The sequence below is a fragment of the Camarhynchus parvulus genome, chromosome 2 (genome assembly GCF_901933205.1).
Source record: "Camarhynchus parvulus chromosome 2, STF_HiC, whole genome shotgun sequence".
NCBI classification, from domain to species: Eukaryota; Metazoa; Chordata; class Aves; order Passeriformes; family Thraupidae; genus Camarhynchus; species Camarhynchus parvulus.
Window position 1 is genome coordinate 46,026,492 of NC_044572.1, and position 71,197 is coordinate 46,097,688.

At 39.9% G+C, this 71,197-nt stretch overlaps 3 protein-coding genes across 4 annotated transcripts; 2 read left to right on the plus strand and 1 right to left on the minus strand.

Moving 5' to 3' along the window:
* The first annotated feature begins 662 nt into the window (after window positions 1–662).
* Window positions 663–45,937, plus strand: AVL9 (AVL9 cell migration associated). Its single transcript, XM_030968367.1, has 16 exons — window positions 663–828; window positions 16,189–16,309; window positions 18,368–18,453; window positions 20,709–20,780; window positions 21,594–21,683; window positions 22,040–22,106; window positions 22,791–22,831; window positions 23,949–23,987; window positions 27,486–27,555; window positions 28,146–28,693; window positions 31,439–31,573; window positions 32,353–32,572; window positions 33,934–34,051; window positions 34,817–34,870; window positions 36,732–36,820; window positions 37,651–45,937. Exons 1-16 carry the CDS (start codon window positions 763–765, stop codon window positions 37,743–37,745), a joined length of 1,911 nt encoding a protein of 636 aa, XP_030824227.1. The 5' UTR covers window positions 663–762; the 3' UTR covers window positions 37,746–45,937.
* KBTBD2 (kelch repeat and BTB domain containing 2) lies at window positions 45,712–59,443 on the minus strand. Of its 2 annotated transcripts, none has more exons than XM_030968391.1 (4): window positions 59,402–59,443; window positions 51,822–52,349; window positions 48,870–49,035; window positions 45,712–48,437 (listed from the first exon to the last, which is right to left on the minus strand). In XM_030968391.1, the coding sequence occupies exons 2-4, from the start codon at window positions 51,989–51,991 to the stop codon at window positions 46,902–46,904; spliced, it is 1,872 nt and encodes a 623-aa protein (XP_030824251.1). In that variant the 5' UTR covers window positions 51,992–52,349; window positions 59,402–59,443; the 3' UTR covers window positions 45,712–46,901. The 2 variants fall into 2 exon arrangements, with proteins under 2 accessions (XP_030824251.1, XP_030824242.1); XM_030968382.1 differs by lacking the exon at window positions 59,402–59,443 and adding an exon at window positions 59,192–59,356.
* Window positions 59,444–62,775: 3,332 nt separating this feature from the next.
* On the plus strand, window positions 62,776–69,552 carry LOC115912303. The gene is made up of 5 exons (XM_030963798.1): window positions 62,776–62,920; window positions 63,636–65,522; window positions 66,499–66,624; window positions 68,456–68,581; window positions 69,485–69,552. The coding sequence occupies exons 1-5, from the start codon at window positions 62,776–62,778 to the stop codon at window positions 69,550–69,552; spliced, it is 2,352 nt and encodes a 783-aa protein (XP_030819658.1).
* The last annotated feature ends 1,645 nt before the right edge of the window (window positions 69,553–71,197 follow it).

Here is a 71,197-nt window from a genome sequence, read left to right on the forward strand (position 1 = left end):
CACTAAATTTGTCTGTGGTCTTGGACAAGTCTTTGAACTGCCTTCTTTCTAGGGTATGCTAAGACATGTTTATAGAATCTCAGAATGACCATCAAGGTTGAAAGAGACATTCAGGATCATCCAGTCCATGTGTCCATCCAGCACTGCCGCTCTAACACCTAACCCACATCACCCAGAGCCAGAGGCCTCATAAACACCCCAGGGATGGTGACCCCCACCACCTCCCTGGGAAGCCTGTTTTAATGCCTGACCACACTAACACTGAATTATTTTTTCATATGTAATCTGAATCTCCCCTGTTTCATCTTAAGGCCATTCCCTCTCGCCCTCTCACTGCAGGCCCCACCTGGCCACAGCCTCCTTTCAGGTGCTTGTAGAGAGCGATGAGAAGCCCCCCGAGCCTCTTCCTCTTGGAGGTTTAGCCCCTTGAGGGAAGAAGCCTTACCTTGATATTTTCCTCACTCTTAACCTTCAGCAACCAGCCTGACTAAACTGTACTGAGATAACCGCCAGCCTTCTTTCTGGGCTGCCACTCATCTGTAGGACCCGCACCTGCCGGCCGCAGAGACCTTTCCCCCACAGCTAGCCCTGAGCTCCGGGAGGGTTGGGCGGAGGGCGGCGCTGAGGGCCGTGCCCGCCCTCCCGGGCCGGGCGGCGCGGAAGCGCAGGCGGCCGGGGCTGCGTCCCCGCCGGACCCCGGGGGGCGGAGCGAAAGCCCGGGCACAGCGGCATCCTCCGGCGCGGCCATCGCCGGGCTGCTCCATGGAGAAGCGGGGCCCGGTGCTGCACATCGTGGTGGTGGGCTTCCACCACAAGAAGGGCTGCCAGGTGAGGGGGTGCGGGTGTCCCTCGCCTCTCCGCTCCGCTCCTGCTTCCTGCCGGCCCTCCCGCGGTCCCCTCCCCCGCGCCGAGCGGCGCCTGCCCGGCTGCGGGAGCCGCCGCCGGAGGGGCGCGTTCCGCGGGGCCGGGGGGCTCCGCTCTGCTCAGGGGGCGGTGGAGGACGGGCTGGGAGCCGGCGAGGCCCCGCTTGGCCGCGGCCTCCCCCGGCCGGGGGATGCCTGGTTGGGCCGTGACTCGGCTCGCCCCGGGCAGTTCGTGGTCATGGAGCTGCCTCCATTCCCGCCCCGCCTCGGCGCTCCGCCGGCAGCGAGGCGGAGCTCCCGGGAGTGAGGGGCACCGTGGCACCGTATCTGTTTCGAGTCGTGCGTGCTTGATGCGTTCAGACAGAGAATCCTGAGGAAAAGACTCCAAATGGTGTTTTAATCTACCTTCCTCTATCCCTGCCGGCCCATCACTGAGTGCTCAGGTATATCTTGTACCAAATAGCCCCAGGGTAATAAGCCTGTCCTGGATTTAAGTTTTCTTTGCCTGTCTCTTTCCCGCTGTCATAAGTGCTTGTGGCCTGTAAGGTGGAAGGATTTATGTCACGTATTTCATAGCTGGTTTATGTTGTGGTTGTTTTAATTTTTTTTAAGCCTTGAAACAGGATGTGCAGTTGCCCAGCTGGGCTGCCCACACATTTGCTCTGCTATGACAAGAGCAAATATACATAATGTTGGATTTCCAGTGAGTCTTCTTCCATAGTGAGTTCTTGGCATTTATAAAAATTGCCAAGATATAATCAATGTGATGGCTATTGTTATACAAGGGTTGATCTGACATAAACACATTCCATACAAGGTAGCTGAGAATTAAATTATTGCTTCAGCAAAAAATCCAAGCACAATTCCTCAGAGGCTAAGGTGCAATAACTCAATTTCTGAAAGATGTGCATGGTTTTCAAATGCATCCTTTCTCCTCAGGGTGTCTGGGTGCTGTTCACAGGATCAGTTCCTGTGAAGTAATTAGATCATCTGGGTTGTGAGGTTTGTGATATTTATCAGGCACTTTCTTGTCAAACACTGTTACAAGATGAGCCTTAGTTGGATATCTGTAGGAGGAGGAGCATATTTTTGCCCTCTCCTTGTTGTTGGCCTCTTGGAAAAGACCTATGCTTTTTTTCTTCTGTTCTTCTGGAGTGTATATTAATTTTCTTGCACATTAAGTGATGTTGATGCAAGGGAAAAAAAAAAAGAACAAAAAACCCAAACAAATCCCCAAACTGTAAATTAGTAGTATTGATTTTTTTTTTTTTTTTTTTTGTTGCCAGTAAAATGTTTATAGAAGTACATTTTGAGATGTTGTCAAAAATTAGGTTGGAATACCTCTGAACTCAAGTTTTCTTTATCTCAAGAAATGACCTGGAGAAGCTGGAAAGGAAGGGAGTTTGGAAAGGGGACAACGTAGCTGAGTCACAGGGAGGAGAGCTGCAGGAATAAAGTGACAGCCAGTAGAACCACAACCAGGCTGGAATCTAATTTTAAATGTATCCTACTTCTGACTTGGCAGATTTTTTACTGAACTATGGGGAACGTTTCCTAAAAGAGCTGGAGGTGAGGAGTGGCACAGCTATAGCCTAATGAGTTTGACATCAGTAGTATGCAAGTCTCCAGAGAATTCGTGAAGGAAAGAATTAATTAACAACATGAAACTAAGTAGACTGGGTCCTATGTGCATTTGCTAAAGATAGATCATGCCTGACTGACCTGCATCTTTTGTAAGAATAAGTGATTGAATTCCTTTCTCTGTGAAAGAAATGAAGTAGCTCTAATCTGCTGGGAACTTGATAAGAGATCAGGCTTATTCTTAAGGCAGAGATACAAGAGAATTGGTGCAAGAGCTGGTACTTGGATTAAGAGTAGTATAAAGGAGAGGAAGCAGAAACAGATTTGAGTCAGAAGAGGAACTATTGGTTTGAAAGGTGCTTGCAAGAAGTGTTTCTCAAGATTAAAAGTGGTGCTGGTATTGTTTACACCATGAAATTGAACTATGATAAGCAAACTTTAGGAATCAGTATTTCAAAGGAAAACTGGAAGGTTGTGCAAGAGCTGGACAATAAGGAATACTGGATTGATAAAAATGGGGTGCCTTATGAAGTTGTGCATTGGGAATAAATAATAACAATATAAGCTTGGGAATTGACACGAAGAAATGTCTGGAAGAGAAATGAGACCACATATGATCAAGGCTAAGTCACCAAAGCAGTGTGATTTGAGGGCAAGAATGACAATGTATGTAATCCTATTGTGTGATAATATGTTTATCAATGCATGTACATTCTGATCCACTTTTCAGAGAAAGGGATTTGAATTCTCTCTTCCAGAACTGGATGAGATAGTCCCTGGGCAGTCTGTGTTAAAGGAGAGTGTAGAAGAGCTTCCCTGGCTAGGGAAGCTACATTCATCAACAAAGTAGATTTGGAGGTTGCATTCACCTCTGTAAGTACGGGAACATTCTTCCCTTTTCCTCTCCTGTCTTTTCACTGCTGGTAAGCAGAGGCAGTTGTGGTAATCTGAAATGAGGAACTGAGGTGACCAAAAAAGCAAGCCTTGTTTTGGTGGGTTGCTTTTGAGGTAGTTCTTTCGCAGGTTCTGTTTGCCAGGTGGACAGCTGCAGAGGGCAGACACAAGGGCACAAGAGGACCAGTGAGGGTGAATCACATCCACATTCCTTAGGATGCAGCTCAGGATGTGGTTGGCTACAATGTGCACATTGCTGGCTCATAATGAGTTTTTGGTCAACTGTCACCCCCAAATCCTTCTCCACAGGGCTGCTCTCAATGACCTTTAAAGTATTGATAATGGCCTTTGAAGTATTCATTGAAACACTGCCTTACATGTAGCTGCATTCCAGGAAACTGTTGGAAGGTTAAAAATGAGGAGGAGAAACCACACGTTTAATCTAAATCAGTGTTGGCACAAGAACCAGTGGATATGAACTGTCTGAGCATGTGCTGCAGACTGCATACCTGAAACTGTGAAGTGCAGAAAAGCCAAGAGCACTACAGCAATGCTCAAATGGACATCACTCAGAGTGAATCTGGAGAGCTTAAGATTGAAAGATCATAGAGCTAGGCTGCATAACAGGAATCCACCTGTTTTGCCTGAGAAGGCTCCTTTCAGTTTCTGTTCCCACCTCTTTTCTCTGTAGTCTTACTAGGAAATGCATGTGGAGTTAGGATTTTCTATGGATTTCTTGATGCTAGGTTCTTTCATTAGCTGCCTTTGCTTCTGAAGCTTCATCACTTGAAATGTACAGGTCTTCCTGTTGGTTAACTTATAGGATAATAAGTGTGTATCATGTAAAGGCTTTGAAGTGCAGTTTGGAAATGTATAGGAATATCTTTTTCTTTCACAGACAGAAAAACAATCCATATGCATTTGTTTTTGAAAGAGAAGGAGAGTCAGAGAATCTCTGTGTGCCTTTGGATTGGGAGTATGAGTGCCACAATTGTTCCTCATGCTCCTTTCAAGGGGTGACTGTTTAACTGGGGGTCATTTTTGCTGGAATATAAGAGACAAAGTGAAGTTTTTCCATAGGTACATTGTTAAGTCTGGAGATCCAGTTACCCAGGCAGTTGTTAAAAGCTTGGGAGTTGCCACTCACTGTCAGGAAGGCTTTTTGTTATCTGAAAACAAAAGCGCTAAAAATTGTGAACACATTGGGAGGAGTTTTCTCTAGCAAGTATGGAGTAAATGTTTGGAGAACCTGCAGGCTTTTGTTTGTCTACATGAGCAGATTGCCATGCTGTTTCTTTGGACCCCTTAGTTACTGAGTTGAACTGTGAATCCAAGGAGATATGCAAACAGTGCTGGTTGCTGTCTCTTTTTGCTAAGGATTAGAGGTAGGTTATGGCCGTGTCCAGAGAATGGGAGGAGAAACTTGGCTGCAAACTACTAGGTCCACCTACTATTTGACACACTTTCAACAGGCCCATTAAGGAAGGGAATGGCAATTGGCAGGAAGCAGGAATGGTGACAGGTTTCTTGGCTTTGTAGGTGCTGGCTGACTTATTATGGGAATCTTCCTCAGCGAGTCATTAAATTGTAAATGTCCCACAGTGAGCAGAACTCATGGGCAGTATCCACTTAATCATGGTTTTCATGCATCTGAAATGAAATGACAAACATTAAAAATTCCTTTTTTGATCCTTCTTTGCTATGAATAAGAGGAGTGGCCTCAGAAAAAGTAAGAGCAGAAAGAGTGCCTCATTGTATGTAGTTGCTCAAACTCTTGCCCATAAGTGTAAAACACGCAGTTTTGGTGTAGTAGGAATTGTACATACTTCTCAGGCTCTGTAGGACTCAAGGCACAAAAGCATTGAGGCACAAAGTGACAATAAGGGAAGTCTGCCACAGAAATGGTCTGATGTGTTTTGGAGTGTCTGTAGCTGCTCAGCTCATTATCTACTGCAGCAGGTTCTGTTCATCTGCTTCAGTGTAGGGTAGTAAGCTTGGACTTCAGGACTAATTGTACCTTTCTGCTGGAGTGGCTGAAAACAAATTCCTCAGTAGTTTTGAGGAACTGTAGTAGTGAGTGACTAGTGATTTCAGAGCCAAAAAGGGGAAAGCTTTGTTTTGGAATCATGAAACACTTTCTCTCATTACAAGTGAGTGATGAAGCACCTAATTTGCTTTACAATACTTTAATTTTTGAAAGCATTAACTAGTGTGGAAGGTCCTTACCTACCTTGTAATAAAAGTCTTTAGCAAAAATGCAACCTGAACAGACCTTAACTAGAAGATGCAAGCTGTGTTGAAAATACATGGAAAGACCTTTGATTTATACTCATGGTAGAAGACTGAAAGTCCTGAGGTGCAGTTTTCCGGTTGTGATCACGTGTGCTGTGACTGTCACTTGAGCTCTGTCTCCAAGCTTTATTTACATGGAGAAACAGAGAGATAACAGTCTCTGAGGGTGTAGGAAGGCTTAAAATATCATGAGTACTCTAGAAATATTTCTTTTTGAAGGCAGAGTTAAAATGAGAGCTGATGTATTTGTAAAGGAGAGAACGGAAACATTTCAGCAAAGCTGGAAAAACTTGTGGGTAGGAGAGCTAGGCAAGGTCCCTGTAAACCCCTGGCTGGTTACTGAGGAAGGGCATGGTCCTTTTGCTGCTGCAGTGCTTGACCTGCCACAACAATCCCTACCTTCTCCTGATCTGCAAGGCTTCTAAGCTAATCACACCTGAGTGAACTCGGGCACTGTGTCACCAGCAGTGAGGCCACACAGAATCTCACTTTATTTGGGGCAAGGCCCAGCTTTTCTGCACTTGCTCAGCTGAGCAATTGAACACATCACTGCTGACCTTGTGCAGCAGGTGACCATTGTCTCATGTGCCCTCTTAAGAGCTTAAAATTATTCCACTTTACTCCTGGCTCTGTTTAATATATGCATTTCTTACTGTGTTGTGGGAAAAAAATTGAATTGTGAGTGGTAGGGAAGGTGAGGAAGTGCCGTGTGTGTCCTGGAATGCTCGCGCTGCCGGTCGGTTTTGTTTGCCTGAGATCTTTGATCTGTGAAATAACGGCAGTGTATCTTGACCCACTTCTCTGTACTTCTGTGGAGAATGACATTTCAAACTCCCACAGACATGGGAAGGGATTGCTGTAAATACCAAAAGGCAAATTTCCATGGAATCCTAAAGTTTGCTGTAAGGATATTCAAGGTACTGAACTTAATAATGTAAATGTGATGCCCGCTTTCTCTAAAGTAGTGTCTGAGTGCCTGTCTGTGTGCGACAGTTTTTGTGTGGACTGTGCTTGAAGATCAATCCCCCTCTCTTGCCTGACCAGAGGTTTTCTTCCTGACATGCAAAGAAAACCCAAGATCAGGAATGAAGCAGCTGAACACCTAGTTTAAGAGGAGAGCCTCAATATAATACTTGAGAGGGAAGAATGTCCTTTAATTCTTCCTGAATTGTGTATGTGATCTTCATCATGTGAGAGCTTCAAATACTTGAGCTCTGGAAGATGGTGCCTGTTGTGATCTGCAGAAATTGGCACCTGACATGGCCTGAGCAATCCATGCACATGGCCTTTTTCCCAGGTGCCTGGGAAGCAGATGTCTTTAAGCAGAAATGTTGGCAACTTAGACTTGACTTTGGAGGATTAGGAGATGTCTAAATAATGAGCAAGGTCAGTCTGCACTTCTTATCAGCTCTTGTTTGAACTGCCTACGTTTCCAGGTCTGCTGCACTCTTGATTGTAGCATGTTTTTTTAAGAGGGAAATATTGAAGTTGTTCTCTTCTATAGATTCCATGGGTGGGAAGTTTCAGGGGAAAGCTTTCCAGCTTGTCTTAGTCCCATTTTGTTTGCTGCCTTTCTTCTAAGACTCTGCTTTACTGGAGAATTATTTTTTTCCCTTCTTGATCTTTGTCACTCCAATAGTTGCTGTGATTCTCTTAGATGTGCTTGATGCTCTTAAACATGCAAGTGAAGTGTATGCTTTGTTGTCTTTAAATTACCTGTGTCTTTGTTTCAGGGGAGCACAGTATGCACGTATTATGCAATAGGTAATCTTGTCTAGTGATTAAACAAGATCTTGTTAATGGAACAACAGAAACAAAAATAAGTTGAAAAGGAACTAGGCTGGAATCAAGCTGAAGTGCCTATTTCTATTGATGATAACCTATAAACATTAGCACAATTCCTTTTGATTTTGTTCCCTGCTTTAATAATATTAAAGCACTTTAAAGGATCACTGTTAGCATGAAATCTTCTAATAAAGTTAATCATAGCATACATCAAGTATCAAAGATTAGTCTTTGTCTAAAATATGTGGATTTGATGCTCAACAGTTTGTAACTTTTAAAGAGGCTTTTAGCTTTTATTTGTAAGGCTACTCTAATTGGCACGGGGTGCTAATAATTTTAAATACACAATGAATTGCTGGTACACATGGACTTCTGTAAACAATACTGCAGATTCTGATCTCTTGTGTAGAGTTAATGATGAGTTCCATTTTTTGCATAACTGTTGAATCCACTTATATAATACTTAGTGTTCAGTGTTCAAGAAGAACTTTGTGGTATGGTTGATTAGTTTGTTTCTTTATTTGGTTTCTTTGTCTAGTTTTTCGAAGAACCTTTTACTTTGATAATCCTGCAGTCACTTCTGTGAAGTGCTGCCCAGGAAGTTAAGTATTCCACACTGAAAGAAGGATTCCATACTGGATATTTTTTCCATAGTTGCCCTGATATGCAAGTTGAGAGAAGGTTCCTAAATACCCATTTGCTGTTATGTAATGGTTTCCATAGTCATCATACTTAACTTTCATCTTATGATTTGTCTGTTCTTTGTATATGTCATAACATCTGACTAGTTATATCTAAATATCCTGTGCCAGGAATCTCGGCCTTTCTCTTGAATAACTGAATGAATGCCAAGTCAATAAAGCATGTATTTCTGTAGTTCTGCTGCACTTTTCATTTCCCTGTTCAGAATGTTTTCAAACAGTGGCTTGGGCTCTTAGCACTAGAGGTGGCAATGTAATTTACATACACGTAGAATAGAGGGAGGTTCAAAGATTAAAATCACTGAACAGAGGTCACTCCAGCAGGAGTAAATTGGAACTTGCAGGTCTCCACTTTGTGTTCCCTGTCCTAATATCACCTGACTTGATGATCTGTTCCTAATTTTGGTAATCAATCTTATAGGTTGTATGAGGTGCTGAATTAATACACCTAGGCAGCATGCTGTTTCTAAAAGCAAAGAAAGCTGTGGGTACAAGATGTGAAAGCAAGTTCCTTGCTGCCCCAGCATGCTGGAGGGCAGGACACAGGGCTGGCTGCCTGCTTCCTTGGGGTCACTGAGAGCAGAGTAGTGTGTTCTGTGCTTCATTATGTTACTGTGTTTGTGCACCTTCTCAGCCTCATGTGTGGCAGTGAACCGGATTTGCTGCCTCTCAGGAGTAATTCTGATGTTGAAACTTGTGAGGAAGGAGCAAATTCACAAAGAGCAGTTCCGGGCCCCTCAGATGTCCTGTGGCAAAGAGCCTGAGTGCTTGTTGGCTCCTAAGACCAAGTGATGGCTTGTTTGTACTGCGCTGGTTCAGCAGTAGGTGCTGGGTGAGTGACACTCAAGGGCTGTTTCTAAACCCTTGAGTCCAAGTGCTTGAAAGTGTACTGACTGTCCTGGTCCTCACATTTTCCCTGGGGAAGGTGGATTCAGTGTAGCATTTGTCAACTTGTTGCCATCTCCTTGCTATTTGGAACCGCGGCACAGCAGAGCTGAGGAAAGGCTGCATGCCTGAGTCTTGTGTGAGGTATGAGTGCTGTCCCTGGAGAGGGAAAATGCCACAGTCCTTATGGCTGGGTGTGCTCATCAAAGCCAGTGGGCACCAAGATGGGCATTAAGAGCCAGTCTGTGGGGGAACAATTGGCTGCTGCTGACTCCAGTCTGCACTGGCTGCTGGGTTGGACAGACATCTTTGTTAGGGGTAGAGATTGGGGTGCCCTCGCTTGTTTAATCAGGGAAGCTGCTCTCTCTTGCCAGAATTCATCTTGTATGAGTTCTTGCTTTCTGTAATGTATAAATCAATAATTGGAAGGAGTGTTTAGGTTGCATGCTAGCATGGTGTTGAAAACAAAGGTTTTGGTGTTTCAGGTTATTTTATCTTTTAAGGGCCTCAGTGGGAGTCGGTCCTTAGCTAACCTAGTCAGAGGTTTTGAAGCAAACTTGAATGGTGATATTGTGCCTACAAATGGTGCCTTAGAACTTGTCTAAGTGGCTACTCTATGGCTTTAGCAGTATGGAAATGTGAGGAAGTATGAGTTTCAGAAGCTGAAAGGATAGAAACAACTATGCCCTGCCTCCTTGTAATACACAGATTTTTTTGCTGTTGCTATTTGTGTAAATATTGTATTTTAAAATGTATTTATGTAAGTATGTATTACATGTATTCTTCATATATATTTTTGTATGCATATATACATGTATCATACATAGTAGTTACAAATATTCATATTTATAAAAATGTGTAACGTATATTTAAAACTCTGCTGTTGCAGGTTATATTACTGCGTAGGGTTTATTGTCATTTGAATGGCCTCTTCAGCTTGCAGATCCTGATCTGTTGATTTTACTGTGCAAAAATGGGGGAAGTTTATAATCTATATTCAATTGTTATTTAAGTAATAAATAGTTCTTAGTGCTGAATGACAAACATTGCTCTTAGATTTTCATTTGGCTGCGTGCTGCAGTTGTTATGGTGATTCAGATAAGGTCATTGCTGTGCTGTTCTTCTCTGGGTCTGGCTATGCTAGGACTAATAAATTGCAAAAACTGATTTTAGAAATCCCTACTTTGAGTGAAGAACAAATACTGACTTATTTATAAAGAGGTATCAAGTTTTAGGTGTAATTTTTATCTCTTGGGTTTTTGTGATTGCTGCTGTGTAGTTATACTCTATTTAGCATACTTCTGCCTTTCTTTTTTAGAGGTGAAGGGCTGGTATCCCTGAAATTAAATGTGTTGTAAAGATTTATGAAAAGAAAAGATTCTCTAAATAGAAATGTAATTACTGGGTTTTGCTGATCTCCTTTTCTTTGTTTCAAGCAGTTATCCTACCTGTTTGTTGCAGTAGAAGCAATGGGAGAAATCAAAGCAATTGTTTAGAGGATGGAATGGGTTTGTTTCCTGTAAATTAGATTCTGTAATATAACACTGTCATTCTAAAGATTTCAGATTTTTTTGAGATTAAATAATCTCTCCATTGTACCAATGCAAAAACTTACTTGGGTCCAGATGTTTTTTCATAACTTATCTGAAGAGAAATCTATCAAAATACCTGTTATACTAAAGTGGAGAGCTTATATTGTGACTATAATTCAAATGTGATAGTAGATGAAGTGGGCAGGGTGGGAAGGTTATACTGACTTGCTAGAACATTTTAAATTATCAGTGTTTAGTGCTCACTGATGATTCTACTTTGATTAACAATTAAACACTTTTCTCAGATAAGAAGAACCACCTTACCTGAGTATAAAATTAATGCCAACTGCCTGTCAAATGTTTTAGTGCAGTAGTTTAGCTGGACATGCCCATATATTTGGAAATTCCTCTTTTATCAGTTCCTTTTTAAACCCTTCTTCTGATTGTGTACTTGCAATTTAGTCAAAGACACTATCAATGCATTTTTCTTAAAGAACTATCATGTTAATTCCTAGATGTAGAAACTTAAATGCATTTTTCCTTGCCTGCTCTCATGTTTTCTTATTGTGACTTAATGAATGCATAGTAAATTTATTCTGGCTAGGAAGTGCCTTCAAAGACAAGGAACAAAATCAGATTGCCTCGATTTTTTTTCTCTCCCCACTAGAATTGTGTGTTCATTGGTGCTTTGCATCCAAACAGTTAGATTCAATACAAACTGCATTTTAAAGGTTAGTTAATGCTGCAGAATTCCAGAAAAATAAAAAATGTTAGTTCCAGAAATTCAGTTGTACTTCCATTTAAGGAGTTCTTATAAACTAGATTTTATTTTAATAATAAATCTTGATAATTCACAAGAGTTGAAGTATTCTATGTAGTGAAGAGCGCAGTTATTTATTTCTCCCCTGAACCTCAAGACAATATTCTGTATTGGTTTTAGTTCTGAAATCCATCAGGACCCATCTGCTTAGAGAACATGACAGTTTGCACAGGCAAAAAGCATTGCCATCAAAACCCCTTGACAGGCGTGACCAATATTTCCAGCTGGAACGAAGATCCCAGACACTTGGAAGAGTAAGAAATGGATATACTAGTTCATGTTTTATGTAGTTTATTTTGAAGTCTCTCAGGAGTTCAGCTTTGAATTTGAATTTCATCTTGTTGAGTCTTCTTTAATTCAACTTAGGAGACAACAATGTCTAAAATTTTCTCTGGCAGTGAGCTCTGAAAACTTGTGTCTATATCTTTGTTTCTGTTCACTATTGGGCTTTATGAAAACATTTTATTTCTCATATTTGCAGGCATTTTTGTAGTGATACATATATTAATGACATACAGGGACATTTAAGTGCATGTTTATGCATGCACATACATATGTGGATGGATTTACATAACAAGCAGTTATATTTAAATTAAAAATGAGCTTCTCTTTCTTCTTTTTGTGAAGAGGATGAAAAAGAGGTATGAGACAGGTCTCTTCAGTAGTCCTATCTCTTCCCCCTGTCATGGTTTGTCTTAGGTTTAAGGTAGAAAATTATAAGAAAATAACTTTTTAAGTTGCCTTCCCTAGGAACACTGCTCTGTAATTTGCACACACAGGCTGGGAAAGGTTTTTATTGAGACTCTAATTGTTTGAAAACTCAGAACTGATAGAACTGAAATTCTATTTACCCCATTATTACCACCTCTATACATATGCACTGCTCGGTTTCATAATTTTCAAGAACTGTGAGGTTTTAGCCATTTTTTAAAGATGCTCAATATTCTTGTAACACTTTGTTTTTGAAATAATGGTTTCTTTCCGTACAAAGGATTCTTAACTGCGATTGATGCAAGTCTGCAAATTGAGCTGGTGAAATCAAGCAGAACATCTAGTGGATAGGGAACAGTTAGGGTGAGTTTCATCTGCATTAAGTCAGTCATCTGCAAGTTAGACTTAGAGCTAACTCTCTTCAGAGATGGTCAGAAGAAACAGATCAGATGAATCACCCTCTGCAGGTGTTTGTTTTCTCTGACTTTGCAGAACACTTGGGAAAATTGCCTCAGAGATCTTGCTTTTTGACATACACTCAGCTGACATAACTCCCACTTGCAGTGACTGCTTATTTAATACCAAAAGTCAAACTTTCTCATCACTGGGAACTGTTAAGTTGGAGGAGGGATGAAGAGAAGTCCTCCAGGGCATTGCATGCTCTTCTTGCTGTTGGATTTTCCTGTTTCTCTGTTACTTCCATGCTTTTGGTACTTTGGCCAGCAGCAATTCTATTAAACTGCATGAATGTGATTCCTCCTTAGAAACCAGGATATGTCCTATATGGATCCTGTTGGGGAGGAGGAGAAAGAATACTATGTCATAATGTAAATTGGGACTGTCATTAAGTGTATCTGTAAAATAGAGTATTTAAAGCCACTTAAGCAGTTTTAGTTTTGATTTGCCTGAGTTTTGTGATCTTCTCTCTTATACCCACACATGCATGCAGAAATTTATAATAAAACTGGTTTTTGAAAGAAGACAACTAATAGAAAACAAGATTGTCATCAGTGTCAATTAATGCCTGTACAGTTTATTGAATTTGGAACTGACAGAACCTGCAGAAATCCCTGTTGCTGGGATTATTGGATAGCAGCTGAGGTGTTGATAGCATATTGTGAGCTAGAACAAAGTAGTTCTTCATCAAATTTCACACTGTAAAAAGAACACAGGAGCCAGATTTCTCAGCTTTATTCTGGACTTTGAAAAGGAGTGTTCCTTAGTGAATGCATGTTTTTCATGGAGCTTGACTCATCTTACCCATCTTTCCTTTAAATTTGTCTCCTAATTCATTATTTGGCTGCAGTGCAAAATACAGTGGTAATTCTGAAGGTGCTTGGAAGCAATGATGTCTTAAATCCTTAAAGTATTTCTCTGTCAGGAGTGATGCATTTAAGGTATTTGGTGGAATCTAAGGGAACTCAGGGTTTCTTCTGTATTTGTTAGAAAGAAGCTCCTCCAGAGGTGAATTTGAATCTCTCTCTGTTGGCCATGGAGTGAAATAAAATACCCGAGTCAGGACCCAAGTGTAGATGCTCCTTGACTATCTATGTTTTAAACTTAGTAACTGTGCTATATTTATTGCTAAAGTTACTCCTGCAAGATTCTAGTAATCATTTTGTAAACGGTGTTTTCAGCCAGCCAGTTTGAATCTGAACATCAGCAAAAGGTCTGATACTGCAGACATTTATTTCTACCATTTTAATTTTTTTATCTACCATTTCAGTTTTCTTATTTGTGACTTGAAAAGGATAGCAGGGAATTCTCAGGATATATATGTGTACTAAATTCTCTGCTCCTTGTATGGATGCTAATTCCGCTGTTAGTCTCTCATTTAAAAGTCAGACACTTTTTTTTTTTCTTAGGGGCATATTTTGTTTAAAAGACTCTGTGGATTCCTCATAGATACAGGGTGTTACAGGGGTGCCTTCTCTGAGAGAAGCTTCTGCCCCTGCCAGAAGCTTTCTCCATGTCTGCCAGAGCCAAGGAGAGACTCAGGGCTGGTCAGTGCCCATCAGGGGTGGTGGTAGCACCTCTGGGTTCCTGTGTTTGAGAAGGAAAGTTATTGCAAAGCAGCAAATTGCAGCCAGAGCAGAGAGGAGTGAGAGTATGTGAGAGAAACAGCCCTGCAGACACCAAGGCCAGCGAATCAGGAAGGGCTGGAGGTGCTCCAGGCCCTGGAGCAGAGATTCCCCTGTGGGCTGTCATGACAGCCACAGCAAGGCAAGGCTGTCCCCCTGCAGCCCAGGGAGGTCCATGGAGGAGCAGAGATCCACTTGTAGACACCCCCATGGCAGAGCAGGCAGAAGCCTGAGGGAGGCTGTGGCCCTGTGGGAAGCCTGTGCTGGAACAGGCTCCTGGCAGGACTTGTCACCCCACAGGGGACCTGCACTGGGATCTGTCCCTGAAGGACTGCACTCTGTGGAAGGGACCCACCCTGGTGAGCAGTTCATGAAGAACTGCAGCCTGTGGCAAGATCTCACTTGGGTGAAGTTCATGGAGCAGTCTGCTGGGACAGGGCCCCCATGCTGGAGCAGGGGAAGGATTCCTCCCTCTGAGGAGGAGGCAGCAGCAGAGACAGCGTGTGATGAACTGACCACGAACCATTCCCATCCCCCTGCACTGCTGGGGGAGGAGGTAGAGAATCAGGAATAAAGTTACGTCCAGGAAGGAATTAACCCACCCCAGGGTGGGGAGAAAGTATTTTCAAGATTTGGGTTTACTTCTTATTATCTTGCTCTGTTTTATTGCCATAATTTCCCCAAGTTAATTTCCCCAAGCCAACAATTTCTGTTTTGCCCATGACAGTGGCTGGTAAGTGAGCCCTCCCTGCCCTTAGCTTGACACATGAGCCTTTCATTATGTTTTTTCTACCTTACCCAAGTGAGGAGGAAGGTGATAGAGCAGCCTTGGTTGGCTCCTGGTGTCCAGCCAGGGTCAACCTACCCTAACAAGGAATAAGAAAACTTGAAATTGATACAAGTAGCAAGGCTGATTTCTCCTAGTGTTTTCTTGTCCTTTGTACCTTTTTCTCAAGTTGGCAACAGTTGTAGACAGTGACATCGTGTGTTAAGGTGAAGAATTTCACTTTTCCTCGGTACTCTCATCTTTCACAGGTTTTTTCTTTTGATGTTATTATTATTACTATTTTATTTTATTATCCATCAAATGCTAAGATTATTTATATTCTTGCTTTGTCATGATCTTTATTTTCCATGTGTACATACATTTTACAGCTCATTAACTAAATATCCTTGGAGAGAAGTTGCAGTATCAATAAACAGTTTCTTTTACTGAGAAATCTGTGTTTAGATTTTGTTCACTGAATTAAAAAAATGCTGTCTGGAAAAGAGTTGGTGGAAGTGGCTGGAAACCCAGAGGGGTCTCCATAGGAGAAGAAGATTGCACTGTAAAGATGCTGATTGTGGGGATCTGTGGTGGATGTGTAGTGTAGTGCAAGAAATGGAAAGGTTGTCCCTATTTCTAGGAAAAAGAGGAAAATGGCAATTAAATGAAAGGCAAAATTGAAAAGCAGGATTTCTTCCGTGAAAGGAAAAGGAGATACTTTTGGCCATTGTGCAGAACATGTTGCAGTCAGGGACATAAAAATATATAAACCACTGTTTTGCTGTTAATATGGTTTCTGGGATGATTCAATGTCTTGCAGGGTAAAAGAGAGGCCTGCACGTGTCAGCATTACCCAGTCATGAGCACCTGAAGGGCTGGGAAGTCAAATCTGCTTTCAGGATATGTGTGCCCCAGCAATGACCCCTGCTGTTGTTGCAGGTGTGGCAATGTGCTGCTGGCTCTGCACACAGGGAAGAAGATATTCAGCTCTTGGGTGCTGTTTTCTGCTTGAAGATCTCTTTTTGTTTCTCTTGAGGGAGAGGAATTAGGCTCTAAAAGCCAAATCTGCCCAAGGCCTGTTAGTTAAACTGCACAAGTCAGTCTGTGGGTGCATTGAAGGAAGAGACAAGACAAGCAATGCTAGTTGGAAGAAAACCATTTATTTCCCATAATATTGGTAGGAAAAAAGTGCTAGGGTGAATCATAGAGGCTTGCTTGTATGGTAACTTTAATGTATTCTCTCTTTTTCTCCCCTTTGTTTTCATTTGTTTGTTTAGGTTGAATTTTCCTATCCTCCCCTAAAACCTGGAGAAGGCCATGACAGCCACAGTTTACCAGAGGAATGGAAGTACTTGCCATTTCTTGCCTTACCAGATGGCGCTCACAACTATCAGGAAGGTGAGAAATGAGACAGAAAAGCTGTGTGTACTTCTACTGCAGCCCAGAGAATAAACCTGATACCTGAACAGCTGACCTGTGATTCTTTTTGCTATTATACTTCCTGCACTTTTTGTTGAAGTTGCAAAATACATTGGCAATGATATATTCCTTTAGGTGAAAGTAAGGGTGTACCTCTTACATCCAGAATTCAGATGTTAGTGAAAACTTCAGGGTTACATATCAATTTTGCATAGTTCTAGCACAAAGCAAGGCTGCTGGCTTTCTCAGAAGTTCTTGAAGGGTGAATAAACTCTCCTCCGCTAATTTAGAGATGCTTAAAAATGAGCTACAAGTCATGGAAAACCATGTCCGTATAATGGTGTGAGCTTTAAAAGCGTTTTTGTTGGCAGAATAAAGATAGAAATATCCATTTGGCATATAGTCACCACCAAGTTTGTGGCACTTTTAATTTTTTTAATATTGCATTTATTCCTTTATTAGCAATTCTGTTAACCCCTGACATTTATATTTGTGTCCAGTTGTTTCATCTTTTTTTTTCTGCACAGCAGACAAGGAAGTCACTTTAAACAAAAATCACAGAAACACTTAATACTACTTTTAATTTATTTAGTTTTTTAACTTGATATACTTAGCTTCCTTATTGTCCAGTTTTTGGAGATCTCATTTGGAAACAAAAGAAGTTTATCAAAATAGTCCCTTTCCTAGCAGCAGTAAGAATGCCTCTGACTGCTCTGGGCCACAATTTTTGCTGAATTTCTGCATTGTTAAATACATTACAAGAAGTTGACAACATTCAAAGGTAGGAAAATCAAATGCAGCTGCATTTACCTGCTCTTTCTTGTCTCAGTACCATTCCAGTTAATACTCAACTTTAAGCATTTTTATTGCTGTGCTAGAAGAATATAAATGTTTATTTTTTGGTAAGGACAAAAAAGTTGGCAACAAAGGGGAAATATATATATCCTTGTGTTTTATAGGCAAGAATACACATGAACTTGAACCAGGCAAATAGATTTTCTGATAATAATTGTATTTCATTTACTGTAACTTTATTAGATATCTGGTTTTGAGTTTTAAATTAATGCCTATGGATAGTTACATTTGTGCAAAGAGGATGACTTGGTACAGGAAATCATCATACAGATTTTCTAAAACCCTAGAGTGATCTCCAGAATATAAATTTGATCAAGCTAGTAAGCTTTATTATAAGAAGTCCCGCTCTCTATTGGTCATAATGCATGTGGGATTGTCTCTCCTGTTCATTTTCTTACTATGAAGCAAACAAAAAATTAATAGTTGGTTTCAAAAAAGATTTCACTCATGTTTTGAAAGGAGAGGACAACTGTCTTTGCTTGGGCTTTAACAACTTTTTTGCAGTAGCAGCAGGTGTGTGTGTATATGTGTGTGTGTTTGTATATCTCAAGCCATAAAAGTCTTTCTCTTGTCATATTTCATAGATACTTTTCTTTTTCATTTTGCACTTGCACAGAGACACTAATTATTTTCTGTAAGACTAGGTTTCACAAATTCTTTTTGGTAGTGTAGTGCTGGTGGTGGTGCAGATATCTACCTTGGCAGAAGTAGGAGCTGCTCTAACCTTTCAACTGTGTGTATCCTCCTTGCTGTTTGAGATTTTTTTCCCTATCTTGACTCTGTTTGCCTCCTTAATGACATCACACTCCGAGCTGTACACACTGACTCACAGTGCCTTGCCTTTGCTCCTTTGTGCTGAACTGGGAAAGCAGCATGCCTGTAGCTTTCAGTGGTGCTTCTCTGCTGTCAGCAGCTGCTTCTGAAAAGCAATGTTGGCTTGGTCTAGCTAAACATGAAGCTGTCCTGCACACCTGGAGATTCTTCCACAAGTTATCTTGCAATGTGAAAACTAATTTGGGTCCAGACATAACTTTATAGGTAACTTGTTCGTTTTTATTTTTATTTTTTTTTAGAAATAAGTGTCTGCCAGTACTTTCTGCAGTAAACATTTAAGGAATGGTGAAAATAAATATACCAAACTCTTGTTAGTGAATGACAAAATAGTCTTGTCTTTTTTTCCAGATACTGTGTTTTTCCACCTGCCTCCGAGGTGCGGGGATCGAACCACGGTGTATGGCGTCTCTTGCTATCGGCAGATTGAAGCAAAGGTAACCTTCCAAGTTGGGAATTAATTATATTAATGAATAACAGGCTCAATGCATTAACAAACCTAAAATTCAGTGGCTTGCATTACACCAAGAGGCAAAAACTGCATGATTGTGTTACATTAAAAGTCTCTGAAAGTGCTCACAGTATGTAGCTCCAGAACTTGAGAAGTATTCTTTCCCATACATCAGCAGGTGTATTGTGATCTTCTGAAATATTTGAGGCAATTGAAAAATACATTTTGTTTCTTGAGAGCCAATCCAGCCATCAGCACCAAGCAGAAAAACTCAACTGACAGTCTGTCAAGTGGCAAAGTTAAGTTTTCAGGCAGTAGGCCTTCTGAGTGGAAAAAGTTGAAATTTCTCCCCATAGATAATTTGAGTTCTTCCTGGGATCTGGCCGTGCAAGTGTAGGGATGTTTCTCTTCACCTGCTCCCATTGCCAAATGTACACTTGCAGAGTAAACTGGAATCTTCCCATTCATGGTAGCTGCTTAGTGATACCAATCTTTAGCAGTAAAACTGAAAAATTGAGGAGAGCCACAGTGTGCACATGATCACACTGAGGAAATTAAGTATTCGATCTACTCAAATCATTCCATGTTTTCAAAAATAGTTATGGCAGTATGATCTCTGCACTTAGAATTGAGAAGTTATTACAAATTTCTTTTTAAATGACTTATTTTTTTGCAGTGAATTGCCAATAATCTGGAATGTCACGTGGGTTTGATTCACCCTCTGAATATTTGACTTGTTTATATACTCTGTTTCTGTGGTAATTGGGATGTCACGTGGGTTTGATTCACCCTCTGAATATATGACTTGTTTATATACTCTGTTTCTGTGTTAATTGCATCTTGATTATATTTCAAGTTCCTATTCTTGCTCTAGAGAAATTTTACTCATGCAGTTTTTAATTCCATTTCTTTTGAACTAAATTCCACTTTGGTTTTCGTTCACTCATTATTTTTGCACCAGCCTTCACTGTATTCTGTGATTTAGAGTCTTGCTGTATTTAACTATGCAATAACTTACCTTTATTGTGCTCTTGATTCCTGTTTATGCTTTTTAGTAACCAATTAAAAAGATAAGTAGATCTTTAAAATGAACTCTTTGGAGCAATTAGAATAAAACCCAGTATGTTTCATATGACAGCTCTAGCACTCTCCCCATCTGTCCTTTTTGATATGTGGGCTGCAGTCCATACATTTTCTGTTTTGTACAGTTAAGAGAATCATTTGTGTGTGTTCTGCCCTCACCATTTCTAGGTTTGCTGTTAAGTGCTGGGACCATTTGTTCTGGCTGAGAATGTAGCTTATTTTGTGGATAAGCTTTTATTTTATGAGTGGCTCAAAAAAGATGCTTGATTATGAAACAAGAAATTTCTAAGCAGAGACTTTGTAATCTGGTCCATTTTCACAGATGTTAGAGAGGAGCAAGTGATGTGGTGTGGTTTCTCTCCCATACATTCCCCTGAGTTAAAATGCCATTTCCTTTTCCTATTGCCTTTTTCTCACACTAGTGTCTTTTAAATGGTGCTTTGCCCGTCATCACAACTGTGTTTGGATCTTTGCTGGACATAATGAGATGAGAATACAGCTCTGACATGTCAGTGTTATGACCCTTTTTACTAGGTAGAATCATAGAATCAACATACAGTGGTTTGGGTTGGAAGGAGCCTTAAAGATCATCTGTTTCCAGCTCCCTGCCATGGGCAGGGATGCTGCCCACTGGACCAGGTTTCTCAAAGCCTCATCCAGCTTAGCCTTGAAAGCTGCCAGGGATGGGGCATCCACAGGCTCATTGCTTTTCTAGCCAACGTCCAAGTGCTTGAATTCCCCCATTAGGATGAGAACTTGTGAGCACAGTGCTTCTTGTTCTTGAAGCAAGGCCTTGTTGACAGGCTCCCCCCGATCAGGCAACTTGTGGTAGACCCCAGCCAGGTGTCCTTTGTAGGTGCTGTCCTTAATTTCTACCCACAAACTCTTGACCTGTTTGTGGCTGTTTCTCAGAGGCAGCTCTTCACAATCTCGCCATTCCTTAGCATAGGGGATGACACCCGTGCCCCTCCTTCCCAGCCTATCTCTTGTGAAAGCGTAAGAGCATACGGTTGCATGGTTTGGATGTTCCACCACTGAAGATAGCTAGTTTTAGGATTTTGTTTTAATTGGGGGGTAGTATTTGGCAACTAGACTTGGGAAAGAATTCTTTTTGAAATGATGTTTGGGTAAAAACACTGTAATACTTCTATTTTTTAGGCTTTAAAAGTACGGCAAGCAGACATCACCCGAGAAACTGTACAGAAAAGTGTCTGTGTTCTCAGCCAGCTGGTAAGAATGTTTGTTTAACTCCCAAAACACTTTCAGGTAACTTTAACAATTGTTCTTCCATATTCTTATTTGGAACATTTGGCTTCAAACATCTGTCTTAGCCATTTCAGAGTAACAAAATACTGGAATAAAATTGAATTGGAAGGCTGTGGCATTTGAGTGAGCTGCCTTGATTTGTGGTATCTGCTTGTAATTGGAAAAGTGTCTGCCTGTTGTTATGGATGAGGATACTCTGATCCTCCTTAAATGCTACTAACTCAATTTCATGTAGTAGAATTGAGGAGTTTGGCTGGTATAATCATGGAATGGGTAGGGTTGGAAAGGGCCTCAAAGATCATCTAGCATAGTAGCTGGTGAGAGTGGCTACCACCTTCAACTGTGAGGGAGGGTTTCTGATAGCCACACACACAGCATATTCTTGTTTTGAAGAGATATCTTTTATTTCTGCCTATTCATCAAAAGCTGCTGGTCACCAGGCAGGGAACAGAAATTCTTTTTGTGCTTAAAGCTGAAGAAAGAACTGTTATTGGAGCTCTTACTTTTATGAACAGTGTTAAAACAGGAAACTACTTTTCCAGAAAGATGTTCAGTGAGGGTATGGTACATGAAAATGGGAAAAAAATGAAATTATCATCATTTAAAATGAGCACAGGAGAGAGATGCTGGGAGTTAGCTGCTGAGGACTGCCCATCCATGAACTCTCTGTATAATAAAGTGTCAGTATTGCAACATAAGCATGGAAGAAGATTAAAGTTCAAAATGAGTGACTAAATAGTTTCATTCACTTGCTTTTGTGTTTGTTTTTCTTCCAAGCCTTTGTATGGGTTACTTCAGGCAAAGCTGCAGCTCATCACACATGCATATTTTGAAGAAAAAGACTTCTCACAAATTTCAATTCTAAAGGTAATTTTCCAGTAAAATCCACACAGAATAGTTTTCAGTGTATGGCCACAAACTTTAGTATTTTAATTTAATGCTCAAATATTCCTTTTGCATAAGTCATTCAGTTATTCAACTCCTGTAATACTTTAATATGAACTAAATGTACTACCCTAATCTGACAGAGTCAGCTTTCTGATCGTTATGAGATACAAGTGTGGTTGTCAGCCTGTATCTCTGTTGATTGCATTAGTAAAACTTTGCTTTCTTTCTGGAGTAAGCCGCTGAAATCCTTAAATAAGTGAATTTTATTTATTCTGAGTTTTGTGTGACCATATGCCATTAACACCTCTTTTTGGCCTTTGTTCTAACTTCTACAGGAACTTTATGATCATATGAATAGTTCCTTGGGCAATACTTCATTAGAAGGGTCACAAGTTTATCTTGGTAAGTGACTTGTTTTGTACAAAGCAGCAGAGATGATGTTACACTAAACAACACATGCCTCTACTGAGCTAGTTTGTTGATGTGCATTAAGAGGTTCAGCACCAGAGGTCTGCATTTCTTTATTAATAGATTTAAATAAATGTAAAATGTAGTGTTGCTTTCATAATAGGAGTCAGTTGCAGGTTGAAACCATATTACTCCTTGACCTAACAATCTGACTAGCAGCTTTTTCTGACTAGCAGTTTATCTGCTTTTGGTAGACAATACCTTCTTAAGTTTTAGATTTAGCACCCCACACCATCCAATTGTTCAAGCTTGCGTGTTACTACCTGTTATTTAGGATATCTCACCACCCAGTTCTGACTCCTCCCTGTGCTTTCTGAATGCACAGTGTAGTATTTACCTCATGCTACTAATGCTCCCTAAAGCTGTGTGGCAGCCAACAGGTGTTAACTCAGAGCACAGCTACTCATGTTATTCTTGTCTCTATTGTCAATGAATTCTTGCTCCCACAAAAAAAAAAAAAAAAAAGGGAATTTTGTATGAATTCTGCTTTGAAATAACCAGGTTCACAGAGAATCCATAATGGATATTTCCCACATGCTGAAAAATGGTGACAAGAAGTAAATTAGTATCCCTATCAGCTGTTGAATTGTAACAATTGCTCTCTTTCTGGTGTCTCAGGTCTGTCTCCTCGGGATCTTGTTCTCCATTTTAGACACAAGGTAGGTATCCTCTACTCGATATTTAAAGGACTGCACTATTTAGAAATAGAAATATAATAGAAAAATAGACATATCTAGACATACCTGAGCTAGGAGTAAGAAGACAGTTTCCTAAGTACTGGTATTTACAGCCTCCTGATTTTTCCCTCCAATTCCACCTGCATAACTTCAGTGAAAGCACATTCCAGACTAAGGAGTTTTGTTAGTCTGAGAGATTTCTGGAGATTTCTAGGTTTGTGGGACATTTTTTAGTCCTGTTCCAAAGTGCAGATGCTATGTCATTTGTGATCTTGTTTCTATTTCCTGTTTCTTGTTTGATGCATATGATAAAAAGACTATTGCTAAAGTCTGTGCAGACACAATTTGGAGCATTTTTCCTGTGTTTTGTAAATTTTGTAGCTTCTGCCATCACAGAACCTGAGGGGACTTGGACCTGTCCTTCTTTTTCCTAATTTCTGTTGAAATTGAGTATATGTGCTATAGCTAAGGTACAAACAGCATTTAGAATCTTTTATTAACTGAGATGCATCAAGGAAACAACTTTGAGGATCTGAATTTCATGGTCTATTTGCACCTGCTCAGTAGATTTTTGGGGTAGAACTCATTTTTGTTTAACTTCAGATGTCTGCCAGTCATACCCCAGAAGCATCTGTGTTTTTCCTTGAGTGTAGAGAGTCTGGACAGCCACTTCTGATCTAGATGCCTAAAATTAGGTGAGGTGGATATTCTTCTTGGTATTTTGCTGGATTTTTTTTTCAGTAATTCTGTGGAGGAACTCTTTTATGTTTATGTAGCTTACTGTTTTTTAAAATGCTGGAATTGTGCAATGTGTTCTTTCTGCTAAGCTATGTATGCTTCAAATTACACAGTTCTTTTTTGTGGAGGTTTTGGTTGTTTTTTGGGTTTTTTTTTTTCCATCTCATGCTATTTTTAAATGTGTGCTCAGGTGGAGAAAGGGTACTGGAACATTGGTTTTCACTGGTCAAACGCATTTGGTCATTTGATTGTTATGCAGTGATTAACACAAAACCTTGAAGAAGAGGTTATGCTTGCACATTATTTTTGAGAAATAGCACTGGTTCACTCACCATTTTTTTCTTTTTGTGTTTTTTTTCAGGTCTTGATCCTTTTTAAATTGATTCTTCTCGAGAAAAAGGTAACATTTTATAAGCTGAGGCAGGTAGTTTAAATAGAAACATAGCTGTTAAATATTTTTCATCTGTAAAATAGAAGCATCTGAAGTCATATCAACAACTTTGCATCAATATATAAATTAGGTTATTAGGCTTAAAGAAACTGCTGTGTGTTGACCTATACATTTGCCTCCACTTCTATTCTGTCCACACTTTGTTTCTTTAATTGCTATCATAGCCAAAGTAAAATGTGATGAAATGTGACCAGAGAAACATAACCTACTGTAAAATATAGGATGGGATACAAATGAGATGCAGATAGGTACCTGTGTGGAGGAACTGATAGGAAATGTGGGTACCTAAAAAAGCACAGCTTTGTGGAGATTCAGTAAGTAGAACTTCTGGTTCAGGCTTTAAATAGACAGACCAAAAGAAAGGAGTGCTAGAAGTATCCTTCAGACCTGAATTCCATGGACACCTGCAGGAGACAATGAAGAGAGCTGTATCTGTTAGGTCAGGCTGAACTCAGATTATAAATTGGTAATAACTGCTGGATTCTAGGATCAGTGCTTGCTTTGGACTATCTTACTGCCTCAGAAGCAATGCTGTTTTAGTAATTTAAGTGTAATATGCAAAATGTGAAAGCAGATGTGAAATCAAGACTTTTTACTCCTTCTGTGTTCATATTAATGCCCTAGAGCAAGAACTTAGAGTGGAATGACTGTATCAGCTGCCAGACATATTTATGCGGGGTTTTTTTTTCATTTTGCTTTAAAAATGTTATTTAAAGCTTTGTTTCAGTTTCCCAAATGCTACTTTTTCTTCAGTGAACCTGGTGTATTAAAACCCAATTTCTTCAGAGTGATGGGAAGGCATGTTAGGATTTCCTGTTAGCTGCAGCTGGAAAGTCAGTAGGATTTAATCTATAAGTTATCAAAACAGTTGTGATGGTGTTTATTTAAGTCTATATCTTAGACCTAGATAGTTTTCATGAGGCAGTAAATATGCTGTTCTGTTTTAAAATAGATGTAGCAGCTTCCCCAAAGCTTTTGCACTTGTCGCTTAATTGTGTAAGTCAGATATACCTTGACAGCTCTCAGTATTTGTTGATGAGAATAAATGCAGTTTCTGCATTAAGGAGGCATATGCTGAAGATGACTATACTAAAGGCTATGCAAAAGTACACTTGAGAAAATACAATTATGGCACAATAGGGGTCACCAGATCAGTTCAGCATTTGGACATGTACAAAGAAAATACTTCACTGAGCTACAGTTCTTTTGTGAAACTGCTCAAACCACAAGATGCAAATGCCCAGGAAGAGAGGAGAGAGAGGGTTTCCCAAGTGTATTCACATTACTCAAACATACAAAATTGTTTTGAAAGTAACTGAATGCTTATGGAACAAACCTGCAGGTTGCTTTGTGTCTGGTTTTCCCTAAGCTCTGACAGGAAGAAAACACTTGCAATTTCAAAATAAAGTTTTGGTTTTCAGTCACTGCCTGTTTTCTGGCAAATGTTATGGTTTCAGAATAACTGTGGGAATCTGTATGTTCAAAGACTTTAAATATAGTATGCAAGAAGCCATTCATAATGGCAATTTTCCTTGATCTGGAAAATGCCACAGACTAATTTCCTTTAATCTGTAGTAATTTGGTTGATGTTTTTCCACAGGCTAAAAGAATTTTTTTCACCTCTCAGTGGTTATTAGGCTGGAAGACTACTTCCAGATGGTGATCATTTCAATGTCTGCTGCCAGGACCACCCAGTTTGCTGATGTAAATGCAGTAGGCCATGTAGTGGGGTTGGGAGGGGTAGTGAATCCTTATAGACAGAAAGATGGCAGAGGGACCTGATGAAACAAATATAGAAAAGTATTTGCTTTAAGTAAGGGGTATACCTAAACAAAAACCTAGACTGGAATAGATTTCTTTAAAACAAGGTACTTCTTTATAGACTTAATTATTTCTGTAGGCTTAAAAATAAGCTTGGCTAAGAATGCATGGTGTCTGAGAATCTAAACCTGTGGGAGTGTCATAGGCTTTCTGTTGCAGTTCATTGCTATTATACCATGCATTTTTCAGCATACATTATAAAGCAACGTCTTCAAAGTTACACATTTTTATTCCCATTGGAGTCAACCAAAACTCTTTCCACAGATGAGCTGCTTGTTCATCTCATTGTGCTTTTTCAGTGGTTGTTGCTATTTGAATTCACTTATCTTGTATAATGTTTCTGTAGTATATTTAGGATAATATACAGAGTCTGTTTTCAGCTGTGGTACCATTAAATATCATTTGGCCTGTGTTAAGGCTGTGTAGGTCTTTCTTTGTCCCATCAGTTCACTAGCTTGGATATTGGCAAACACTAGTGGGACGTGAGCTATTATTCATCAGTCTCTTCTAAAGTGTCTTTCTTTCTTACAGCAGAAGTCTCTTATGAAGACTAAGTCCAAAAACTTGCACTTTTAATTATGTCATCTGCTTATTAAACTGGATTGCAAAGTCGTAAAGTTAGATTATTCTGTATTCCTTTGCACTCTTGATTCCTTGTAATGCTCATCTATGGTTTTTTACTGGTGTTGTGCTGATTAAGGATGTAAAAATGGCATTTTTAGACAAGTTTACTTTTGTGGGGATTTTTTGGAGTTGGATTGTTTGGTTTGGCTTTGTTATTTGGTTTTGTTGGTTTGTTTGGTTTTTTTTTCCCTTTTCCCCCTCTTTTTCCCTGAAGGCTTATTTTGAAGAAATTCTAGAAGTAATATTCAGTCTGGCTTCTATTTCTTCTTTCATTGCTAGCCTTTGACACCCCCTTTTGAATTCCTAACTAATTTACTAATTCCAGTCTCTCTGATTCAATTAAGGAGATTCTGTTTTCCCATGTTATGCCTTAAGTGCTTTACCAAAGTTAGTATCACTCATGTATTTTGTTTCTAAAAAATCTTTTTTGTTATATATGAATGTTACTGTAATAAATGCATGCAGCATTTATCCTGTTTTTAGTTTATCTACACATCCTTAATATAACTCCTTAAAAGAAATATTTTTGCATAGGTTTGTATCAGTGTTCTGGAATTGAGATTATTTGGCCTCTTTGATTTATAACAGAGAATTTAATGTGCTACTAATGAGCAAGAATTTATGCAGCATGTCAGGAACAACCTTTTGCTGTCAGTTCTTCACTAACTGGATCAATTTGGAAAAAATCTTAAAAACCAGTAGAAAAACCTGAATAACTGAGACGTGTGTTGCAAACACATGTATATGTATATATAAAACATATATTACAAATATTATATAAGGATTCTGTAGACATATCTAAATGTTTACTTTGAACTGTTGTAGGAAGTTTTGTTAGTGAGCAGACTTTCTAATATAACATAAAAAGCAGTACCTTGAATAGTTTGCATGTGTCATTTGTCATGCATAAGTATAATGTTGTTTTTCTCATTCTCCCCTCCCTAATTCCCTTTCCTCTCTTGCATTCTCTCTTCCTCCCATTGCCCTCCCTCCTGCCACCAGGTGCTGTTTTATATTTCTCCTGTAAATAGATTGGTGGGAGCTCTGATGACTGTCTTGTCACTCTTTCCTGGTAAGAAAAGAAGTTTGAACTTCTTTTTGTATGTTTTCTGGTGATAACTGAGACAGGTTGTGCTGTCACTTGGAAATCAACTCATGTGATAGTGAAGTTAGGTTGATATGTTGACTGAAAAATGAGTGATTTGTGTGCATGTCCATGTACTATGCACACACCTCCAAACACTTACTACTTGCACTTTATGGGTTATTTCTTGTGCTTCATTGGAGCCACTGGATTTTCTGTATTTCCTGTGGGTAACATAGATGGGGCCTCTGAATAAGTAACACATTCCTGTTGAGTTCCTTAAAGCCCCAAAATATAAACTTTTCCTTCCACATGTGCTCCTAAAAGCAAACAAACAAACATAACCCCTAACCTTGCTAATCCTTAGCTTCTAACCAGTCTTCTTAAAGCAAAATGTTAAGGCAGATTCTTTAGGAGAGAAAGTGTAGGTTTGGGTTATTTAACACACCCTCCCTCCCCAAAGTAGTGTTTTAAATTACATTATTTCCTCTGTGTACAAAAAAGCACATTTTTCCCCCTACAAAGGTCACTAAAATTTTGATTGAGATGCTGATATTTGTGTTTGCTGTTCTTCCCAGGTATGATTGAACATGGTCTTAGTGACTGCTCACACTACAGACCAAGAAAGAGCATATCAGAGGATGCTGGCTTGCAGGAGAATCCACCACGGTTAGATGACTATGTTTCTGTGTCTGCTGCTGATGCTTCAAATGAAAACTTAGGAATGGGGAAGGGAGACAGGAAGATGACAGGAGATAATTCACTGGAAGGTCAAAAAGCAGATGTGCCTTTCTCCCTGGCCGAGAAGGCTTGCAATGGAGCTCAGTCATCCAACGGAGCTGTGCAGCGCTTGAAAGTTCCTTCCCGTGCTTCTCCAGCGTCCTCAGAAAGTGACTGGGAGACCCTGGATCCCAGCATTTTGGAGGAGGCTCACTTGAAGGAAGGAGAACGTGAGAACCCAGCATCAGAACAGGCAGGAAACCTTCGGAGCAAAGGTGTGAGCTCCGAAGGCCTTCCCATCACTGTGCAGCCCCAGGCAAACACAGGGCACACGGTGCTTGTTCAAGGACTGGTGTCTGGCTTGGAAGAGGACCAGTATGGGATGCCACTGGCTATTTTTACAAAGGTAAGCATGTTCTTTGTGGTACTTGGGAACTCAGAAAGACATTTTTTTTTCCAGAAGTGGCTAATAATTTTGCTTACTGAGCTCCAGGTAGACAGTAGGGCTCTCCAAAACATGTTAGTATGGTCTCTCCTAGGCAGGTGGAAAGGCCTGAGAGGGCCTTGCAAGCATATTTGCATTCCACTTTCATACCTTTAATACTCTTTGCAATTTTTTTGCAATTTTACATGGTGGTAACCTGCATCTCCACTATAGTTAATAAATTGTATGTAGCAGAAGCTACAGTTTTCTTTTACTCTGAGGAATTGGTGGTCTGGCCTATATAGGGCAAGATCAGAGTACTTCAGAAACCTTTAGATATCTTAATCTAAACAAAGATTCTGAAAGCTCTACCTTTGCTGACACCTAAGTCTATTTTTCTCTTTTTTGATTTATATCTGTATATGTATTTTTAAATGCATATGTGTATATATGCACAAAATGTGTATATATATACATACATACACACATAAAAAATATATGAGATGAAATTTCACCCTCCTGTCTGTGATAACTCTTTCTGTTTGTCTCTTTATCTGTACATGGTGCTGAGCTGCTGAATTTTAAGCTTGCACTGATATCTAACTGAACTTCAGGTGTTCCAGAATCTCTAAGGACTCTGATAGGCATAGTCAGATAACAAGCAATAGGTCTGGTAAGTAGGGCTGGCTAGTAGGGCTAGTTTCCCATAAAAACCAGGTAAATGTATCCCTTTTAAAGATACTGCTATCGATACAAGAAGTTATTTAGTACATTTCATTGCTTTGTTTTTAATGTAATATACTTTTAAATGAACATTTGCCCATAGTAGAAGATAGAAGATTCAGATTTATTTCCTCAAGCTGCTGAAGTTCAAAGTGTTTTTGCTTCCTTAGCAGGGGTTAATTTGCATTTCCTTGCAGAATATTGTATTTTACGATTGTGTTTAAGTTTCTCCCTGTAGATTTTGTTGGAAATAATACATTGTGTGGGCCCAAGTGAGCAGCTCAAATGTCATTGCCCTCAATGTATTGCCTCATGTCACCATTAGAAATGTTGTTTCAACAAAGATCTGCATTTGATGTTTGTCCTTACGATCTGTCTAATGTGAACTATAGCCTGTAAATTGTATTTAGTCTAATTCTTTGAAAATACTAGATGGAAAGCAAGAATAAAATAATTGATAAGGGGACCTGCAAGTGCAAACTTTTGTTTGCTGCTGTGCTCATCAGATGGAAAAGAATTTTAAGGAAGCTGACAGTTTCTACGTGTTTGCCTTCTGTTCCACAAAGGCACTTTTCACCTCAGTTCAGCCAGTGTAATTAAAGCAGAAAGGGCTTTGCATGTCTGAGTTAGCAGAAAAATCTGATTCAAAGTTACAGTTTTAACCACTTACTGGAAAGTTTACATCTCATTTAGAGCTCTTAACACAGGGTTGTTTTATGCCATGCCATGGAAAGACTTATAAATCTGACAAATTTGAATGGGAGGAGGTTTTGCCAGGTGGCATAATACATTATCCACGTACACCTGAACATAAGGGAAAATAGCTTGTGGTACTTGTTTCTTTAGTACCAGTTCTGTCAGATCTAATAGTCATTTCATCTGCACTATTTTATAAAAGAACAGCACATGTTCATGAAAATAAAAGTTGTTGTACTTACAAATGTGCATTTGTAAACTGACATTTGATACTTTAAATAGTGAAAGATTTCCCAGACTTTGCTACTTTAGTATACAGTAATTAAGCCTTCCTTTTCCTGCCTCTTAAGCTGTATTTCTTGAAAACTTTCCATCTTAGGTTTGTGATTCCTTTCAAAGCACTGTTGTTCCTCTGACACAGGCTGTTTGTTTTCAGCTGATAAGGACTCATCATCTCTAAGGCCATCCCTGTGTCTCACGCAACAAAAGGGAGTAGTTATGCTCCTTTCTTCCATGTGTTTCCAATTACCATGTACTGGATGATAAAGTGTGTGTGCTCTTTGTTTCTGTCCAGTGTGCCATTAGCTGCCGTGAATAAATTTGCTTTGGGCTTTATGCAGTTGAACAGCTGGAATTAGATGTCAGGAGTATGTTGATCCTATGTTTAAAAAGGACTTTACCTACCTCTCAATAATCCCTCAATGACTAACTCAAAGCCCTTTTTCAAAATGTTTTGTTTTTTTTTTAAATTGGAATGAAGGGTACTAGATTAATTTACAACCCTGAAGTGGCTAAAAAGCACAGTGTGTTACTTTCTGTCCTCTCCTTCTTAAAGCAGGCTTGCATATGCTTATCAAAAATTGATTGCTATCTCTGGTGTCTGGAAATCCCCACCCGCAAAATGTGGATAGCTGTCGGTAGCTTTCCTGCATTATGTGCCTCCCAACTACCAGAAGACATCATGTGCCCTACTGGAGAGATGAATCCTTATCTCCATTGGCTTCTTGTCTCTGAACTGACCTGAGGCCTCATTGCTTATTATTGCTTTTATTCTGTTGCCTTGAAACACATGAAATTCTCATCCTTTGCTTTGGATTTCAGTTTCAATCCTGAGACTGAAAGGCAACACAATCTCTTAAAAAATTCAATTCACTTCGCAAATGTCATGTAGCAGAGCAACAGATGATTGTGGCTGAAACTGTAATAACCAAGGTTCATTCTGGGTGAAATATGCTGGCTTTTATAAGGAAAACCTCTGAATCTAGGCACTTTTTAAAATGTTATTTCTGTGAATGTCTCTTGCTCCAGGGGTACCTGTGTTTGCCGTACATGGCGCTGCAGCAGCATCACCTCCTGTCGGATGTGACCGTCCGCGGCTTTGTTGCGGGAGCCACCAATATCCTGTTCCGCCAGCAGAAGCACCTGAGTGATGCAATTGTGGAAGTAAGGATCTTTGCATCTGAGCTGGGGGGAGCTGAGATTCTGTTTTAAATGTAGCTTTGCAGTTTCACATGCTTGCCTGAATTCTGAATTCCTTCCATATGAAACAAATTCTCAGCTGCAAAGGTTTGTTAAATTTCTATGACTTGAGAGGACAGGATTAGATAGGCTGTGCAAAACTATTGTCCATGTTTTTATATGTATCTGATATTTGAATTTGCAAGGCACTTCTTGAATTTTTTTTTGTGCTGGTGATGTAATTTCATTTTTCATATAGTGGGCTTTTTCATGGCTTTTTAGTGAGGTCTTCAAAAATAGGTGCTTGCAGATGAAAATCAGATGCAGGTACTGATTTGACTTCCATCTGATTTAATCAAGAGGGTAAAAACACAGCACCTGAATACCCACTGTGCCACTTCTAGCAAATAGACACAACTGTATAATCAGCATCTGGTACCTAAGATGGTTCCATATAGGTAATCACCTTAATAAACAGAGGTGATAATCAAAGAGCATCATACTTCCCCTGCAAAACTTTCTGCCAAATCCTATCAAATAAGCAGCCTTTCACTGTGTGCCAGGGAAATGATTGAATTCTGGATAAATTAGAGCAGTATCTGACTTTCTGAGAACAGTTAGTTCATTGTTTCTTGGGCCATTTGTTTTTTCTTGGTATTTTTGGGGAATGAGGGTCTAGATTTAGGTAGCAATATGTAGTAGTGTAAGTTTGTATAAGCAGTTTTATTTAGATAAATGTTTACCCTTGGAATTATTTCAAACAGATAGAAGATGCTCATGTGCAAATCCATGATCCAGAACTCCGTAAGATCCTGAACCCAACAACTGCTGACCTAAGATTTTCAGATTACTTGGTGAAGCACGTCACTGAGAACAGAGATGATGTGTTCCTTGATGGCACTGGATGGGAAGGAGGAGATGAGTGGATCAGGGCTCAGTTCAGTGCTTATCTTCATTCACTGCTTGCTGCTGTGCTGCAACCAGGTAGAACAGATACCTTGTCTGGGGATGGAGATGAGGGTGGACATGTCAAGCATTTGCTCTATTCCTGCCAATGTGTGGTCTGTCAGTGGATGTCCCTCTGCCTAAAGTTTCATTTTAGGCTGCTTTTTCAGTTGTCTTTGGCTAACCTTGTTATTTCTTGACAAGCTTGTTGTTAATCCTTAATTCACAGTCTTACAGACACTTTCTTATTAAAATGTCTTCTTCTCCTTGATTTAATTAAGTTTTCCTCATAAGTAGAAGTACCTGAAACCTGTATGTGATGAGACTTACAAATCCAAGTGTCTTCTAGACTGTGTTGCAACCTGAAGTTAATTTTGGGAAGCCACTTGGATTTAAGGAGACATGAAGTTAAGCATCTGTCTTCAGGAAGTTTTGCTAGACTGTTCCAGCCCTTTTCCCTTCTTGCCATGGTCTTACTTAGGGATTCACATACTGTGAAAAGTGTCATCTACAGGCTTTATAATCTTTTGTTTCCTGGAGCTCAAAATATTTTGCTTTAACTCAGAAGGATTTCTCTATGTTCCAACCTTTTTTGTGAATATAAATAAAAGAATCAGTGGTTTTCATTTGTGGAAAATGTTTAGTTTGCCCTGCACTCACTGTGTTAACTTCATTCTCATAATGATTTTTCTCTATTCACACCAATTAAATTCAGATTTTGTTTTGTGGTATATGTGAGAAAACATGGGATTGAGAACCTGATATTAAAGTCTGGAAGATGCCAAGTTCTTGGTCTGACAAAATTAATATTTTAAGAGGATTACCAGATTGATACGAAATATCAGGGTTTTCTGGGATCTCAAACTACTTCACTGGCTGGCTGTTAAATTATTTCCTACACTCTTCAGTGTTTTAAAGGGGTTGTTGTTTTGATAAGTTCATTCCACAGTATTTCCTACTGCAGTTTTGGAATGGATTTGGAAGTTACTAAATTAGAATGAATAATAACAGTACAGCAAAACCCAAGACCAGTGCAAATTGTTTTTGTTCTTGGTTGCTATGTGGCCATTCTTTTCCCTTTTCTGTCATCCTCCAGAGAAAAAGTCAATCTGGATTTTTTTTTCCCCAGTTGAGCTCTTGGAGCTTTATAAATGAATTAAAAATAAGAAAAGTAATTTTTAGCTTTTTTTTTCCCCCTCTTGTCCTGGTACTGTATATTTTTGACACTTAAAAATAAACCATTTTTGAAGTACCCAGGTTTTAGTATTGGAGTTTTAATTGTTATGGCCTTGATAAGAGCCTGGAAAATGAATTTTTCTTACAAGAAAAAAAGTAATTTGTCTTGTAATTATTAAATCTCTAATGAATTTCTTCGAATTCTCTGTATTTTAATTTACCAGACAATGAAAAGATTTTGTCAGACTTTGGAACAGGATTTGTAACAGCCTGGAAAAATACCCACAACTACAGAGTATGGAATAGCAACAAGCATCCAGCTCTTGCAGAGGTAAATTCTAGGTAAGGAAACTTTGTAGTATTTACTCTAATTCTGGGCAGTAGTTCTGTGAAGAAAAACATATCCAGAGTCAGGAGAAGTGGAACTTGTTCAAGTTGATTGTCAGCTGTCCCCAGCTACAGAAAGTTTGTCATTCCTCAGGAATTGTCTTCAGATGGTTCTGTTTTGTGTTAATTGCTTCCAGGTGTGCAGGGAGGAGCTGTGACCAAGGTTGTCACTGGTGGGACAGAGGGGAGCTGCCTGTTCTGGGTATATTTTCACTGGGAGATTTGACCATGCCAGGCTTGGTGCCATTGCTGGCTGTACATGTGTTCTGTTTGGTGTGGGTTATTACCCTGCTGCAGGGAGTTCTGTTTGCTTTTACTTTCTCAGTTGCTGTAGTGTGAAAAAGGTTTTTCCTTAGACCTACAAAGCTCTTTTGGTCTGCTTAAGGGATGTTTTCTATTTGCTGTGTGCTGCTGGAAGGAGGTGCTTTTGACTTAGTGTGGAAAGGTGGTTAATATCTCATCTGTAAAAAGAAGGCACCTTTCAGGTAGTTCATAAGATATCTGTCATTTAACAGTCACTGCAACCCAGACTTCTGTGAAGTATTGAGCTATAGAGTATGAAGTATACTGCTATAGAGCAGTATATCTGCAAAATACTTTTTAAACTTTCTTTTTTTTTTTTTGGTAAGTCACAGAGGGGAATACAGCTAATAATTGCGTGATACAGATTCATCATGAAAAATAAATTAATTTTTTCTTGGGTTTTTCCTCCTCTTCTAGCCATCCATTCCAGGGCCAGTACTCTGTATCAGATGTTAAATTAAGGTTGTCACAGTAAGTACATAGTACTTTGATTCGTATTTTTTAGAAGTTTGGTCAAATATCAATAACTGCATAACTGTTGCTATAATGAACTCAACAAGACAAGGATTCAAATTGGCCGTCTTCATGAAACTATACTCAAAAGTTCTGCTGCAAAACAGCACCACATCTAAAGATGAAACATTTGTCTGAAATTAATAATTTACAAAAAAAGGCAAATGTGCTATTTTGTGTTGGACATCATATAATACAGCCTTGATTTTTTGCATTGCAATTATAAGGTTTTTGTACATCTACTTTTAATTTGTCAGCTGAAACTGTTAAAACCTCCAGCACTGATTTGACTTTAGGTCTCATTATTAGGAGAAAACAGTTTTGTTTTTTTCTTCTTTCTAATTAGCTGGTTTTTAATTCATCATTGTTCTAAAACTCAGTTCACTATATGCGTAATGAGATGTGGTTCAGTTCCTTCAATTTACAAGTTTCAAATGAGTTTTGCATAGTCTTCTTGTACCAGAGTCAGCTGAATTTTAAGTTAATCTCAACTGCGGCCTTTAAAATTCAAGTCTACAACTCAGTGGTGCGTGTTTTTTCCATAGCTGTTCAGCTCTAACTGAAGTCAGAATTCAGCCTGGGGTTTATGCACCAGGCAAAATGGATTTTTTTTCTCATTTAGCTCTGCTGACCATAAAACAACAGTTTCTCTCTCTTTTATTAATGGATGATCTTTTACAGAGTCTTAATCTGAAAGTTCTGGAGGTGTCTATAACGTTGGGCTGGTTTTGTCCCCTTGTTTGAAAGGGGAATTGCTAACTCTTCTGGGTAGTGTGACATCAGTGTAAAAGGACCAGTAGTTCTTAGTGTGATTCTAATAATTATTTTTACAACAGTGCCTTGATTCTCCAGGTGGGACTTTGATACTAGATCCTCATCAAAATTACTTGCCTTTGCAAACTGAGCCTGGTTTTGGTGTATTCTGTTTTTTCTGCTTTTTCCATCTACACTGAAGATTTTGAAAATGGGGAAAGAATAGGCATGATGTGTTGTTAAGTTTCACATTAATGCGTTTGCAAAGCCTTGGACTTTGTGGACTTGAAAGTTACAATTTAAAACTAAGTGAAATTAATTATTTTCAAGTGATTGTATTTGTGCAGTAGAACTGATTGCTTTTGTGCTTTCCTTTCCAAATTATGATCATGTCTGTCACTTTCTTGCATTTATTTAACAAAAGCATGAGTGTAAATTGTCCTTGATCAAAAATTTAATCTTGGACAAAGATACAAAGTAAGCTTTGTCTAGAAAAAAAGGACTGATCACTTAACCTTTAAATAGAGCAGCAAGTGTATGTATTAGGGCTAAGAATTCCCAAAACTACTGAAAACATGACTTTGTAATTTTGATCATAAATGCATTTTGGTAAACATTTAGGAAAGATTGATTGAATATTGGAATGGGCTGCCTGGGGAGGTGGTGGAGTCACTGTCCCTGGGGGTGTTTAAGGAAGAACTGGATGTGGCACTCAGTGCCAAGGTCTGGTTGACAGGGTGGTGGTCAGTCCTGGGTTGGACTCCATGATCTCAAAGGTCTTTTCCAACCCCATGGAGTCTGTGAAAGGTTTAAAGTGTGCTGTCCAAGAATGAACCATTGGGTGTTTTAATTTCCTGTCCTGCTAGCAGCATCTTTTCATCCTCTGAGGAGCTTGCCTAACTGATCTCTGTGAAGGAGTTGGGCTTGACCATATATATGAACTATATATACATATATATACGCTACGTAAATCTGTGTGTAATGATACATACTTTAACTAGTTTATTTACACCTGAGAGTAATAATAAGTCAGCAACTAACAGTCTTCAGTATCTCTCTTGTCCAGTTCAGTGCAAAACAGTGAACGTGGAAAGAAGCTTGGAAATGTGATGGTTTCTACCAGCCGGAATGTGGTGCAAACAGGAAAAGCTGTCGGTAAGAAATCTATTTAAAATCACTTTACATCTATGCTGGATCTTTCTTGAAAAAGCATCCTATTCAGTTATATTTTGTTTTAGTCCAAGTGTACTTTATAACATGCACAAATCAGAGCAACATTTTGAAGGTACGGCTGCTGATTGACACTTGTGTAATAGCAGAAGGAGAAGCAGCTAGGTAAAGAAATTAGTGTACGTCTTTTTTCCAGTGTGGCCTGGAGGTGAATATGGGGAGAGAGATGTTCAGGTAAGAGATTCCGTGTCATCTGGTAAATACATTCATCACCATCTGCATTGAGTTGTTCTCACTCAACTTTGATATCACTTTGACTGAAACTAACCCAAGCTGGTTGAGATCAGAAAACGTCCTTGTGTCAGTTTCTGCAGATTTCACAGTAGTCTGTAACTTTCTGGAAAAGCAATTGTTGCCCTTGAACAGGGGCATCATCACATTGTCATCTTGCAGTGTGAGTTTATGGGGGTTCATCCATTAAGGGGTCTGATAGGTGTTTGGCAATAGCTGTGCCAAAAATTGTTTAACTTTCTCTTTAATTCTGTTGGAGTCTGTCTTTGCTTTTTGCTGTGGTACGCTCTGGTCAAAAGTGCCTTTCAGCCCAAAGTCTACCAAGCCTTCCCAGGCAAAGGACACCATAGGCCATTTCTGCTGAGCTGCTGTGTTCAAATTCTTGGAATATTTTCTGGCACAGACTCTGTGCCACATCCCAAATTGGACAACTGATTGAATAATGTCTTGTTTTTTTTTAGTATTTCGTTGTAGCAACCCAGTAAAGATAACACTTTGCTATTGATCTTTGTTTTGTATTGCAGGTCAGTCTGTGGGAGGAGCCTTCACGAGTGCAAAATCAGCAATGTCATCGTGGTTTTCCACTTTCACACACTCAACCCAAAGCCTTGGGGACTAAATGCTGGTTTGGCAGAATGCTGCTGACTATTTCAGGTGCAATCTTTTCTGAGCTGTAAAAAGACCACTCCAAAATGTAGGAGTGGAGATTACCTACCCAGGACCAAAATAAGGTGTATGTTGCTTGCAAGCAGATGTGGAATGTTATTATTCACTTTCCCTAAAAGTACAGAAGAATGGTGAGTGTCACCATACAATGGGCTGGCATTTGCAGTGTATTGGTTATATTTAAAATGACTACTTCTCTTTAAAACTGAGCCTTTATAAAGACATTAGCAAACAGGGCTTGTTGCAAGCCAAATGTGTTTGACTTTAGATTTGTACATTTTCTTGGATGTTGAAGATATTTATGTAAAGTAGTTCTATTTTTCAATCCAGATAGCCAAATGTTTGTGAATTCTTGTTAGAAATAAGCAGAATATAAATAATAATTTGTCTTTTAGGTTGGATTTGAGAGAATCTCTGCAATCCTTAAAGGGTGGAACTTTGACACTTTTAGCTGCAAATTAAAATCAACAAGGTGCAGAGTAAGACTGTGGCTGACAAGAGTTTTCTTTTCCTCTATCCCCCTTGTATCCATGTAGAGTTGTTTGAATGAATCTTATCTCTAGCTCTCTTTGTGTCTCCAAATCTGTGTGACAGTTGCAAAATCAGTAGGTTTTTTTCGTGTTATGCAGTAGGCCTTCATACCTTTGCCTATGTTTTGGCTGAGTTTTTCCCCTGGGATGTGAATGGGATTCCAGTTGGAGAGATCTCTTCAGGGAAAGAATTACAAAGCATTTCTCCCAAACTGGGATTGGATCATAGACAGTTTTGTAAGTTAGGATGTAATTACAACATTAATGTAGCTGCATACATATGAATATGAACTACTAAACCCACCCAAAACTAGCACAGTAGCAAACTCTGTGCGTTTTTGGTTTTTTTCCCCCAGTAAAGTAATGAGGACTCTTCCAAATGAAAATCAGCAATGTGGATTTTCTGTGTCGACTCAGGGAATGTGTTGTTTGGATAATTGCTTTTTTCATAAAGAAAGTTACACTAGAATTGAGAGTAACTAGAACAGCCCAGTTAGTATCCTTGTGTGAAGAAATACAATAGTTTTCTTGAAAAGATGTGGCATAATGCTGTATTTCCTGTGTAACATGCATGTGGTGGTTTCTGTATGCAAGAGAATTGCACTTCCTGCATTTCTTGATTCCAAGGGAGATTATTTCCTTTTTTCTTGCAACGTGTGTGCCTCTAGATGCCTTCTGACATCCCCATGTGTTGCTCTTAACATTTTCTACATTACATTATCCAGTGTTCCAACTTTTCTGTACCAAAAGACTTAGTTTGTTGCCTCATCAGTACCTGTCAGCATTTTCCCATGTTCTTTTCTGGGGCCAAGATTTGTAGTCATGGTTATATTTCCTATTCCTCAAATAAAATGCAGCAGCTGCACAAGAGATAAACAAGAAGGCTCAAATGTTTTTAGGAAATTATGTTTTAATTCCTTCTGTGCATTTGCAAAGTTAATAGAAAAGCCACACTTGCATAACATTGTCACTGTCCAGCAACTTTTGGTTGTCAGTTATTTTGCTTCAGTGATTTGAAAAGATGGGATCTGATTTAAAGACTTCTTTAATTTTTTTTTCCAGGACAGACTAGATAAAATGACTGTGGAAGACCTAAAGGCAAACAGCCAGTTTGAGTAGTTTGATTTGAGAAGGGCAAAAAAGGCCCCTAAAGCTCTGATAATTTATTGCTTCTGACACACAAGAAAGATGTATTTATCGAACTGCAGCTATTGCTCCTGGTCTCTGTGTGTCTTTGTATCTCTCCTCAAACTTCTGATGCTCTTTTCTGTTTTAGTCTACAACTCTGTAATAGACATTTATATCTTTTAAAAGACTAGATATTATTTATATGCAGTGAATTAAGACTAGAGCTGTTTATTCATGGTGTGTCTGGAGCTTTCTGAATCAGCATGCAGATAAGAAAATAAACACTTGCTTTTGTGAAATGACTAACATATTATCTGCACTCTGGGATTTAAGTGGTCACAGTCCATGTTCTAATGAAGACTGAAGAAAGGTGCATAAAGGATTTAATCACCTATAAAACTAATTCCAGCAACTTAAGGCATACCTAGGTAGATTTAGGCTTAGGAGCTCACAATGGTGAGTTCTAGAAGCCAGGCAAGTGGCTGGTATTTACATGTACAAGCTGTAGAAGCAGGACCTTCAAGGATCCCTTTTGAATACCCTTGTCTGTGTTACCTCTTCAACTGAGTTTTCTCTGTTGAGTTCTCAAGTGCTCCAAATTTATATGGCAAATTTATTAGCTCTGCAGTCCCCTTATTCCCACAGGTTCCTTCACTGGCCTAGGAGTATGAGAAGATTAGAGTATTAGAAGATATTCTGACCTTTGTTTGTTTGTTTGTTTGTTTGTTTTCTGGTGGATTAATCTGAGGAAAGACAGAAGGAGGTGCCCTCATTGGCTGCTTGTTGCTTTGTACAGTGATTCTGTTGTGACACTTCACTTTTTTTCTCATGGGCAAGAAGAGCAGACAGATCTTTCTCTGCAGCCTTTTTCTCACTGTCCCAGCTGTCTGTGTTGTGGAACCAACCATACAACTTGATTAAGAGTATTTTCCTTTCCTTACAAATGACAGAATAAAAAGCTTTTCAGTCTTTTTAAGAACTGACACCCTGCTAGCAAGTTGGACTCAGATTTAAACTCAGATTTAAAGAGTGATTAAGACTTAATGAGTGGGTGGAGATGAAGTGATCTGCATAATTAGTTGTCTTCATTAACATCTACGTTTGCTCTCCAACATTTGCTTAAGCTTACTTTTGGGCTGTAGGAAGGCATGCAGCCACTGAGGTTCATCTAAGCTCATGTAGTTCTCTTACTTAATGCTTGTAACCTCTTTAATTAAATCCAATGCAAATGCAACTTATTTTCCTCTCCTCTGCTTTAATATTTCCAGTACAGGCATTATTAATTATTCAGAAAGATTTAGGCAGCTGACTTCCATTTCAAAAGCCCTGACATCTATTTCTGCACTGTAAGAAACAAAGGGTCCTGAGTGACTTGGTGATAGTGCCTCTGATCAGCCAGCTGGGAAGGTATTGTTACAGCTCTGTCCTGATTTGATGTTGCAGAGGTATTTCTGGCTGTCAGCATGCAGCACACACTGACTTACAAGTAACACAATAGCACACCTCTCAACTTTCTCTCATCACAGGCATCAACCTCAGCTTTTTGTATGTGCCAGCATTTGAGGAACTGCCTGTTGAGCATAGAAATGAGATGTAAGTCCCCCAAACCCCACAAGACTTAAGTGTTGCTGACCTTATATTTCATTTGACTGAAGTGTTCAGCATCTTTCATCAGTCATTTTCATGTCATAACCTTAAATCCTCTACACACCTCACACCAGTTTCCTCAAATGTCACAGTTTAATTAGAATTTTTAGGTCAGTGTTCAGGTACATTGCACTTGTTTGACTTTGTACTTCTGTTTTAAGCACCTTTGTAATTAAATATAATATTTTGCCTAAACAAGCTTCTGATTTCCATACAAAATATTACTAAGCAGAGAAACTAATGTGGCAGTATTTAATTGTAAAAGTGAAGGTGTGAATGCAGTTTTTAAACATAGGAACTACTGCTTGATAATTGAACATACAAGTAATGTATTTGATTTTTCCTGTGCTGCTTGAAAAATAAAATACATCCAGCCTGTTTAAATTCCGTCTGCTCAGAAAGCTGTATTATTTTAATAAATTAATTCCACCAGAAGACACTTGCAGGCATCTGGTTTTGATATTTGTAGCTGCTTGTAATTCACTGGCAGTATTTTTGAAATTTGTCTTCCATTTAAACTGATTATGGATGCTGCTTTTTGAAAATTTAGGACAAAAGGATCCTCTAGAGTGACTTTTTATTCCCTGTGGGTGCTGCTTCTTGTGGATTGATTGAAGTCCTCAGGAGGTCGCAGACCTCTCTTATATCATCAAGAATTTCAAGTACAACTAAAATTTTGGTGTAGATTTAGCTTCAAAGTAACTTGTAGTTTCTGTGGATTGTGACATCTGGTCAAAATCAAGATGTGTAAATTAATTGCTGCACATCCAGTTCTCTGCCATAGGGAGCTGTTTTAAAACTTCAGAACTTCTACTGCAGCTGTCACTGTATCTGTCTGAGAAGGATTTGGTAATGGGTTTTCCAGAAGGAGGAAACTGACTGCCTTGGGTAATGTTTAGATGTTAGACAGAGGTTCTGTCTAGAGAATGGCTGCAATTCCCTAAAATTTGTTAAGGTTTTTCTGACCGTGTGCAACTAGTTGGGCAAAGACACTGAAAGAGAAATTAACATCATGCTTTTTATGCACTGCAGTTTCACTTCCTTGCAGGTATTTGGTTTTCATTGAAAAGGGCAACATGGAGATTATTCATTAAAGGGAGAAACACTACATTATTGTATTATGATTAAAGATGTATGAAAAGTTGCTTCCTGGTGTTTCGAGTCTTTCATGCTATATTAGAGAAGGGACTGACTTAAAAAAGCAGGTACAGAGCTTTACTTCTGTGATGTTTCTGGTCTTGACCCCATTCTTTAACAAACATCAGAAGCAGTGTTTGGATTTTTTCATAAAAATAGGGAAATGGATCACTTGTGTCAGTTAAATAGTGAGTCTTACTCAGATTACCTTATTCCTGCAAAATGACATCATGTGTGCATAACATCTGTACACAGGTGGCTGAGTTTCAGTTGGGATGGAACTTGGAACTCTAGCTCTCTTGAGTCAAGTGTTGGATCATACATTGCTCCTCTTGTAATAATACTTCAAAATCAACTGATCAAGTAATGTGTTTTTTTTCCTTCCACCCCTGAATTTATTGACTAATATTGATGAAAGCACAATTACTATTTGCCTTAATAGTAGCAGAGAATGCCTACAAAATCTTTTTTTTGGTGTGAATCCAAATCACCAATACTGTGGCACTGCTTTCTGGATCAGGTGAGCATAATCAAGCAGGAATGTTTAGACTGGAGGAAGAACAGTTATTTGAAGGGAAGGCAGATGTACAGCTGTCATCTTGTCTTAAAAACTATGGGAAATAGCATCACTTGCATACTATATGAAATAGATTAAAGATACTGGAGAAGGGAACTCAGTTGAGCTCTCATGTCTGAAGAAATGCACACAAAAACACAGTGGAGAATTTAAAAGCCCAGGCATACCAAAAAGTGGCAAAAAATGACACTGAGCTTAATATACTGCCTAATATGACCTGTGGTTACTGACTTTGCTGCTGTGAAAAATGTGTGTGTATATGGATTTTGCCATGTGCCAAAGAGCTGAAGAGCTGTCAGCTCTTACATTTTGGACATTGTTTCATGGTTTTTTTCCCTTAGACTCTTCCTCTGGGTTTTTAGGCTCTGTAAGAACTCTGCCTTGCTGAACTGTACTCATGAGAAATGTTGTAGGAGGGAGGTATTTTAAATACTTCTGAAAGTGGAACTAAACAGAACTTTGTGTGGCTAATGTTAAGCATGAAGTGGAAAGAAACTGGTTTTAAGGGTGAGCCTGGTTCAGAGTCTGCCTAAATTATAATTCCTTTCATGTAGGAATTCAGAGCAAAAAAGCAGGAAACAACTGGAAGGTAGCTGGAAATGGGAAACAAAGGAGGAAAAACTCTCCAGGCTAGTAAGTTCAGTGGTCTGCAGGTCTGTCCACAGGTGTCCCTTAGCTGTATGCAATGTGGCAGGTACTTGTGCATCTTAGTGAGGCATTGAGAAGTGAAATGAGAAACACTGTGAAAAACAGTAGTGCTTTAAATGTTGAAATAATCTCTAAAATGTTGTCAAATTATTTCCCCCCCAGATTTAACTATCTGTCTGAGCCTGGTCCCTGCAAAGCTTGGTACAATTCACTGTCCCAGATCTGACTGAACCTTTACAACTAAAATTAAACTTGCAATTAGTATGTGTTTAAACAACTGCAAAAATGACTGAATGCATTAAAAATTAGCAGAGGCCAGATCACTTCTTTTATTACTTTAGGTAAGGGAAACTGAAACTATGTAGGACTGACTTAAATTAGCTTTACCAGAAAACAGGTAAACTTCTTTGCAAATGTAGCAGAGCTTGAGGACATGAGTTGATTCACTGAAACTTGTATGTAAATGTGTTTCAAAGCCAAGTACATGTTGAATAGGCTAAGATTAAGCTGAAGCTTTGTAGTAAGACACTAGTTAGATATCTGTCAAGGCTTTAAGCATATTTGCTCCATTTATGACATGAGAACTGCATTTTTTTTCAGCTGTTGTCTTTGTTCCTGCAGAAGTCTTTCTCTAATTCTACCACTAGTGACCACTTCCAGACAAATGACAATGCTTTGGCTGCACAGTTTCCTTCTTCAATTATGCAGGGCAGGAATTTAGACTGGAGAATAGCATTTGCCAGCTGTTTTTCTTTGGGATGAATACTGGCTCAGAAAGCAGTTGTGTAAGTGAACTACTAGTATGTCTTTAGCAGTCACTAGAGAACTGTTCACCACTTGACTAGTCTTGTCTTTAGGTGCCATATTATTAATAACAAATACATTTTACATAAGGTACTGTATAATCTTGGGCCACATAAAAAACAAAACATACAGGTAATGTACAGGAAAAAAAATATAAAAGGTGCAGACAAGCAGGAAGCCATGCAGACTGTCTGCATTTCAAAAGATGTTCCTAAATGGATAAAACCAAGTTCTTCCAGGTTCTTTGAGGCAGTTGTGACTTACAGCCATGGCAATTTAGTATTTCCTATTTAGTATTTCTTATTTTGTATTCAAGTACACTAGTTTTTTTTGTTTGTTTTCCTCCAGTAAGAAACTACACATAATGTTTTAAACTCAAGATGAGTGTTCTCAGTAACAGAATGAGCCCACTTTGCCCCTTCACTAGCTATAGATCATCTGCAGTTAAAAAAACAAAGCCTTGTCCTAAAGCCTAATGCAGCCTGATAACAGTAGGATGAAGTGAGAAGGAGCCACAGAAGTGAGCAGCCCATGCAGGCTGCAGTTACTTGGATACAGCTCATGTTTTTGCCTGAGGTATGTGATTCTCCAAACTGCAATATAAAGGAGTATCTGTCCTTCTTTTTATGTACGCTCCCTTGCACAGGCTTGCAACATGAAAGCAATATAAACAGACCTATCAGCAGGAGCTCCTGAGTCACCTCACACCTCTTATCTGAAATATGTAGGTGTTAAAAAAAAGTTTATGTAATGGTAAATGCAAACATGTTATGTCACCTTCATAAAAAAAATAAAAATTGGTAGCTTGCCATTGTTACTCTGAGTCTCATAAATCCTCACATGGCACAAAATGCCAAAGCATCTGGAAGAGTTTTATATAAGGCAGCTTTCTTATCTAAAGCCCCTTTTCTAGTCAAAACCTTTAATAATTGTACAAGACAAAACTTTGTAAGCCCCCTTGAGACCTAGCCCAAACAATACATAGGTGTTGTCTTTATTGAAGGCTGCAGTTGTATCTACTGCAATAAGAAACAATTAAGGAAAAGCCAGTGACAGTCTGGACAATGGAGTAAATAAATTTGCTCTTGATTACTTAAGACTGAAAATGGGTCTGCCATGTTCTGAACTTACAGAAAATGTTCCTCCTTAATGCCTGCTGTTCTTCACTTTCAGTAGGGCAGAATTTGTACCATGACCAGAGAAGTGCTGATTTACAAAAATGATAGCAGGGGATTCTAGTCATATGTAATCCTCAGTTTGACTTCAATACCTAATTTCCAGCTTCTGCTGAGTAGTAGTGAGCAGAATCAACTTAACATACTCATCTCCAGGCTTTTTGCAGCTTAACTATTTCTAGCTGCCTTCAATAAGCTACTTGCTACAAGTGTGCATGTGGTGGGAGGGTGGCACAGCTCTATTTATTTCAGCCAAAAAGCACACACAGGCAATTGGATTCAGTCTTTTTTAATAAATTAATGTCATTCAAAATACAGTGCCAGAACATGATGCAGCTGAACATGCTAGTAAGGTTTGTCATGAAGCACCTGTGTTCATGTTAGGTTGGCGGCACCCCGCTACTGCTAGTGGTTCCTGGGATTAATGCCAGAGCAGCACTAGGCATCTGCTCTCCTGCACACACAGCACAGGATATTCCTGAAGTTTGCTTTTCCCCCCAAAGTAAAAAACCTGACAGCTAAGGGATATCTATACACAATCACACTACAGTAATGCTTGTTATTAAATTAACAGAAAATAAAGACCTGGTTAATCCACACTAAAACTTCGTTTTACAATGGAAAAATACATCAGCAGCAGGAAGTAATATACATGAGCCAATGTTACTGTAATACAGAATGTGGGGGCATTTACTGATTAAAGCCCCACATAGACCCGCACTATGAGGGCTGGCAATTCCTATTGCAAGCCCAGCAACTTAAGTCCACACCTGGTAATCTACCAGCTGCTTGGAAGACCTGTATTCTAAATAGACAGGTATAAGTTAGTGAAAATAGAATACATGCACCTCATCATACAGCTTGACTGAACCTGCAGTCATTTTGCCCAGCATGTTACCATACAATGGAAGATCTACCCTTCCTACCACAGGTGTAGATCCATGGGATTTGTTTCTTTTTCTTTTAATGGCATTACTATACCAACATAGATATTAGTATTTAGTAAGTGCGGCACAGTCCTTTAATTAGGCCACACTGGCAATTATATAACTAGCACTTAAGTAGAATATCCAGAAGTAGTTAAAATGTAACTGGAAGATACTTTCAAAAGAGTTGTGACATCATCCTAGAAACAATAACTACTTTTTTTCTTAAGCTAATTTTCCTGAATGGAGACTTTATAGAACTAGAATTAATTCTTTAGACAAGTCAGATGCTCAAGCTCATGATATACATATATTTTTCTCAATTATCTGATAATAGTATTTGAGATTATGGAAGCATATCTGCTCTTTTCACTAATTCATACTGAATGGCGGCAAGTGTTAGGTAGGGCATAAAAATACAACTCATGAAAGACAGCTCTGAGATTTCTGTCCCCAGACCTGTTCTTTCACAGCCATTTATTTCTTTTATTATTTTATAACTGAGCACAGACTCAGTTGTGCAGTCTAATTTGGGAGCTATACAGGTGGTAAAGTAACCATCTCCCCATCCAGCTCGAATTCATCAGCTCCGTCTGGCGAGAAGAGATACGTCGGAGGTTTCCACGGGGACTCTTCAAGGCAAGATGGATACAGCTTTCCTACAGTGCACCGGAAGTCTTTGCCCAGGTCCCACAGCACGCGCTCCGATATGTGCTGCCTCAGGAACCAGCGGTCAAGTTCCAGGTCATACTGGTAGGTGGCATACTTGGCTCTCTCGTTCATGTGGGTCTCCCGTATAAAGACACATAAGGAATTGGAGATGACAACGGCCCTGACGCACGGGTCGGAATAGCGCTTGGCAGGGATGTTGGCTGCCATCCTCCATTCGTTTTTATTCACGTCGTAGATCTCCACTGTTACAGAAGACCCATCCACAGTACTGCTGGGCAGCCTTATCCCAGAATTGCTGGCAATATGCAGTCCTCCGATATAGAATATCTTATCACCAAAAGCAGCAGCTGAGGCGAAACATCTGCTCGTCTGCCGCATGGCCATCTCCACCCAGGCGTCCGAGCGGGGGAAGTAGCAGTACATCAAGTTGTGCGCCATGACGTAGATGCAGTTGTGCACCGCCACAGCCGTGCTCCACTGCCACGCGCAGGGCAGGGGGCTCACCATGGTCCACTCGTCCTTCTCGGTGTCGTACCTCTCCACAGTCCTCCTGTTGAGCTCCCCGCCGACGCTGTCGCCCCCGATGGCATAGATGTATCCTTCACAGCACACCAGGGACGGCTTGATGCGCACAAAGAGCATTGGCGTCTTGGGGAACCAAGTGTTCTGCTGCGCATCGAACCAGTAAAAGCAATTCACAGTCCTGAAGGCAGCCTGGAGTTTGCTGCTTTTACTGTGATTGGTTTTTGTGTTCTTCAGAGGAACTTGCCCACCTGCTATATAGATGTCATTATCGGGAGTTACCAGCGTCCCAACCTTATGCAAGTCGGCGGGAGGGTTGCAGAGTTTGTAAACCTTTTCTGCCTGTGGGCTGTAACAGACAGAAGAGTAAAGACTACCAGGGTTTTCAGCAGCAGCTTCGATGAATATCATCATCTCCTCTTTTGTCATGCCAAGTCTGGGCTTGAAAAATTTGGGCATCGATTTGTACAGTCCTTGCACCACCACTGATTTATCATTAGGTGGCAAGCCTTGAAACCAGGCTCTCTGTGTTACTTCTGAAAGTGCATCGATCCGGATTTGGCTAAGAACAGAGGACAAATACTGCGAGCGGGATTCCGTGTTGTACTCCAGCCATAACATAGCAGCCTCACGCACTGTCTCCTCCTTTTCCACATTTAAATTGTCACTGCTTAAAATATCTATCAGTAGATCATGTGACAGTTGCATGAAGGCCTCCTGGTGGTACACAGCTGTGAACTTGTGCTCCACCATTCTTTTAGCACTCTGTTTTAACTCCTCACAGCTGAAGAGATCAGCAAAGCTTAATAGACGCACACAATTTTCCGCATTAATTTTTTTGATTAAGTATTCTCTACATCGTTGTAACACATCATCTACCTGTAATGCAAAGAAAGACACAAAGTATTACACATATAGTCTATGCTTTCATGTAGCAGCAGCAGATAAAGTACCTGTGTCTGGTGTTGAACAACACAGTTCAGGCATGGAATACTATACATACATAAAAATACAGCAGTGACTCACTCAGCTGCTTCATACAGACTGAGTACACAACGTGATTATGTCTGCTGGCAAAACTAATTTTCTAAATGTTAGAAGTAAGCTGGTTTACTTCCAGCCTTCCAAAGGGACTGTCATGCAAGGAGGGATGGCTACATGAAGCAAATTTGGCAAGCAACTGCTCTCTATACAGAGTGAATGGAGCAAAAGTGTTTTGAAATTACTAAATAGGAAAGATCTTTTAACAAGATAAAGAATAAAGTGGTTCAGAGATTAGGAGCTGTTATTTCCTCCTGTAAACATTCCTACCTGTAAGAAGCAGGCAGTTTCATAGAGCTGCTCTACTGTGCTGTCGCTTATTGCCAGGTTACCCGTGTATGCGTAAGTGATGATGATCTGCAGAGTGGCTGCATCCACATTCCTCAGGTGTACGTGTGTCTGTTTGCTCTCACTCAGCCCGCTCATGAACATGGCTCTGAGGAGAAACACACATATTAAGACAAGGATCAGCAGTGAGTAATCTTAAACAGTCACCTGTAAGCCTTTGGTGATTACACTCCTAAAGGTGAACAGTCCTTTTGCAGGCCTGTTCACAGGTGTTTTGGATTTACCTTGGGCTGACATCTACTATTTACAATATAACATTTGGATAGAACATCAAAAGAGTAACATCAGTGTCTTCTGCAGAAATACTTTATATTCATGCAAACCCTTCTGTGTTAATCAGCAGATAGCACTAATGATTTTGGAGTTTTAATGACACAATTTAAATATTTTCTATGACAGGTGATAAGAGGGAAGAAACATCCTCCAGAAAACACTGTTTGAAACATACACAACTAGATTTTAGATTCTAAACCAAAAGAAGCAGATTTATGTAATGGACTGAGCTAAGTCATATCAAAAAGGATGCTCCTCTGGGAGAAGAAGAAATGGAGCAAGGACTAGCACTTTATGAATTATTTCTTATATACCATTCATCACAACATGCAGTAAACTTCAAATTTGCAGGCAAAAATCAATAACAGAAAAACCTATCAGATCTAATCTGGGAAAAAAAGAGCGAGTATTTCCATTACATCTTCCTGAAGAAGACTAGAAAGGCAATTTAAAACATTATTATTGTTTCCTTAATGCTTCACACACCTCTTGCCCATCCTGGTATTTTCATTGTAACACAGTTAAGAACTAACTGCAATCTGGTACTGTAAGCCATGTACTTGTCAGTTTTCTTAAAACAGGGGACATTGGTTTCAAGAGCTTTATATTGATTCAGGTTTGGTCTTTATGGTTGTGCTAAAAATTCAGTTCAAGGCTCTTTATATTTATTTGGGCTTTTCTTTTTAGGAAACCAGGCATGAGAGAAGTTAGAAGGGACAGTGAGTGCACCTTTTAGTCCTGCTTCTTGCTGCAGAGATGAAAGGGACATGGAGATGAACTCCCTAAGCAAAGCCATTCCAGCAAGCATCTGATACAAAGACAGTATCCCATCCCCATTTCTCTGTCTTCTTCTAAGCTCCTTAATTCAGGGCAACTTGCATTTTAGGAGGGATCACTGAGTATCAACTTGCTGTGCAGCTATTTAAACAAGAAAGTACAAGAGGGTACAGAGACTCCTCAGAAAGGAAGAGGGAGCTCTTGGAGGCTCTGGCTCTTGCTCACACACAGCTGAGCAGCCTGTGCTGGAGCAGGGCTGCACATCATTCAGACACAAAGATGGAAGGTAAGCTGGCTGCAATCACACACAATGGCTGGATCACACAGAAAGATGCTTCGCTTTTCTACCCCCTCCTTCAGGGCTATCAATTTTTCATAATAAAGCTAAATTTAGGAAGCTGAACATCTTTTTGTAAACCAAAGTAGAGAAGAAAAACAGAACGTGACAAAACCACAAGTTTGATACTTCTTTTAACCAGTGCCAAAACCTCATTCCATAAATAATAAACAAACACATATGAATAAGAGATTTGACTGCACATTCTGATGCAGCACACTGGGTGGACTCATGACAGCTTTCCAACCTTATGATTAACCACCCACATTAAATCTGGCTACATTTTCAGTGGCTGTTATTTTACAAATTGTTGGAACTATGTCATCTGCACAGGGCCAATGGTAATAATTATTATCTAGTGATCACACAATACTTGTTGCTAAAAGTTGGACCAGATTCATCTGAGATGAAAAAATAAACAGAAAAGCCTGCAGGGACAAAAATTTTCTGTAAAAGTAATAAATTAATCCTTCCACAGTTTTCTATAAGAATGGAGACAAAGTACAGAAAACATCTCTGATGTGTTCTGTATAGTGAGCACCGGCTCAAGCAAATTTGTAAACTTTCCAGTGATTGAACAGGAAAGAAAAGTTATAATCCCTCCACAATGCATTAGGAAGGTAGAACATGCATGGATGTCACTCAGACTAGTTTCAAGCTTCAAAATTCCTTCCAGACAGGCAGATTAATTATATTATGCTGCCAACAAAAATGATTAATCATAGCAGAAAACTCATGGTGCCTCATCATCCAGGTCTTAGTATGAAGGCATTTACAAAAAGTGGTAGCACTTAACATATCTTATTAATAAAAATGTTTTAAAAGACCAAAACCAGGACACACGGAAAACAAGAGCTACTGAACTAAAAATTTCAACAGCATCTTGGGGGGACCATGAAACAAAAAAAAAAAAAAAAAAAAAAAAAAAAAAAAAACCCAAACCACACACAGAAAAACTTCACTTGCATTGCCACAACACTCAAGCAAGGGAAGAGTTTCCAGCTTTGCTGAGCAGGGAAAACCAGATGATTCAGAGAAGAAAGCCATGAACTTGCACAGCAATCCCTACTTTTAGCAGATGCTTCTACTAAGAAACTGCAGTTAAACATGACAATGGAATTCCTGCAGCCAAGTCTCAGTAATTCCTTATTATCCCACCTTGGGAAATAAAAACAGATTAAGTATTTTAAAGATTCGGTGTGAAGAATAAGAAATTTACTAATTTTTCAGACTCATTTAACTCCCTAAAGAAAATGAGCCATCACAAGTGTGATTTTTCCCCCCCACACTCATTGTAGGAACTACAACAAATATCTAGAATTAGTCCCAGGAAGCCAGAAATTTTATTTTACTCTGTGTTGGAAAGTAAGGATATTTAGGTTTTGTACTTAAGTTACTGATCTTTAAGTCTCTGCAAAACATTGTCAATCAATTACTATTACACTTAAAATCAGGTACCACAGATTTTATAGCATTTGAATACTCACCTGAAATATGAGCTGCACGTTGCAAGAACCATCTTATGGCAGGGAAATTCAGTGCCCTCAACAATCAACACTATGTCAGTTAGCAACTGCTGTTCATAAAAGAATTTCAACTGCTCCAGCAAGGATACAGCATACTCTGTATTTATCTGCCTCTCGTCCTGGGTAGACATGACTGTATTCCATTAATATTTCCAGGACCAGAGAGAAAAGTCAAGATCTCTTCACCCAAGAAAGGTCAGCTGAGTGTTTCTGAAGTAGCCAGGAAAGAAATGGCAGGAGGTCTGTAGCCTTCAGAAGTGATACTGATATAAGCGCAGTGTTATCTTGAACTGCTGAATCAATGTTTCAGACTTTGACCTCCTATTAGGTCATCATGCTGTGACTTGATGTCCCAATCTGTTCAGAGACTTTCAAGAGTGTCTGCAGAGCTCCCGTTGAGATCTATGGCGCAGCAACTGAATGAACAAAAGTGAAGTCTGAGGTAGATTTTGTGGTAACATCTCGTGATCAGTGGCTGCACTTGACTGACTGAAAGCAGGAAAATAAAATTAATTTACACATTAGCACATTTTGGAAAACCTTTCATAGTTACCTCTTAGAAGTAATTGTCTAATAAACATTTCTAAATTAGTACTTCATTACTTGCAATAAAACCCTTCTAAGAAAAAAACAAAGATATGTAAGAAAAATGAAAAGCAGAAGAGTTTGTACATTAATTCTCATATGACCTAGACTCACAAACTACAATTCTTTATTTTGTCAACACAGCTCCTAAAGCTGGAGAGTTAAAACAAGTTTCAGTAAGACTTCATTCCTCTTCAAAGAATTACCCAGATTTCCCACTGAGCACACCTGTGAATTTCATTCAACCATTGATAAGATAGCCACTTTTCCCCCCATTTCTACATTAAACAGCAGGTTTTTCTGCTTCTTTGTTTTTGTCTACTGAAAGCTTATCAATACCAGGCCACTAAAAAGATAAATGCAGTAATTTTAACATTCCATCACTTTCCAGCTAAACTCTCAACATCATTATCAGCCTGTTTATTTCACCTTTGGCATTCTAGTAGAGATGAAGCAGAACTAGCACTAAGGATTAAAAAAATCCCCAAAACAAACAAAACAAAAACCCTAAAAGTCTATATTTCCAATGCATATTAAATTTATCTACTGCATGCAGAAGGGCTTCACCTATTAATTTTTCACATTCCCTTGTTTTTGCTTCTGAGTAATTTCCATACAGCCAGGTAAGCTTCACTGCTGCAGACAGGAGGAAAAAAACCCAAGGAAATAACAGGAGCAAAGGGATGCTGGAATAGCAAGGCTCAAAACACCTACAGTGGCTGCCAAGGTCTATTATTTTGTTTGGACATTTCTCCTCTTAAAAATAGGGTCAGGTTTTATTTCATCTTCCACTTGAACACAAAAACCTAATTAAGAATGGGATAGTTGTGACAGTAAAATTACCATCATAATGGGCACCAGAGTACCACAGCTATCAAATGCTTCCAGATTTATTTAATCTTGCACTGTTCTTCTGCATTCCAAAACTGAGGAATAGCCAGGACATGTTTGTCTTGTGTCTAAGATATCACTATCGCTACAGTTCATGATGAACAGAGAATTCAGAAACAACTTGGGTGAAATGACATTCCTTAAATTCCACACAAAAACATAAGATTTAGTGTAAGACCAAGACAGTTGAAATACCTGCAAGCCACACCAAAGATCTACTATTTCAACACAGCCCTGCCTGTAATACAATTCAGAAACAGCTGTCTTTCAACATTCACTCACTTGCAACAGATATGCTTCATTAATGCCACTTTAATTACTACTAATTTAGTGTGCCCGATCTTTTTCTTTTTCAGTCATAAATATACACAAACAAACTCTTAGTGTTCCCTGGTTGTTTAACTGCAAAACAGCCCAACTAGTCAAACCCAATGCTCACTGTCGAGGTGAAGGCAGTTAATTGAGGAAAACAGAAAAGGCTTTGATACTTGGGGGGAGGAGTAGATACTACTGTGTGCTACAATAAGAGATACTAGCACGAGTCTTGACTGGAGACCTTCACCTTTCACGTAACCTCTGAAGTCACTAAACCATAAATACATTGAGGATATAGAGATACTGCTCCATCTAAAGCATGACCTTCTGCCTCAGGTCACAGCTCCTTTCCACCAAGACAGCGTGCATCTCATCTCTGCACTACTGCCCACCCTCCTGCTACTCTGGGAACAGCTCACCATGCAACCCAATCCACTGACAGACTTTGCACTGAACTTTAAACAGCTACAGACACACAGACTCCCTACGTGTGTTAGGCCCACAGCAATAAATAGCTTGTGGCTCTGCTGGTATCCCGAGTCTCTCTACAGCATTGTTTGTCCTGGCTTAGGAGTAAAGTTTCAAGAACAATACAAGCTGGTGGATTAAGCTCTGTTTGGGCAGAGCATCAGTAATACAAGCTTTAGCAAAAGAACTCATTGATACCATAACTTCCTTTTCTGATGTAACTATAAAGAATAGAAATATTTTTTCAGAAACAGGAAAAAAGAAAACTGATATGCACTGGTTCATTCATTAGGTACCAGAACAAGTCAAAGATGCCATGGAGAAATTGATATACACCTGCTAGTAAGATTAAAGACATTTTTGGCAGAAAGCTGCTGACAGTCAATAACTGAAAAAGCAGACCTGTTCAGCAGAAGACAAGCTGAAACTGTGAAATTAATTACTATAAATAACTGGAACATTTGAGTACGACCCTCAGTAGCAGAAAAGATTGAGGAGATGACAGGAATTCTGTTGCAGAACATTTATGTGATGTGGATCACCTTTGAACCATACATTTACAAAGCTGGAGCCTTTGGTTTACAGAAAACCATCTGTCGTGTACTCCAGGGAAGTGCACATGGTAGGAACATGCTACGTACACGATTCCATTTTCCACATCCACACTGTGTTTTGCTGCCAACAATAACCATTTGCTAAAGAACAAAGTTTTGTATTTGTCACAAAGTCAGGACTCACATCCCATTCCCTTGTAATGGAAATAAATACATCAAGGATCTCTGAATTACTGGTCCAAAACTGCCATAATTTACATTGTCATTTGCCCAAGAGAATTGAATCTGTTCAAAACATTAGGATTAGTGGTAGTAACATCATTTAATGCCTGGAAAATCATCCAAGATTACCTACCTCTCTCACACCTCTTTGGAGAGTTGAAGACTATTTTAAAGGAGATACTCTCCTCACTTTGAGGCTGAAAAACTGAGACATTGAAATAAAAAGCCAGCTTGTCCAAAGCCATGTACTTCTGAAGGAGGAAAGCAAGAGCCTTAGCCCGTCCCAACCCAACATCTCTCTCATTGCTCTGTGCCTGATTGGCACACAGTCATTGGATCTGAGGTAAATGAAAAACTGTGTACTTGAGGAAATGTCTACAGATGCACTACTGTCTGCTGAGTCCCAATAACTATGCAGCAGTGGACATTTCTCATTTCTGGATAAAAGATCTATGGCTAAAGTCAGCTTTATATCCTGAACTGAAATTCTGATAGAATAAAAATAATCCCTGAATACAAGTTCTAGGAATGAGACTTTCCCCTTCAACGATGTCACTGGTGTGACCATTTTGTTCTGGGTTGTTTCTTGGAAGCCATCTATCCAAAACAGGACTGGCAGGTAGCTGCTGGAAGGCCACAGGGTGCACCATTGCAAATGAAACCATGTAATCACCAGGTGATATAAAGTATCTCCCTATCAAGCTGGAGAGCAACATTAAGTAACACCTTGATAAGAGGGTTTGTTTTTAAGTAATTATTCCTTTTTGCTAAAGTAATTTTAATGAGGTGGCTTGTTAACACTTGTTCGTGTACTTCAAATCTGAATGAGACCATTCAGAAAATTAGTCATCAAATGTTAATGAGTTATGGGATAGGCTATTAATTGCCTTCCTTGAATCTGTTTATTTTCTGAGGTCAGGCAAAGATTGATAGAGATACATGCTGCACTACATACATGGCAGTGGCACTATACTTCAGTGTATAACAGGGAACAGGTATATTGACTATTTCCAGTTTGGTAGGGAAACATATAAGATACACAGACATAATATTCTTCAACTGGACTTATTAAAAAATGAATTTATTTTCTACTCAAATTGGAAGCAGGGAAAAAGATATATAGGCATCTTTTGTTTGGGGTGTTTTCTGATTCCTTCTGAAATCCCATTAATTAGTCTGCCAGATTAGATGCCTAACTTTCCATAAAATGGTGGGAAACATGTAAAAGATTTATGAAAGTGTCAGAGGTTCCCATCTGCATCTTCAGCCATCAAATACCTCTTGAATTCTAACTTCACTAACTCCAATTCACACTTTAAAAAACACACTTCATTTTCCATATGTCTGGAAGAAAATTTTTTAAAAAACCCAAACAACAACCCAAACTTATCTCCCCGGACATTCAACTTATTTAATCTAGTTTCAACTAATTAAAAAAAAAACAAAACCAAAACCCAAACAAACAAAAAACAAACTTTAAATACTACTTTTGTGCACTTTCAATCAAAATCCTATTTCCATCCAAGGGCAGCTTCATACAAATCACAAGTAAAAACACATCTAAAGAAGTGAGTCATTCACTATTTTTAACATAATAAAAGGTCAGAATTTGGACCTGAACAACCCTAAGCCAAACTACACAAGCCTTGGTGTGTGGAGATAGCAATCCTCCCAGCTAGCAACACAGTGCCCAGCCCAGGCACTTCAACACTTGGTTACTATGAGGGATATTCTGAGTTACAAACCAGCCAGTTTCAAACTTAACATACCAGCTAATAGCAAGGGGGAATGTGAGTACTAAAACTGATTAGAATCAATTATGTAAATCAACCCACCTAGCCAATAGATCTCAAAGATAGGAAAGAAAGAAGAAAAAAGGAGTTGGAAGCTCTGGATTCTTGAGTAATGTATCAAATTTGCATCCTTGGCGCTGAGAAAGAAATAGGTAATTGACGAAGCAGTTCCAGACTTGGAAGTTTTCCTCTCTTCTAAAGCCATCAAAGGTGTCTTTGATAGCAGAGTAGTCCAGAAAACTGAGGACACCAAGGAGATTCTAATAAGGCAACAATGTGAAATTTCACTAAAAACAAGGAAAGGTTTAATCCTACAATGTTATCTTGAAAATGACTATTCACTTGGAAACTACTATGATTTTCCATACATGTTATGCTTGGGAGGTGAGTTTTCTGAAGCTGCACAGAAACCAGAGACTAGAAATGTCAGACCCCATGTCAACAACATGCTTGGTCACAATGCACTCCTGTTTTTCTGCTCCTAAAGGAAGTTATACACTAAAGGAAATACCTGCTCAGAAAGAAAATTAGCATTTATGACACGATAAACCAACAGCTTAAATTGGCAACTGGACTTCTACGCTGAGCATAGGTAGTTTCCATCCCCAAGGGTGTTCCTGTTCTGTGGAAGACTTGACCTGTTTTGGAAAATTAACCTTTGAAGAAAAGTGGGCCATGGATATCTCCAGTAAGATCCAGCCACGTATCCTATATAAACAATTTTTTTTTCTCTGAACTATAGTACATTAATTAAGCTAGTCTGTTTTATGTAACAATTTAAATTCCAGTTTAAAAGTACATGTAATTTTCTTAAATATTCACTATATGACACTTAACTATAAATTCAAGCATTTCTACACTAAGAAATTTATTAGTCATTAATGTAGCTTAATTAATTGTAAGTTAGTTCCTGAAAGGTTAAGTATTATAATGGATATCATACTCATCCATATAAAATTTATTCTCAAAGCACAACAGTCAGTAAACTAAGAGAGAGAAATTTTAGGGTTTGCACCAATTCTGGTCTGTTTCACAATCACATGACCAAAAAAAAAAGCCTGCTTCAGCAAAGAAAACAACAACAACAACCATCTGTCTAAAATGGAGTCAAAAATATTAAATAAGCAACATCTTTTCTTCCTCTTTGGACAGTTCCTGAAAGATGCTGCTTAAACATCTTTGAGTACAAAGGGCCCCCTCTACTTGACACACAAAAACAATTTGGAAAAAGGTGTGACACCTAACTCAAACTGTGAGACTACTTGATGTATACATTTACTATTTAATGTAATTAAATTAAATACTAAATACTAAGAATTACCTATTCCTCCAGATAGATTTCTGAGAAACAGAACTATACTCAGTGTGCATTTTAATAATCTCTGAATACATCATCTGAACAAAATTCATGTATCTACAGCCCTAGGTGAGCTCACAATAGCACACAGCCTTTCAGGCCCATCATGATCACAAAGTAGATATACCAGATGTAGAAAAGCCAAGCTGGGGTTTTGCAATAAAACCTCTAAAAATGCACATGCTAAGTACAGCACAAATCCATTTCTAAATCATAATTAAAGTTATTTCAAAAGCAGCAGGTATATATCCCGTTTCATAGCAGAAATAATGGCAAACGCCGGGAAAATGTGACTAACGTCAAAGCGATACTATGCGTTTATTTAGTCCGGAAAAGCTTCCTAAGAATTATGTGACTCTTTAAAGCTACATCCGAGCACGGCAGCCCGCCCTGGTCACTGCAGGTACCCATGGCGTACATATGCCCAACTAGATGGATCAGTAGGGAACGCAGGGGCAGCTACAAGGAACGGCAATGCCACTACACTGCTGTTCTCCAAGACTTCACAGTGCGTGTCCCTGCGAGCGCTGCCAACACAAACACCCAGGTTTGAGGCATCCCCACCTGCGCAGCGCAAGGGGAGCCCCGCACATCCCGACCCCCCATCACAGCCCCCTCCTGCCTGCGGGACGCGGCGATGCTGGATTAGAGGCGAGGGAACACATTTCTTCCCTCTCCCCGATGCCCAGGTGCGCCGTCCCGTCCCTCCACAGCCCTCATCCCTTTCCTGCTTCCCCCAGAAGGAACCGGGCACCTTCCCGCTCCTCCAGCACCGCCGCACTCCCGGCTTAGGAACGATCCCGACGGCCTCTCCTCCTCTCGGGTCTCCGGGGAGCCGGCCCTGCCCGAGGGCGCGGAGACGGCCCCGCTGCCACCTCCGGCGGTGCCCGGCGGGCCCGGAGCCGCGGCCGCCGGGCGGGAGCGGCCGCGGTGGGAGGAGGCGGGCGGGAGTCGCGCCCGCCCGGGCGGGGAGAGCGGCTGCCGCAGAGCCCCGCGGGCGCCCCCGGGACCGAGGCCTCCTCGGGGCGGCCGCTTCCCCCGCGGGGACGGGAAAGGGCCCGGCGGCCGCGGCGCGGCGGGACGCGAGCGCGGGAGCGCCGCCACCAGCGCCATCCTTGCCCCCCCCCCCCTCCGCTCCGGACAAACCTCCGACCGCCGCTTCCTCTCGTGCCTGGCCGTCCCGACCACGGGCGGCCGCGGGGAAGCGGTGGGGGAGGAAGAGGATGCGGCGGCGGATCCGGTCTCTCTCCCAGGCTGCGGAGGCGGCGGCGGCCCCTGAGCGCGCAGGCGCTGCTGCTGCTGTTGCCGCCACCTCCCCCCCCCCCGCCACCTCTTCCTCCCCCTCCTCCTCCTCACCCGCCCGCCGTTACGGAGCGCCGCGCCCGCCCCGTCTGCGCATGCGGGGCGCGAGGCGCGGCGGCGCGGGGGGCGGCCGGGCCCGCCCCCGGTTTCCTGTCCCTGCTCCCGGCCGCGAGCGCCCCCTGCCCGCGCGGCCCCGCAGCGGCGCCTCCCGCGGGTGGAGCGGGGCCCCCGCGCCCTCTGCCGGGGGGAGCGGCCCCTGAGCCACCGAATCCTGCGGCTCGGGAAAGGCCTCCGGGATCACCGGCTGCGACCGCACACCGCACTGCCAACCCAGCCTGGCACTGAGCGACACATCCAGTCTTCCCTTACACACCTCCCGGGACGGGACGGTGACTCCACCACCTCCCCGGGCGGCCCATTCCAATGTCTAATCACTCCGTCTGGGAAGAAATTCCCCCTGATGTCCAACCTAAACCTCCCCTGGCGAAACTTGGTGCCGTTTCTTCTCATCCTGTCGCTGGTACCTGTAGAGAGCCATAAAGTCCGCCCTGAGCCTCCTTTTCTCCTTCTCTAACAACACCGGCTCCTCACAGGACTTGTGCTCCAGACTTGCTGCAACCTGGAGGCCCGTGGGCTTCAGGGCTAACACCCAGCTGGGTCCTCTCCCCCTGGGACCTCCCTTTGGTCCTTCAGCCATCCTGGAATCCTGGAATGTCCTTTGGCCAAGTGTGGGTTTGCTGCCCTAAAAGCAAAGTTCACCTGTGGGGGAATTTGTAGGTTCTGGAGCTTAGTCTGAGATGGAACGAATTGACAGGGACACAGGCGGCTGAAGGGAGGTGGGAGAGAAAGGAAAATCCTGAGAACATACACCTTTTTAAAAGCCATCCAGTGTTCCTTATTTTCATTATTTCTCTTTGGTTCCATCCACCAATAGAGAGGCTGGGAAGTGCACTTCAAAGAGCTGAAAGTATGATGGATGCAGAGCAGAGCTGAGGATTTAAAACATACCAGACAAGTCATAGAGACATAGAATGTTAAGGGTTAGAAGGGACCTTAAAGACCATCAAGTTCCACCCCACTGCCACAGGCATGGACACTTCCCATTAGGTCAGGTTGCTCAAAGCCCCATCTGACCTGACCTTGAACACTTCCAGGTATAGGGCATTCAACAATGTCCTTGGGCAGCCTGCTCCAGTGCCTCACCACCCTCACAATCGAGAATTTCTTACTAATATCTAGCCTAAATTCCCCATCTCGCTTTGTACCCACTGCTCACTGTCCTGTCACTACAAGTCATACAAAGGGCAAGAGCTGCTGTCAGGGGAAAGGACAAGCTTTGGCTGGGAAGGTCTGCAAGGAATGGATCAGTAACCCTTCTCAAACATTTTATAGTTTGTGTTTTGGTACAAAGGAGTTGGTTAATCTAAATGTTATAGAAACCAAAAGCACAACAATTTTGAGAACTTCCCCACACAGGAAGACAAAGAATCTCTAAGCATCCATGCCCCCTTGTTTTCCCCTAACCACTCAGCAGCCTGCATAGCACATGCACTGTGCTTTCCTCTCCTTCCACCTGCACCTATACAAATGAGTAGTCTCTCATTTGGAGATGTGCAATTCCAGAGCAGCAACTCAGAGTCTCACCTCCTGTAAAAAGGCAGGGTAGAGTCAAATTGCAGCTTCACATTTCATAAATTCCCATGACACGTGGTGGAGTACACTGTATGGGAAGAAGTGCTTCTTCTGTTCATATGGAAATAACATTACATTTGTCAGCCCCCTTAGCCATGTTGGGATGGAAGAGCATTTCTCCCTTTACTCAGTACTGAACAACTGGTAAACCCTGAAAATAAATGTAAACTTGGCCTTGTGTCTCCCGGTTTGCTTTTTTTTTTCTCTGAAAGAAGTGTTTTTAACTGTAATTTGAATCAAAAGATTGGTAATGTTTCCTCTTTTTTGGTAAAAAAAAAAAAAGTAATTTTCAACATTATAAAAGTAAAATATCAGATTTACTTAGAGATGCAGCCTAAACATCTGCAAGATGCAGCTGCCAGCTTTCTGAACAACAGCTGAAGGATTCTACAACTATTCCTATCCTTGTGTTTTGATTTTCCTCCCACACAATGATGGAAAAACGTTCCCTGCATCACAGTTAAATGAGCCTCAGGTGGGAGGAGGAGTGGACAAGTAGCAGCTGCCTGCCATAAAGAGGACCTGGTTAGTTTTCTTCTGGGATGTAAGCAGCGGCGGCAGCAGCAGCAGCAGCAGCAGCAGCAGCAGCAGCAGCAGCAGCAGCATTGGATTTTAGGTTTTGGGGCTCTGAGGGGGGGAGGAATAGCTTAGTTCTTGTAGGGGGTTTTGTTTGGTGGTTTGTTTTGTTTTGGTGGGATTTTTTCCCTTCTCTGTACCACTCTCCTTCTCAAAGGTCAAAGTAATTCTTTGGCTTGAGGGAGTCTGTAGGTTTTTTGGTGCTTTCAAGAGCTGGCACAGGCCACCCTAGATGGAAGCTGAAGAGGGCTCCAGCATTCCTAAGGCATCCTGAAACTCTAGGCTGAACCGTGTTGCTAGTTTGCAACAGGTCTCAAAATAATTTTGGTTCTTTTGTAACTTTGAAGTGCTTGAATCTTCTAACGAGTTAAGAGTTCTCTGATTTCTTACAGTCTTGCTTATAAGCTCTGTGTGATAGTGTTGTATTGCTTGCAAGTATTAGTTAACTGAGGAGACATCCAAGTGTGGGAGGAAGTTCTGTCTTGTGAATTTTATATGGCTCTGAATGCAAACTTACACATAAGGATTTTGGTGGGGTTGTTTTTGCTACCTATCATTTGGTTTAAGCGTAGGAAGCAGGGTGTCACTGAAATACTTGGTTTACTACATTAGTTAGCTGTTGTTCTTAAGTATAGTATAAAGTACAAATCCTGAATTAATGGAGTTCTTATTGTAATGTGTAACAACACATGCATTAGCATTAAGAAATTAAGAAGTGTTTTCTGCATGAAGCATTAAATGTCTGATTGTGTGAAGCTTTTTTTTTTCTTTGTGTGTGTGTGGCCTCTTGCTCAATGCTAATTCACTGAAGGATTTTTTATTTAATTGGCTGGGATACTGCTTATAGAGATGTATGCATCTAAGACTACTGCAGCTCTGTAGCTTTAGAGTATGTTACAACGTTGCCTTGAAGGACTAATATCGAGAGCTGTGTACAAAAGTTTGCTTAGCAAAGCCCAACTGAAATATTTGACCTTGATAGCATGTCAGTTTGTTACCTTCTGTTTGGAAGACAACAGCTTTCTTTTAGAAAGATATGTTTTCTCTGGGCAGGGAGAGGAATGTCTGCTAAATTCTGACAGAGCATAAAAATAATTAAGTCATGCAGTTTTTACAGTGGTTGATAACGATTACTTCTCTCTTTCAGTGTTTAAAGAAAAATGAATAGTGCCTCAACTTCAGAAAGTGGATATTCCACAAACCACCCAGGACCCTTTATTTATGCACAGCCATCAGCTCAACAGCCTTATCCAAATCCATGGTACCTCAGCTATTCATACAGTCCATACTGTGTACCTGCTCCAGGTAAGGTAAACAGCAGCTCTCTGTGGGATCTTTGCTTACTTAGTTACATTCTTCTTTCCTCCACTCTTGCAGTATCTGTGTTAATGAGCCTCTTGGGAGTTTAGCTAATACCTAATAAATCAGATTTTTGACAACTGTAGCACTACATTAATTCTGCCTTAAATATGTAGCTTGTGCGGTGGAAAGCATCTGCTTCTGGAGAATGGAAGCTAAGCAAAATATTAAGTAATGGTCATCCTGCAGACACAGAGCTCCAGAATATACTTAGCAATTAATATGCGTGGGTATATATGAATTCCACATGTGCATGCATGATAGGTATGGATAAATGTAAACCTAAGAAAATAAAAAAATTATTGTTAAATGCACCTTGTAAGTGCTATACCTATGTGAACTTCTATCTGGAGCTGTCTTTTTCAAAATCCATGCTCTATAATAGTCTGTGAAATAGCCAAAAAAAGCACAGAAAACAACTCGGTGAATGTTCCAAGGGATGAAAACAAGTCCTGGTTAAAGTATAGATGTTGAAATAAACTATTCCCTAATGAAGAACTCTGTTTTTGCACCAGATTTGCTACTAAGCATTGAAATGCGGCATGTTTTATTTACAGATGTGTCTGATCTTGTAGCTGTCCCTGTCTATGCAAGTAAACATGATTCAGGATGACTAATTTCAGAAAGATATTTGTCTTTTCTTTTTGTCACCAATGTCTAGGCTTCCGAAGTGGAAATCCGTATTTTCCATTTTATTCTGTTGCGCTCCATGAGTACCCTAGATTTTTCGTCCCACAGCATCCAGTGCATACAAGAATTAACAGAAGGCCTTATTTTAATGCTGCCCCACCTTCCCCTATGTTTTATCATGCAACAAGATTTAGACATTATAATAGCCCTGGGAAGAAAATGGAGACAAAAGAAACACAGACTGATCCTAGACAGCCTGAAAGCAAGCAAAAAAGGCATCAAGATATCCGTACAGAAACGAAAGGTTGTGATGCAGGAAATACAGCCTGTGTTTCTCCTGGTATAGGTACAGAGACTGAAAGTACTTCAGAGAAACAAAATTCGTTTGGCTCTTCTATTGTGGTAGACAGAGAGTTTCATAATAAGAACCCTGCCAGCTCTACTCAGTATAGAAATCTTCCTACTGGAAGCTATGCCTTTGAGAAGGAAGAAGTGAGGATAGAATATGGAAATGGCTCTCCAGCTATTCAGCTGTGGAAGTCCTTTAAAGAAACAATCCCATTGTATGACGTGGCAAGTGGTAAACCAGTTCCAGAGAACATAGTGCCACATGACTTGTTTTCTGTTAGCTCATGTGAAGGCATGATATATGGCCCTCGTGAAGGGGAGAATATGCTGCCAGGAGCTTCCTTAGATGACAGAAAAGCTGTTGTCACCTCCAAACAGAGTGCTGAAGCTCTGCAAGAGAAAGATGTGCAAAATAATGAACTGAAGCTGGATGCAGAAAAGATGTCAAAATCCCCCCCAGGTGAAACCATGGCAGTGCAAATCACAGAGTTGGCAAGATCTGTTGGTGTAGATCAACCAGTGGTAATAGCTAAGAAATCTAGCACTAAACGGTCTGCAGGATCAAAAGCTTCACAAGAAGAGCCTGGCTTTATTCAACAAGCAGGACTACTTCCATCTAGTATGGAGGTAATGAGTGACTTTCAGCAGAAAAAGCTGAATGTAAGCCACAGTGCAACCAATGAAAATCAGACAGAAAAAAGTATTTGGTGTGACAAATCAATTGAGAAGTTTGCTCCCTCTAGCAGCTGGCTGGCTTGTTTGGACAGTATGGACACAAACTACAATGCTTGTTTGCCACAAAGGAAGCGTCGAAGTGTAATCAGTCTGTCTTCTGATGACATGTCCTCTGGAGAGGAAGGCTCATCAACTGATAATGCCCCAGTGTCTTATTTTGTGCCTGACTATGTGCTTCAGAAAAGCATGTACACTCTTCAGAAAAGCACAGAGGGCTTAGAGCAAATTAAAAGTGGTGGATCCCCTAATGCAGAGGAAGTGGTAGGAAAGGAGCAGGTGAACAGCCTGAATGACCAAGATGTCAACTCTTCAAACACAAAGGTCAAAGAGACTTCCAGTAAAGGTAGAAAGCTGGGAGCCCTTTCTAGGTCCTCTAGTAGGAAAGAAGTCGATTCTCCCAACAAAAAAGCAACTAAGAGTTTGTCAGAAGTTGAGGACTCTGAAGAATATTCTGTGAAGGGAGAAGAGGAAGATGAAGAGGAGGAATATGAGGAGGACGAGGATGATGTCATAGATGAAATTGAGTATTTCTTTCAAGAAGCCCCTCCATATGGCATCTTGAGGCCAAGTAAAGGAAATTTCTACCAAGTTGGCCAGAGAGTGCTTTGGAAACCACCTACAAATGCTGTACCAGCACAACTAATTAGCTGGCCTGCTCAAGAGAAAATAAAAACTAGGAGTGGGCTTGTTGAAAACATTGGTGTAGTTTACAAGCCAAAGAAGAGAGAACAAGATGAAGTTGTATACAGTGACTATGGGTATTATGGAAGAAAGAGGCCTATGACAAGAAGAGAAGGACTTGAACACCAGCGAATGCTACGGAAATTCTTGAGAGGTGAGCTAATTGCTAAAGGCCAAGTGCTGATTAGTAGCATACACAAAGAACACCTAATTGCAGTTTCATATTGTAGCTTAAACTAGTGGGAAGATTAGAGCATGTTGTAGCTTCAAATTTGGCCAAGAGCCAGAAGTCCTGCAGAACACTTTTTCTGAAGCAGAGGGAAGTTTGCTGCAACTTCTTAGCTATTGCATAAGGACTCTGCATTTTTACAGCCAGCAGAGAATAATGCAGAAGCTCTCCTTTGTGTTAGATTTGATATACTTAACTGACATTCATGGCAATTTATTAATTTGTAAAGCTTAAGCTAATTTGGATTATGTATTTACTGTTGCTTAATATCTTAGAAGCTCTGCATTTAAATTTATACAGTCTGACTCTCCTATCACAGGCTAATGCTGGGTGCATTAAACAGAATTAGGTTCATTATAATCTGGTGAACATACCCTGTGTAACTTTCCTGCAGTTGAGGAGTCAAACATTTTTTTTTTAATTGTAGCTGCTGCTCTCTTAGCAAAAACAGTTTTGTACTTTCAGAAAATTGGTGTGAAACAGTATAAAATTTGACCTGGGAAAGGACATGTTATTTATTCCAAGGTAGATCCTTTTAGAAATTGGATTAATGTAAACTGAGAATAAGAAGAATTATCAGTTTGCAACTAGTTATATGGTCACTTCAGCAGGTGGCTGCTGTTTAGTAGTGTCTTGCATTGTAAAAAACAACCAAAACAGGGTGATTTACTGCTAATAGCAGGCTTAGTGTTCTTAAACTTTATTTTCTTTGTTCAAAATCTGTACACTTAATGTGTCTTGTAATTTTTGTTAAGTGTAATCTCCAGAAAACTGTTTCTATTTCAACAGATTCCTACAATCAGATCCAGTAACTGGTTTTGCGTTCTGGCTTGTGGATCAAACAGTACACCAGCATTACCAAGACTAAATACTGACCTTAATTTTTTTAAATTTTAATTAGGAAGGCTGTTAAGAGAGAACATGGGGATACCACCTGAAGAGTACTGGATTAGAAGTGGTGCTAAACCCAGATTTACCAGCCAAATACGTGGTAGTTTCTCACCTCCAGCAAGGAGCAAAGAACAAGGTACAGCTTTCTCTGTGTTTTTGTTCCTAAGGAACATCCAGAAGGATATGATACAAAATAACAAGCATGTGATAGTTGCATAAGATTTGAAAACAATAAAACAAATCCTTGTTGCTTTGCTATTGATAAAATGCCTGTCAGTCAGTGTATCTTGGAAATATTTATAGCCTTCTCAAACTGAAACAGGATAATAAGAGTGCATCAGAGATACTTCTGCGGATTTTTTAAAGGTAATTAAATGCTTTGATGTGGCCAAAGCAAAGCCTTTATTTGTGTAAAGTTGTTACTGCCATACACTGTAATATTAATTCTTTATACAGATAATGTTACTCTTGATAGCATATGCAGTGGTAGCTCCTAATTTTGATCAGTAAAACATGTAGGGAGTTCTATGTGGTAGCTTCATATGCCAATGCTCAGAAAAACTAGTATGGATCAACAGTTGTGACACTGCTAAAGAATGATGGAGGGCAAATCATTGCGATTTGTTAATTTGAATCCTTGACCTAATTAAGGAAAAGATGAAGAAATCAGTTATTTTAACAAAGTAATAGCTTAGATAGTTTCTTAGCTCATGAAGCAGAATGTTTTGTTTTTTCTTCTTTATAGTTAGTGTCTTACTTGGAGTTCAGATCTGGTTTTGATGCTTTTCAAAGGTGTTTGAGTGTAGGTGCTGTTGGAACAGTTACAGAATTTGCTGTAGTGTGGGTATTGCCACTCTCCTGGGTCACGTGTTTCAAGTATCTCAGGATCAGCCTATCAAATAATGGGGTGTGAGGCTATCTTCAGAACAGACTGATTTGCTTCTCTCAGTTCACTGATAATATACATCAGCTTTCCTATATCAACAACCAAGTAAATAGTGTTTTCCTTAGTTCTTTCTTTGCATTGCTTTCCTGCTTGAGCATATTGGGGTTTGGGATTATTTGCCTCTTGCATTGGAGGCTTTCTATATGCAGAGTTCAGGGTTTTGTTTTTTAATGCTAGCATGCTCTATAAGAGTTGAAAACATTTTACTTTAGCAGCATTGTTTTTGGCTCCACTACAATAATGTATAATAATATGGTAATAGTTCTAAAATAACCGTAAATTACCTTAACTTTCAGCATGTCTCTCCTGCATCTTTGAATTCAGAGATGATGCAGCAAACTGGGGATGTTTGGTCTGTTTCTTGCTTACTCTTCCTCTTTTTCTAGCCCAGGCAGTTGGAAGAAGTCATCACGTTCAGTGTTAGGAAGCAGGAACTGGTGTTTTTTGAACACAGTTTGGGCCAGTGGATGCTGCAGAAGTGCTATCAAAATTACATTATCTTTAAAAAGATTGCCTATATTAGTATTTGCTTTTTCAAATTAAAGTGCCCTATGAGTAAAGAGGTTTGTCTAAACAAGATATATGGCTTTAGTAGTAATATCATGCACTAAATTTGACTGCTTGAGCAGTGTACTTGTAGTGCATAACTTCACAGGTCTGAAGTTTTTTAAAGACAGTCGGTGAACTGGGTCACTTGGACAGCACCAACTAGTCTTGAACACTTGGAAAGTGAACGAAGGCAGAATTATCCAATGTACTATGTTCCTTTTTTACCACATTAACACCTATCCAAATTATGACTCAAAATACAATGCATCCAGAATTATGGTTAGACAGTGATTGAATGCTGAAGATGCGTAAGACTTGCTTGACATGTGTAGTGTCAATTTTATCTGCTACTTAAAATGGGTACATAAAAAGAGAGGGAGGAACACCACAGACCAGCTGGTGAAAGTCATGGTTAAATTTGCTTTGAGACTATGCATGGGAAAAATAACACCACTTGTATCTTGTTATTTAGTGTGCCCACCTTTGGTTAAAGCAAAGAAGAAAAGAATGGGCAAGCCACCTTCAAAACGCAGAGACACGAGACATGAGGTGGAAGAAGTAGAAATGTGGGAGCTGCCTAAACACAGCGTACACAAAGGTTGGTATACAGTGACAAGCTACAAAAATGACTGTTACAAGTATTTTTTTTCTATCTTGGGGACTAATCTTTCTTGGTTTGAACTGCAGAGATGTTGGATAGCTTGTGAAATATGCAGAAAAGGTGGGGGGGAAGCTAAATTTTGAGCACTTACTCACTTTGCTATGAATGCAGTGTAGCTTTGACCAGGTTAGGTTCCTTCTTTGTTTAATGTAAGGATGGGGCAGGAAACCCACACCAAAACCTGCTGTTTTAGTCACGTTGCTCTTCAGGCTGCTGTACTGTCTCTTTAAAGCGCTGGGTCCTGTGTCACTTTGCAGTACATGCTTCTATTTAAGTTGCTCATCTGCCTCAGCCCAAATGATTTGCAATTTGATACAACACAAATGCGTATAGATAATTCTTAAGATCTCCAACTTTATGGATTAGGAACTTCTGGCTATTTTGGAGGAAGACAGGGAAAACCAGTGGAGGGAAAAATCAAAATGAACTTGAGTCAGCAACAAATATGCTTTTGTGCATTTGTGTGAGTCTGAAAAGGTTATAAATTGAAAAGGGTCAGTAGATACAAGAAGCTATCTGTAAGATCAGTTTTCTTTCTGGAAAAGAGTAAGTTAGTGTAGAAAAATGAACCCAAATACTCCATCAGGAAATACATGTGTAAAATACAGTGTCTCTCTCTCTCATATAATAGACAAAGGCTTAGACTTTCATCTTGGAAATGTAAGGAAGGTTGGAAATAAACTTAGGCTGAAGTATCTTTCTTACTAGTCAAAATCTGCATCAGCCCTGAAGACAGATTGTTTGAGTACTGGTCTTAAACCTTTAATTGCTGACCAGCTTTTATTTAAAAGCATCCAGGAAACTTGCATAATCCCAAAATACTCCTTGTGTTTTCCCCAGAAATAGCTGATGTTTCTTGGGTACATTCAACAATGCAGTTATATGAGCACACTGAGAATGTGATATGAGCTTCACATGGAACTCTTATCTGTTATGCTGGGATATTCTGAAGTCCAAAACCAGTCATGCACATTTTATACTAGCTGGGAAGTTGAGTACATAATTCTAATATCATCCATCAGTGCCTGCAATAGGAGAAGACAATCACTAATATCTAGTCTTTTTAGAAGCAAATTGACATAATTTTGAGGTGGAATATATACATACCTTAACTTTTTTCTTTTTTTTTTTCTTCACTTTTAGGGCATGGAACAAGAAAGTCCCTCTCTAAGAAAAGATAATTGCAAATATTGGGGCAGAAGTGGGGGGGAATACCAAAGTTGTTTTTTTTTTTTTGTATAAATCCAAGATTTGATTATTATTCTCTTGCATATTTTGTAAGTTGCTGTTCACTCTAAAGGGGCAAGAAGTGACACTGTGAAGACTGAGTACACAATTAAAATGGAATGAAGTATTTAACACCAAAGACACCTTTTTATAACTGGCACATCCACTATTTAAATAATAAATTTCATAGAATTGCACTTTGAGACTTCTTGTGTTCCATCTTTACACAGTAGCAAAAAAACTTGAGATGGCCATGTATGTGCACAACTGCTATTACAGCATGACAGTTATTGCTGCCCTGTCCTTAAACTCTGCAGGTCTGTGAAGCCTATCCCTGTTATCTCATAGTCATATGATTGGACATAAGTACAAGATCCTTTTCTATCAGCTGGATTTGCTTTTGTCAAAATGTAAAGGAATATAGTCACAGCTGTATGAAGTCAAGTGCTGTTTTAAACTTTCAAGGCAGTTCCTCAGACCTTACTCTCATGATTGAGGACTAAAACTAAAGCATCGAGTTATGTGATGCTTCCCTCTTCTCCCCTTTTTCTCTTGAGATTTTTGAGTCCTTTATGGAGACCCTGAGCTGGAGATATGGATCTGAAAGGTAAAACAGAAGATTTTAGTGGTGTGCCCTGTTTTCTGACTCCTACTGATGACTTCTATGACTTACAGGTGATACTGTCCCTGGAAGTCTCTTTACAGAACTAAGACGATAAAATTAGGTCTGTGCTGAGCTGTCTTAGGAATAAGGGTAACAGACTGATCTAGATGAGGTGGATAGCTCAAAAATATGTATTTCTTTTTTTCCATGTCTAGGAAGGCTATTATTACTGTGTGAGAAGAATAAATATGATATTGCCAATCTTGAATGATTTGCAAATAAAATGATAGCATCACTGAAGAAAATGGGGAAACAACAACAAAAAAAACAAAACAAACATCTCGTTTGCGTTAAAAAAGGGTGGGGTAAATGGACAGACAGAACTTGTCTTTTGTCTCCTCTCCCATCTGCTTATTCTGTCTGGGCCCTAAAGTAAGCTACATGGATAAAAGTAGCATTTCCTGTGACTGTTTGGGGTTTGTGCCTATTACTAGTTTGACCTGTAACTGAAGTTAGGCTGTTTTCCTTCTTAGTGAGGAGTACTGATATTTCCCTACCCAACTGATCCTATCTCTATTATTTTTAATACCACCTGGTTAATTGTTAAAGCTCTGCTATAACTGCAGCCTTTACCACAAGCTGTTAGAGGAAAGAAGTCATTGTGATGACAAGTTTTCAATTCCTTTTTACTTCAAGCAATGAAAGAAAATAAATGCATTAAA

Bases quoted from the DNA above. Each gene is read 5' to 3' on its own strand.
- AVL9 (XM_030968367.1), top strand. From the start codon at position 763: ATGGAGAAGCGGGGCCCGGTGCTGCACATCGTGGTGGTGGGCTTCCAC. The intron at 23,988-27,485 runs GTAACATTTTAT...TCCTGCCACCAG, and splicing joins TGATTCTTCTCGAGAAAAAG to GTGCTGTTTTATATTTCTCC. The intron at 34,052-34,816 runs GTAAGGAAACTT...CTCCTCTTCTAG, and splicing joins CTTGCAGAGGTAAATTCTAG to CCATCCATTCCAGGGCCAGT.
- KBTBD2 (XM_030968391.1), bottom strand. From the start codon at position 51,991: ATGTCTACCCAGGACGAGAGGCAGATAAATACAGAGTATGCTGTATCC. The intron at 49,036-51,821 runs GTGAGTATTCAA...GTTTCTCCTCAG, and splicing joins ACGTGCAGCTCATATTTCAG to AGCCATGTTCATGAGCGGGC. The intron at 48,438-48,869 runs GTAGGAATGTTT...TTTGCATTACAG, and splicing joins AAACTGCCTGCTTCTTACAG to GTAGATGATGTGTTACAACG.
- LOC115912303 (XM_030963798.1), top strand. From the start codon at position 62,776: ATGAATAGTGCCTCAACTTCAGAAAGTGGATATTCCACAAACCACCCA. The intron at 65,523-66,498 runs GTGAGCTAATTG...AATTTTAATTAG, and splicing joins GCTACGGAAATTCTTGAGAG to GAAGGCTGTTAAGAGAGAAC. The intron at 66,625-68,455 runs GTACAGCTTTCT...CTTGTTATTTAG, and splicing joins AGCAAGGAGCAAAGAACAAG to TGTGCCCACCTTTGGTTAAA.